The sequence below is a fragment of the Quercus lobata genome, chromosome 5, assembly GCF_001633185.2.
Source record: "Quercus lobata isolate SW786 chromosome 5, ValleyOak3.0 Primary Assembly, whole genome shotgun sequence".
Taxonomy (NCBI): Eukaryota; Viridiplantae; Streptophyta; class Magnoliopsida; order Fagales; family Fagaceae; genus Quercus; species Quercus lobata.
The window spans coordinates 73,999,408-74,071,120 of record NC_044908.1 but is presented as its reverse complement, the minus strand read 5'-3'; the positions used below and the strand labels follow the sequence as shown (position 1 = coordinate 74,071,120).

Below are 71,713 nucleotides of genomic sequence, written 5' to 3'. Positions count from 1 at the left end.
GATAGTATCTATTTATGGTATAGTATATTTGGCTCCTCACTTTATTGAGCAGTCCTGACATCCATGACTTCCAGCTACCAAGTAAGTATGACCATATGAATTTGTTTTTTCTAGAGAACATGACAAAATATTATAATGTTTTCACAATAAGTGAGGTGTCAATTTACCATGGGTCAAAATAAAATTATATAACATTAAAAAAATTATATTGTATCCATTACAACTAAAAAATAAGGGTGTCTTGAATATGTTACTAAATTCTGTTATGTCCCTAAACTTTCTCCTTGCATGTATCATAAATTATGTTTATATATATATATATATGTGTGTGTGTGTGTGTGGGAGGGGGGATAAAAGACTAAAAGGCCCATGTCAATGTCTGCACTGGGCTAGGGGCCCAGCCCAAGGAAAAAGCCCCTCCTCGGCCAAGGGGAGAACCCTCCTCGGCATGGATATAACTGAGGATAAAAGAGGCAACTTGCCACTAGTAGTGGCACTCCATATCGTTCCACAAAGCAGGAAAAGCGCTAAAGCAGGAAAAAAAAAAAACAACGAAGAAAACGGAAATGTCTAAGGGAAAGGCTGCCATTATTGCATTCAGTGCCTTGAGCCTGACATGGCCATACTTCTCTGTCCTTACAACCACTCCCAACAACTGGAGGGAATGGCTGATGGGACAAGTACCTACTCCAAGGACCCCATTCAGGAGGAAGAAAACTACTATAAAAAGGGAGTAAAGGGAGATGGAAAGGATGGGGGCTAAAACCCCCCATCCCACCAAAGGCACCAGAAAAAGCTCCCTGGACCGTGCCGAGGAGCAATCCTCTCTGGTAGACTTGATCCATGAAGAACACCGCGATTATCGTTATTTATAAACCAAAAGCCTAGCTCTTTGGCCCACTCTCTACAAATTCATTGTACTGGGCTCACAGGTCTAAGGTCCCAAGCATCTTGGGCTTGGCCCGAAAAACGTGACCCTACAATTGGCGCCGTCTGTGGGAAGAGCTTGTGCGTTAGTAAGTGCAACGGCTAATTACAGTGGGATCAAGCTCCTGCCAGTAGGAGTACCTTAGGAAGATCATTGTGGCGATGGTACAAGCTACACGAAAGCCTCCCCATTATTTCCTAAAACACACCTTCATTGTCGTAACTCAGCTTCCACTCAGGTCCACACTTCGAAGCGTTGATTACGCGGGAAGGGTTGCTAAGCGAAACGTGGTCTTAGGGGCTTTTGACGTTAAATGTGTGCCTCGTGCACTTCACAAAGGGCTAATTCTCGAGGGCCTAATGGTCTAGTCCGCTGAATCCCCTCTGGAGAAAGAAGCTGAGGATCAAACCAAAAGCCTAAGTGCTAGACAGAACAAAGGTCTTGCATGGTCCTCGGACTCAAACTTATGGGAAAACTAGTCACTCCAAGAGCCTAAGTGCTAGACAAAACCAAGGTCTTGCATGGTCCTCGGACTCAAACCTATGAGGAAACTAGTCACTCCAAAAGTCTAAGTGCTAGACAGAACCAAGGTCTTGCATGGTCCTCGGACTTAAATCTATGGGGAAACTAGTCACTCCAAAAGCCTAAGTACTAGACAGAACCAAAATCTTGCATGGTTCTCGGACTCAAACCTATGGGGAAACTAGTCACTCTAAGAGTCTAAATGCTAGACAGAACCAAGGTCTTGCATGGTTCTCGGACTCAAACTTATGGGAAAACTAGTCACTCCAAGAGCCTAAGTGTTAGACAGAACCAATATCTTGCATGGTCCTCGGACTCAAACCTATAGGGAAACTAGTCACTCTAAAAGCGTAAGTGCTAGATAGAACCAAGGTCTTGCATGGTCCTCGGACTCAAACCTATGGGGAAACTAGTCACTCCAAGAGCCTAAGTGCTAGACAGAATCAAGGTCTTACATGGTCCTCAGACTCAAACTTATGGGGAAACTAGTCACTCCAAGAACTTAAGTGCTAGACAGAACCAAGGTCTTGCATGGTCCTCGAACTCAAACCTATGGGGAAACTAGTCACTTCAAAAGCGTAAGTGCTAGACAGAATCAATGTCTTACATAGTCCTTGGACTCAAACCTATGGGGAAACTAGTCACTCCAAAAGCTTAAGTGCTAGACTGAACTAAGACTTTGCATGGTCCTCGGACTCAAACCTACAGGAAACTAGCTACTTCAAGAAAGGCCTAAGTCCTAGGCGGAATAGAGGTCTTGCGTGGCCCTCGGACCTCCGACTTTATGGAAACTAACACACAATGGTACCTTTCTAAGTGTTTGGACTAGGTACAGTCATGTCCCGGTCCTCGAACCAGACGCCTAAAGCTAGTTAAAGTGGTGAATATCGTCAAAAATGTGGAAAAGAACTCCAGTACCCGGTGACCCCCTTGGACAGTTTATTTTAGATTACACGTCTTCGGGTGGCCACCCCGTTCACAGTACAGAACATACGGCTATTATCCCAATAAGTCTTATATAGTTAACCTACTTAAAGTCGGTATTGTTGTGCCCAACAGTTTTGATAAGTTCAAAATGATAACTCTTTACTGGCAATGGCATCAGTTCTAAGTACCGTTTGGAAGAAAAGACACCAGCACATCCATTCACAAAATAATTGTTGCAGAAAAGAAAGGATACGCAAAATGAGATAAAATCATCTTTTATTAGATAATGAAATAGTACATTGTACATAAAAGGGCTTAGACAAGCCTATATCAGAAGCTAACTAAAAAAAAAGGGGGCACACAAGAACGACGAATCCTGAACCTAGCTCCAACAGCAATAGCGCAAGTACGGATGGCACTAGTGGTGGAAGAGAAGAAGAAGCGGAGGCGCTCGATCCACGACCTTGCTCTAGCGAAAACCAAGCAAGTCTAGATGGCACCTGCGGTGGAAGAGAAGAAGAAGTAGGGACGCCAAAATCTCCATACTTGCTCTAGCAGCAATCGAGCAAGTATTTCTCTAGCAGCAGTCGAGCAAGTATGGATGGTACCGGAAATAGTAAGCCCAAACCCTCACATGTGTAGCACACGGCGCCGGATGAAAATCCCAATGCTGTCGCATCAAAAATTTGATGCGACCTACACCTGCTTCGGATTTTGGATGAAGGAAGAAAGACTCCTTTCTGGTCTAGTCAAGGGAGAGAAATATTTTCAACCTTTGCCTCCCTTGCTCTAACTGGGCCATTCTGAATCTCGAAAATATCCAAGGCTTCTGAAGAGGATTTTGTTCCTTCACCCTCACCCTAATCATGACCATATCACTCCCTAAATTTCAATCACTCTCATAGTGGGGACTTTAGGAACATTTGGGAGTTAGAAACCTGAGAAACTTAAGGGTTTGTAAATAAAAGGGGATGATTTCCAACCCCGCGTCTTATATAGGGGACGAATCTGGAGGCAATCAATTGGCCCCAAATCTCCAAGAAGGGATTACAAACAAGATAAATCTCGCTCAAATTCCAAAGTAGTCTTCAGCTGTTGGATTAATGTCACCTCGTGAAAGGGCCCCAATTAAAGCGCGCCTCATGTACCGAAACAACAAGAACGCGGCTTGGATAGACTAAAAGTATGTCTCACAGCCAGGAACGCGCTTCAGGCAAACGAAGAGATTTTGGCATTAATGGAGGGCAAGACTTGGCAAGCCGTGACAGAGGCCCAATGTCACCAGAACCCTTCTCTCCGTCCGAAGAACCGGACAGCAGGATTTTGAGGGGCTATTGTGGGGGGGGGGAGTAAAAGACTAAAAGGCCCATGTCGATGTCTACATTGGGCCAGGGGCTCAGCCCAAGGAAAAACCCCCTCCTCGGTCATAGGGAGAACCCTCCTCGGCATGGATATAGTCGAGGATAAAAGAGGCAACCTGTCACTAGTAGTGGCACTCCATATCATTCCACAGAGCAAGAAAAACACTAAAGTAGAAAAGGACAATGGAGAAAACGAAAATGTTTAAGGAAAAGGCTGCCATTATTGCATTCAATGCCTTGAACCTGACATAGCCATACTTCTATGTCCTTACAACCACTCCCAAAAACTAGAGGGAAGGGCTGATGGGACAAGTACCTACCCTAGGGACCCCATTCAGAAGGAAGAAAACTACTATAAAAAGGGAGTAAAAGGAGATGGAAAGGATGGGGGCTCAAGGATGGGGGCTGAGACCTCCCATCCCACTGGAGGCACTGGAAAAAGCTCCCTGAACCGTGCCGAGGAGCAATCCTCTCTGGTAGACTCGATCCATGAAGAACACCGTGATTATCATTGTTCATAAACCAAAAGCCTAACTCTTTGACCCACTCTCTACAAATTCATTGTACCAGGCTCACAGGTCTAAGGTCCCAAGTATCTTGGGCCTGACCCGAAAAACGTGACCCTACAATATATATATATATATATAAGACATCATAAATTATGTTAAAGACATATTTTAAGTATAAATTGTTTATGTACATGTACATGTATATGTTTATGCAGTGGTGGAGCCAAAAAATTTCATGATGGTGGGCAAACTAAATATATATAAACAAAATTAATAAAAAAACATTGTGGACTAGTTTAACTGTTTCATTTCTGTCGGCCATAAGCCCTCCTAGGGGAATTTGGCAAGCAGACGCCACAGAGGGATCGATTTGCAGCAAAAATGCATGTATCGTCGGAAAGGCGATAATGGCAAATTACGATGAAGAAAGGCATTTGTATGTTATGTCTTCTTCTACATATGCTTCACCTCTTCTCTTGCAATTTCCTTCTTACTGATTAGTGGCCTTCCTTTGAACAACAGGGTTTGCCTAACATTATTGTCCTTTGGCTTATTAGTAGGCCTTCTCATGTTATCGTTGGTGTACGCCAGTTGTCTTTACCATATTACGCCTGAAGGAGTTTACCATATTACGCCATCGTCCAAAAAATCAAAGAAAAGGTTTTTATGTAAGCTAATTTTTATCGTATTCGTAATATGTAACCTGTCCGAGGGATATTAAATAAGGGAAGTGGAGTGGAGTTGAGTAGTGTTTTTTTTTTCCAAATCTTGGGTGCATTAAGAAGTTGGCGTTTCATGGAGTACATGAATCATGCTTTGGGAGTCTTTCTAAAGCTGCCTTTAGAGTCAGCCCTCGTCATGCAGATAACGCCATATGCAGTTGGTATCAAGATGGGGGCAAAAGTGGGCTCCAAAAGCATTCCAATTTTTTCAATGATATCAGCTCCTGTTGCCCTGATAGGATCAATTTTAAGCCTTTTTTTTTTTTTTTTTTTAGATTCTCTAATATAAAGAAACTTCTTGCATGTGCACTCTACCTACTCAGCATTGGACTTGGAATTGCACTAATCATTTCTTCCCCTAGTCTCAAGCTCTGGAAAATATTACTCCTTTCAATGTACATCTACACCTTCACAGGTTCCCTAGGAACCATCCCCACACTTTTTGCTATAAAATATCTCTCCTGGTTATTGGGGAATAGGTTTAGGGTTAGTATCAATTCTTAGCAGTTCTTTCATGCTGATTTGCAACCTTTTAGTCGACCTAAATGATGGTTTGGAAAACAATGAGAGTCTGTCATTTGGGTGCTATGCTCTTTTTATGCTACTTTGTTGAAGTCTCATCATAATTAGTTTCAAAGGAAAGATGATGAATTAGAAATATTGAATTCCTTAGGGTGAGGAGGAGAGAGAAGGATGAGGGTGGAACTAGTCTTCTCTAATAGATGGGAAAACAAGAAAGGGAGAGATGAGTTTTCACTTTTTTTAGAAAATACACATCTTATTTTTTAAACATGTAATAGGTTATTATTTTATAGTAATATATTATATGAGTGTTTTTGGGTTATTTATTTATTTTATTATTATCATATTTTATGTTCATTTAATTTAACACATTACTTGGTAAATTAATTTTTATTAATGATATATATACTTGATGTAAATACTTTGTTAAATGTAAGAAAATAAAAAATGTTTATTTTAGGGAAAAAAAAAACATATGTTAAACCATGTTACAAACATAGTTTATGTGTATATAAACATATTTAGGTCATTCTTTGAATTTAATTATATATACATATATATATATATATATTTTTTCTAGTTCCACCACTGCATACATATACATATATAATTTATACTTAAAATGTGACTTTAACATAATTTATGATGTCTTCTAAAAAAAAATGTAATTTACAATATATGTAAGGAGAAAGTTTAGGGACAAAAAAAAAAAAAAAAAAAAACATAAACTTGTAATGGCAAATCTCTCTATAACCCATTAAAAAAAGGGAAAAAAATAATAAACAAAATTCACATTTAATATTTTAAAGTACACTTTAATTAAAAAAATTTAAAACAATTAATTTTAATTATGAAATAGGATAATTTTGGAAAACCACCCTTAAGCAAATGGTAGGTTGGTATACAATATTTTTAATATTAATTTTATAAAGTTTGGTCAATTGGATGTTAAGAAAAAATGTGTTTTTTTTTTTTTTTCTTAAGTTTAGGTTAGAGTGCCATTTCTTAGAACTTAAGGAAGAGGGGTGTAATTACCCTTAATTTTTTTTTTTTTTTTTTTAAGGCAATTAACGAGTATAATGAATTTTGCAAGAAATTAGCGTTCTCTCTTAGTCACATCCTATATCTTGCAAAACTTCCAAACTAAGAATATATAGAATATTCTTTTTTTTTAAATTAAAAAAAATATCTATTCTATTCTATTCAGACATTCGTTTCCCCTACCCTTTCAAACAACCGAAAGGTATGACTTTCACAAACCACGATGCTAGCAGATTCATATTTTATTGTCAAATTGAAGGAATGTGTCAATTTATTTTCCTTTTTGAGGAACGAATTTTTCATATTTTATTAAACACCTCTCTCCCTCAAGAGAGCAACATTATCAACACATGGAAAACAAAACCAAAATTTTGTGTCCATTTTAGATTTAGGGATGTGTTTGTATAAGCTATTAAAAAACTGTGGAGAATAAAAAAAAAAAAAGTTATGAGGAGTTGTAGTTGCAAAACAAAGTTTTAGATTTTAAAAACGTTATTTTAATCTCTCAAAACGTCTAATCAAACAAACCTTAGATTTTTTTTTTTTTTTTAATTACATGATGAATACCATTGAAATTTGAAATAGGAAAGAATTAATTTTCTTAACTATAATCTAATTTACATGCTTATGATCTGAGAATCAATTATTTAATATGATTAGACACGATTTTCATAGTGGTAGTAAAAGATCTCGATAAGTCATCGTCTGCAATAGTCCATCCTTAGCTAATACTGTAATAGTATTGCCTTAGAAATTCCCAAGAAAATAAATAAATCAAGAGTTTGAGTTGGATCACATTATTGGGATCATTCCTAGGGAGTCAAATGAAAGCTCCAGCGGAAAGGTCAAGAGAATAACGCAACATTTTAGACAAAGCTGAAGCGAACAGAAAACAAAACAAAAGGCCATAGAGATTTGTTTATGTAAGTATATAGGAGTAGTTTAAAATAATGTAAATAATAACAATATATACTCCGCAATCAGAGGATGATTCCAAATTCTGGGTCAAATTTGTCGATAGAATGGTATTTTCACTCGCAGAGGAAGGCATGGTCAATTCTATAAACCCCATAAATTTTCTAGATTATTTTAAATATGAGCATGCCTTATCAAACTCAAATTTTTATGTGTTCTAGTTAGCTCAACCAATAAAATATTTGATAATTGAATAAGAGATTTGGCCATTTGGGATTCAATTCCTGTCTATACAAAAACTGATTATTTTGGTGTGATGATAAATAGCTATCATCAGAAGCGCACGTCATAGGTTGAAACTCTCTAAAAAAAAAAAAAAAAAAAAAAAAACTCAAATTCTTATGTGAGTTTAAATAAAATATCAAAGGTTCAAATCTTGACTTAATTATAAAAATAAAGGAAATAAATATTCAAATTATTATCTCCTTTTCAATAAGAAAAATCGTGGTAATAAAGGTAGTGATTCCAACTCACATTCACATCTTGTTCTTTTCAATATTTATTTCTGGGACCAATAGTATTTATTTCTTATAATTTAATATTTTGCTTTTCTAATACATTAGCCGTAGAATTTGGTGTTTTATGTAGTTATATATAAAAAATTTATTTTGGCCAAAAAGTTTTACAACTTCCTTATTCCTTTTTTTATGTCTTTGTCATGAAAAAAAAAATGAAAATCATTTCGTCAACTAAATGTTAAAGTACATGTTTATATTTAGTTTCTCTTTTTTAAGAATATAATTTTATCTTTCTTTGAGCGATTTATAACACTAAAAAAATTATAAATATATAAATATACTTACATGAGAGCTACGGAAATATAAACCTCATTTTTTTTTAATAATTCAATAGTTAGACTTAGGAGAGAGGAATTTGAACCCGAGACGCTTTCATTGAAAATAACAGAAAATATTAATTAAGTTACAAAACTCATGGCAAGCCTCATTTATTTTAATCCTTACATGATGTAACATAAAATCATGTCATGGCATTTGTATATCTAAGTCTAATGTCTACCAATACACGGTTTTGCTGATTTTAACCAAAAATTAAAAATAAAATCAGAACAATGGAGTGGTATATAATTTTTCATGTCTTTGTTAAGATTTCTAAGTTGTGATACCTGTCACAACTTGTGCGTGTATTACTAATGAAAATCTAACTAAAAATAAAAAGTTGTGATGGGAACATCACTTTTACTAGTACAATTTTCATTTTATGGCAATCATAATAGAACATATCAGTTGTGTTACTAGATTTATTGATTAATTTAAGAGGAATGTTAATGAAACTAATTATGAAAGCAACTCCCACAGCTTCCTCTCATTTAGGAGCAATATGATAATTTTTCTCTCATTCTTTTTTTTTTTTTTTAATAAATAGTAAATAATAACTTTTTCTTATTCAACTTTTGATTCATTGCAAGTGAGGTAAGGTTCATTGTACCATGTGACATGACTAACAGAGAACTATGACCAGTTGCAATTCGCAAAGATGAAAGTATTAGTCACAGTCCTGCCTTTTAAGTGGACCATTATACGGTGATTTCCCGGTCTTGCCTCAATATGACAGTTCATATTGACGGCAATTTAATTTGTGCTATCAATCATTTTCCATGTTTAACAAACTAAAAGGTGAGACAAGCCATTTGGTTGAGATGAATTTCCAGATCATGAGCAGCTGTATGTCTCAGCACTGTAGCTTGTCATCTAGGAAAGCAAGGATGGCATTTAGATAATGGCTGTGCACTGTAAATGATCATGTCCTAAGAGCATTCCTATCAGGTGATCTATAAATATGTCATTTTGACACATCAAAAAACCTTCTTTATTATTTTAATATACCATTTTAGAATTCACCATTCATCACATCTTCTATTTTTCAATTTTACACATTAAAATTATATATAAAAATATTTTTTTAAAAAAACCATTAATAAAAAAAAAATACAAAATAAAAACCCACTACCATACACAAATACAAGCACAAAACTGTAACAAACCTACAACCATACACTAGCACAGCCCGCCACCACCACCCACAGTACAACCCCCCACCACCACCCAATACTACTTCCAAAAAAAATCTCCAAAATCAGCACAAAACTCTAAAAAATAAATAAAATAAAGAGATGAATCAACTCCATTTATATAACCGAAATCACATGGAATCAACCCAACTTCACCACCACCCACAATCACACGGAATCCACAACCAAAAAAAAAAACACTACCCAAACCCACCACTATACACAAGCACAGCCCGCCACCACCACCCACAGCCATAGGTACAACCCGCCACCACCAACAACAATCCACCCACCACCACCCAATACTACTTAAAAAAAATATCCCCAAAATCAACACAAGACTCTAAAAAAAATGAAGAGATGAATCAACTTCATTTATACAACCCAAATCACATGTAATCAACCCAACTCCACCACCACCCACAATCACACGGAATCCACAACCAAAAAAAAAAAAAACTACCCAAACCCACCACTATACACAAGCACAGCCTGCCACCACCACCCACAGCCATAGGTACAACCCGCCACCACCAACAACAATCCACCCACCACCACCCAATACTACTTAAAAAAAATATCCCCAAAATCAACACAAGACTCTAAAAAAAATGAAGAGATGAATCAACTCCATTTATACAACCCAAATCACATGTAATCAACCCAACTCCACCACCACCCACAATCACATGGAATCCACAACCTAAAAAAAAAAAAAAAAATCACCAGTTGACCTCATCGATGAGGCCAAACTCCACGACGATGGCCGATCTCAATGGCAACGGTCTAGGTGGAGAAAAAAAGAAGAAAGAGAGAGTGTGACTGGGAAAAAAAAGGAAGAAGAGAGAGACAGAGGCGCAGAGTGATAGAAAAAAGAAAAAAGGAAAAAAAGGGAGAGGTGAAGATTCTGGAGAAGAAAGAAGAAGAAAAAAGGAAGAAAGTGTGACAGAGAAGAAGGGAGTGGCAGAGAAAGAAAGAAGAAAAAAGAAAGAGAGGGAAGAAAGAAAGTCATAAAGGTAGATAGAGAAAATGAATAATTTTTTTTTTTAGCATTTTCATTCGTACCGTTCATGTGTGGCAAAAATTATAACATTTGGAACATCTCATGGGAGGGGTTTTTTGATATTTGGTGTGCCAAATGCCAAATATTTGGCATTTGACACACCTAATGGGAATGCTTTTATTTGAATGTTCTTGAATAGTTTTCTTTCCTATAATTCTCATGCTTGATTCAATATGGAAGCTTTTGTTGAGCATTTGGAAATGAAATGTACAGGATGTAGATAGCTATTTTGTGCTATTATTCATGTTGAATGTTTGGGGACGAAAGTGATCTGAGCCAATATTATGAGTTAGGATGCTCTTGTCTAATGGTGCTCACTACCATGGTTGTCAAAATCACGATCTGGATTGTAGGATCACATGATTTTATGATCCCACCTTATCAAAATGTTTAGAATCACACTAGAATCGTAAAAATGGTAAGATCGTACGTAAAATCGTATAGGATTGTAGGATCGTATGAGATTCTACCTATCCTACCAATCCTACCAAAAACATAATTTTTTGGTTTTTTTTTATGGGATAAATTTTTTGTTTCGATGAAACTTTAAGGTTTTTATTTTTTCATGTTTTGATGGTATGACTTTTATATATATATAAATATATATATATATATAAAATTATGTTAACCTATGCAAATGTTTTCTAGTTTCTAGTTCACTTGTAATCAAAATGATGGAATGCTTCATCATTTCTAAATGAAGAATTTGATGTTGGCTTTACTGCCTTCTAAGCTATAATGTTGTTAAATTTGTTTGATCAATATACTAAATTGTATTCTAATATTACTAAAATATTTTTTTATATATATAATTTTATCAGTTATGCTTGTATTTGTATATTGATTGATTGATTTTTTTAAGCATAACTCTTTAATTGTTACTGAGTGGTATAACTTGAATAATTGAGTTTGAAATTGTATCTTGATGTCTTTTGTAACTCTAGTATACAAATATATAATGTCTACATAGATGATAAAATGGATGATAATGATTAGGAATTTAGGACGGTGGTTATAAGAACCTTAGAATGTGAATAATTAAATGTTCACTTCACCTTAATATTCATATTGCTTTTGGATTTCATATTGTAGTTAGCTAGTTTCCATTTGCTAACTTATTTTGGGTTTCAAACTTGAAACTTAAAATTTCGAAAATATTTTTCATATGTTTTGATAAATATTTTGGCATTTGGTTTCTAATTAAACATTACTTTTTAGATACATTGAGTCAAAACTTAAATATATTTGTTATGTTAATATAGACTTAGTGATATATGATATGCAAATTACATCATATGATGCATGTAGGGATATTGGGCCCAAGAGCTCATTTTCTATGTATATATTGGGCCTAAGGCCCAAGCCGAGGATAGGGGATCATCCGAGGGGAGTAAACATTGTCAAGGGAGCCTGTATTAGCAAATGAAGAAGTTGGTTTTGATCATAATGGCCCAAGAGGTTGGGCCGAGGATGAATGCCTCATCGGCTAACCAAAGTCGAGTTCCGTAAAGGTGATATGCCGTCCAGGGGAATGTTCCAAGAAGTTATGTTAGTATCAATAAGCATTGCAGAAACAAATGACAGAGGGGAGTCCTAAAATATCTAAGGAGAAAGCTGCTACCACGGCATTAAATGCTCTGCCGCTAACTCTCTGGTCGCATTAATGTGGAGGTGATATCTGAACAGTGGTTTTTAACCTTATAGCTACTACGTAAAATCTTTAGGAAGGTGCTGATGGGACAAATATCAAACACCAACCATCTGGTCTACACATGAAGGGTAAAGATGAAAGGGGAAGAAAGTATAAAATGAGAAGGAAGCAATGAGACCAAGGGGATGGAGAAATCAAGAGAGAAACACTATAGCAATCGGGAATCAAATTTGTAATCAAACTTGTGAGAAATACATAAGAACTAATCTCCTCAGATTGTGCCAAGGACGATTTTCTTTAGTTTAAATCAATCTAGCTACCTGTTTTTGCCATTTGAATCCACTTTATTTGTTACCCAATTCATTTTAGCCCAGTTTTCTAACTCACTCTCTATAAATTCATTGTTTTGGGCATTTTAGGCCTAAGTCTATCCATCTTTTGGGATAAGGACTCAAATCTGGTCTTTACAATGCAAATCTTAGTTTTTTTTGGATGAATTTATAATTTACGTGATTATTCAACATACAAAGTTATTAGCGATGTGTTTTTTGCTTTTGTACGGCCCCTCACATCCAAGTCCATTTGGGCCTTGGGCCATGGATCAATAGTATGACCCAGGAGCCCAACCTCTGTTTTGCTCAGGATCCCGGCCCGAGCCCACAAAAGCTATGAGCCCAAGTTGGGTGTTGTTCAAATGCCTGAGAAGCAGACAGCCGATTCCAGCTCGCATATTACTTGGCAATTCGTCCCCAAACAATATGCAGATGTTCAGTTACATCGCCCTGTGTGTGCCCAGCTGTGCCTTAGAAAACTTCGCCGCTGAGCACATTTGGTGCAGTAGGAATCATTTCCAAAACCACTCATACCTAAACATCCACTTACAATTAACAACATTGGACCTCTTGTTGCACTAGTTAAAAGTAATGATAATCCCCCCACTAATAATTGGCTATAAATAGGAGAAACTAAAGGATGGAAGGGGGATGGAATTTTGGGGGGAGAAAGAGAGAGAGAAAAAGAGAGTCTAGAAAAAAAAAACAGAGAGAGAGAGAGAGAGAGAGAGAGAGAGAGAGAGAGAGAGAAAAGTGATCTCATTGAGTCTCAAAATCTAGAATGATCCAAAGTAGGATACCCAAACCCACCAAACAAATAAGTTGTGAGCCCAATTAAGGTTCAACCCAATAACCTCATCAGTTGGCGCGCACAGCTTTAAATCTGAAAATGTGTAGGATCATATAATTTACGATCCGATCCTACGATCTACGATCTCATCTATCTTCAATAATCCTACATAATATCCTAATTTTGACAACCTTGCTCACTACTCAGTTCAACCCACCTAGGCTCTATCTTGCAATTAGAAGTTGATTTTCCACCCATTAGATTGAAACTCCATTCATTGTGCATTACATTTTATCTAGTTCTTTCGAGTGAGTCTGAGGTACCCATTTGTACAAGGGAACACAAGCATATTTAATGGTGATTAAAGACTTCATGATGGAATAAAAAAGATAAATTAGAAATGAAAGAGGAGCTGTAATCTTTTTCCTGTATATGAAAGGGTTTTTTTCCCTTACAAGCGAGAAAGGGGATTTGAACTTAGGTCTCCTCCAATATGAACTAGTCACAAGAATCTACCTCACGTTTGTTTAGGAGTTAAATAAAGAAAAGGAAATGAATAAAATGAAATGAAATATTCTACCCAAAAAGAGCAAAAGAAATATACACATAATTTTATTATTATGTCCATTATATGTTATTTGTGTTGAAGTCTTGAAGATAAAAATATAATTTTTTTTTTTTGTCTAATTATGCTCACCTCCCACTCCAAACTTGAAGGGAAAATACAATTTTCCCCCAACAACCAATTGACCAAAATTTGTTAAGTTAATATTTAAAATGTTGTGTACTAAGTACTAACTTGCCAATGGGTTAAGGAAATGTTTCCAAAATTATCTTATTTCATAATTAAAATTCATTATTTAAATTTTTTTATTAAAGTGTATTTTAAAATATTTGGTGTGAATTTTGCTTCTTATTTTTTAACTTTTTCAATGGGTAATGGAGAGATTTGTGATTACAATAAGTGTTGTGTCATTTTACCATTGGTCAAAATAAAATGATATAAAATTTAAAAAAAAAAATTATAATGTACCCATCACAACTCAAAAATAAGGGTGTTTTGAAAATTTTACAAAATTTTGTTGTTGACCTAAAATTTCTCCTACATGTATTATAAATTATGTTTTTTTTTTTTTTTTTAAGAAGACATCATAAATTATATTAAAGACATATTTTAAGTATAAATTATATATGTACATGTATATGTATATGAATGTATATGTGGAGCAAAAAGGATTTCTTGAGGGTGGAGCAAGTGTTTTGATACTTGATAAATTTTCCATTTTTATTCTAAATTTATCAGTTACTTTTTTACTAATTAAGGTTAAACTTTTGTAAAGAGATTCTTATAAAAATTTAGAATATTTCATTACTAATATAAATAAAATGGGGAAGTGTTAATTTTTTCAAATCTCAGGGGAGGAGAGTATTTTTTTTTTTTCCCTTCAACTTTGGGGTGGAGTGTCATTCTCTTAAATATTAAGTGAGGGGAGTGTAGTTACCCTTATATCTTTTTACTCTTTTATCATAACATCACTGCAACACTATATAATTGAAGAAAATTCAAAAAATAAGAAGAAGAAAAAATGTCAATATATGTTAGGCCATGAAGGAAAAATCAATTTAAAAAGGGAATAATATCCTCCACTTTAACAATAAAAAATTGATTTCAAATATTTAAAAAAAAAATATTATGATTAAAATAGTATACAAAATAATTAAACATGACTTAATGAAAGACAATATTTGTCTTGAATTATATAAAACCGATTTGAATTAATATGTTAAAAATAAAACAACAACAAAAATTGAAAACATGGTTATGGAGAGATTTTAGAGTTGATTAATAGGATTTTGTTAACAAACAACCAAAAATAAAATACAATTATATTATGGGTGTTCTATTTAACCATTATTTACTGTAGAGTGTAGAAAGCGGTTACTATACTCTCTTTTAGGGTAAGGGGACAGTATCTATATATGGATTAGTTTAACTGTTTCGTTTCAGTCGGCCATAAGCCCTCCCAAGAGAATTTGACAAGCGAACACCATAAATGGACCAATCTGTAGCAAAAATGCATATAACGCCGGAAAAGCGGTAATGGCCGATTACGATGGAGAAGGATTCTCTTACGTTATGTCGTTCTTTTGCACATGCTTCACGTCCTCCATTGTTGTTGTCTTCTTACTGATTAGCGGCCTTCCTCTGAACAACAGGGTTTGCCTAACATTATTGTCCTTATTAGCCTTAAGCTTATCAGTGAGCCTCCTCACATTATCGTTCGCATATGCCGGTTTTCTTTACCATATTATGCCTGAAGGAGTTTATCATACCACTCATGGACTAGTTTTATGGCCTCTGTATCTTTTAATAACCCTAATAACAGCAATTTTGTTCCACGATATATAATATGTGCCACGATGTGGACGATGTTTCATGTTGTCCAAAAAATTAAGGAAAAGGTTTTTGTGTAAGCTAATTTTTATCGTAGAGCATAGAGAAGGGTTATTATACTCTTTTTCAGGGTGAGGGGACAATATCTATTTATGGTATAGTATATTTGGCTCCTCACTTTATGAGCAACCCTAACATCTATGACTATATGAATTTGTTTTTTCTAGGGAACATGACAAAATATCATAATATTTTCACAATAAATGAGATATCAATTTACCATGGGTCAAAATAAAATTATATAAAAAATATTTATATTGTATCCAATACAACTAAAAAAAAGGGTGTTTTGAATATGTTACTAAATTTTGTTGTCCCTTAACTTTCTCCTTGCACGTATCATAAATTATGTTTACATATATATATATATATAAAAGACATCATAAATTATGCTAAAGACATATTTTAAGTATATATTGTATATGTATGTGAATATGTATATGTATGTGTACATGTTTGTGCAGTGGTGGAGCCAACAAATTTTCCTAAGGGTGGGCCAAGCTAAATATATATATAAACAAAATTAATAAAAAGCATTATGGACTAGTTTAACCATTTCGTTTCAGTCGGCTATAAACCCTCTTAGGGGAATTTGGCAAGCGAACACCACAGAGGGATCGATCTGCAGCAAAAATGCATGTGTCATCGGAAAGGCGGTAATGGCAAATTATGACGGAGAAGGGTATTTGTATGTTATGTTTTCTTCTGCATATGCTTCTCCTCTTCTCTTGTAGTTGTCTTCTTACTGATTAGCAATCTTCCTCTGAACAACAAGGTTTGCCTAACATAATTGTCCTCATGCTTATCAGTGAGCCTCCTCATGTTATCGTTGGCATACGTCGGTTGTCTTTACCATATTACGCCTGAAGGAGTTAAACATACCACTTATGGACTAGTTTTATGGCCTCTATATCTTCTAATAACCCTAAAAATAGCAATTTTGATCCACGATATAATACTTGCCATGGTGTGGACGATGTTTCACATCGTCCAAAAAATCAAGGAAAAGGTTTTTATGTAAGCTAATTTTTATTGTATTCGTAATATGTAACCTGCCCAAAGGGTATTAAATAAGGGAAGTGGACCGGAGTTGAGTGGTGTATTCTTTTCCAAACCTTGGGTGCACTAAGAAGTTGGCGTTTCATGGAGTACAGGAATCATGTTTTGGGAGTTTTACCAAAGTTGCATTCAGAAAGTCAATTTTGTTAGCCCTCATCATGCAGATAATGTCATATGCAGCTGGTATCAAGATCGTGGTGAGAGTAGGCCCAAAAAGCATTCCAATTTTTTCAATGATATCAGCTCCTATTGCCCTGATAAGATCAATTTGAACCTTTTTCTTTTTCAGATTCTTTAATATAAAGAAACTTCTTGCATGTGTACTCTACCTACTTTGCATTGAACTTGGAACTACACTGATAATTTCTTCCCCTAGTCTCAAGCCCTCAAAAATACTACTCTTTTCAATGCACATCTACACCTTCACAAGTTTCCTAGGAACCATCCTCACACTTTTTGTTGTAAAATCTTTCTCTCTTGTTTATCGGGGAATAGGTTTAGGGTTAGTAACAATTCTTAGTAGTTCTTTTATGCTAATTTGCAACCTTTTAGTCGAACTAAATGATGGTTTGGAAAACAATGATAGTCTATCGCTTGGGTGCTATGCTCTTTTTACGCCGCTTTTCTTCGTCATCGTCGTTTTCTTTGTTGAAAATGTTGAAACCAGAGAGGGAGGGCTAGAAGGAGACGTTGAAATTAATCTAGAAACACAAGCAGCTGAAGTGAATGAAATGAGTCAAACTCCAACTCCACCCATTTGATTTAATCATTTGTCTATAATGATTTCATTTTGTATGCTTTTTACTATTTTTCTAGAGAATTATTTTGTAATGAACGTTCTTATGTATTTGTTATTTCCCACTAATATATTTGTTTTGAATTATTTAGATAATTGTTTTGTCGCAATTTGTATTGGAGAGTAGCTTGATGTGTTGTGTAGTGACAATTTAACAAATAATTTAAAAAAAAAAAAAAAAAAAAAAAAAAAAAAAAAAACCTATAACATGTTTTTTTTTTTAAACGTGTTTATTGTGTAGTTATTTATTTATTTTATTATTATCATATTATATGTTCATTTAATTTAACACATTACTTGGTAAATTAATTTTTATTAATGATATATATACTTGATGTAAATACTTGGTTAAATGTAAGAAAATAACATATGTTTATTTTTAGGAAAAAAAATAACATATGTTAAACCATGTTATAAACATAGTTTATGTTTATATAAACATATATAGGTCATTCTTTGAATTTCATTATATATATATATATATAGAAATTTTCTAGCTCTACCACTGCAAACATATACATATATAATTTATACTTAAAAATGTGACTTTAACATAATTTATGATGCCTTCTAAAAAAAACATAATTTACAATATATGTAAGGAGAAAAGTTTAGGGACAAAGAAAAAACATAAACTTGTGATGGCAAATCTCTTCATAACCCATTAAAAAAAGGAGAAAAAATAATAAGCAAAATTCACATTTAATATTTTAAAATACACTTTAATTAAAAAAAATTTAAAACAAAAAATTTTTAATTATGAAATAAGATAGTTTTAGAAATCTGCCCTTGAGCAATTTTTTTTTTTTTTTTTGAGAATCTCATTGAGCAAATTGTAGGTTAGTACACAATATTTTTAATATTAATTTAACAAAGTTTGGTCAATTGGATGTGAGGAGAAAATGTGTTTTTTTTTTAATTAAGTTTAGGGTAGGGTGTCATTTCTCGGAAGTTAAATGAAGAGGGGTATAATTACCCTTAATTTTATTTATAAATTTATTTTTGGCAATTAATGAGGACAATGAATTTTGCCTATTTTTAGTAGAGAAATGATATGTTTACAACATTTTTACAATATTTTTACAACAAATCTTAAATGACAAGTTGTTACTAGCTGTTATTGTTAGGGCAAAAAAGTAATCTTAGTGTTAGTTTCAAATTTGAACCAATAACAACTAACCACCTGTGATTTGTTGTAAAAATATTGTAGACGTGGCATCTCTCTTTTTAGTAACATAGAGAAACCAAATTTAGCGTTCTCTCTTAGTCACGGGAAATTATTATGTACTCCCGGAGTACCATAAATGCATACTCCCTCCTCTCACATGAATGGTGAGTCCTACTAATTAAATTCATGGTAGAATCCACCATTCATATGAGAAGAGGAAGTACGTATTTATGGTACTTCGAGAGTATCTAATAATTTTTCATTTCTTGCAAAACTTCGAAACTAAAGAATATATAGAATATTCACCACCGCACACCCTTGGTGCGATGGTCACTCTACAAGTATAAGTGCTTGTAGAGTGTGGGGGGGGTAAGGGCCAAGGTTCAAGTCTCTAGGAGGGAACTTCACACACATATACACTTAGATTTATGCTAGAATAGAATTCTATTTTGTATAAAAATAAAAATAAAAAGAATATATAGAATATTCTCTTTTTTTTAATTAAAAAATATCTATGTTATTCTATTCAGACATTCATTTCCCTACCCTTTCAAACAATTGAAAGGTATGACTTCACAAACCACGATGCCAAAAGATTCATATTTTATTGTCAAATTGAACGAATGTGTTATTTTTTTTTTTAGGAACGAAATTGTCATGTTTTATTACACACCTCTCTCCCTCAAGAGAGCAACATTATCAACACATGAAAAGCAAAACCAAATTTTTGTGTCCATTCTAGATTTAGCTTAAGAAAATAAAACATAGACGTCTAGGGATGTGTTTGTATAAGTTATTAAAAACACAGTTTTTTGAGATTAAAATAAACGTTTATAAAAAAATTTATGAGTAGGAGTTGCAAAACAAAGTTTTAGGTTTTAAAAATATTATTTTAATCTCCCAAAACGCCTAACCAAATGAACCCTAGATTTGCAACAACCAAAAAAAAAAAAAAATTGCATGATGAATAACATTGAAATAGGAAAGAATTAATTTTCTTAATTATAATCTAATTTATATGCTTATGGTCTGAAAATCAATTATTTAATATGATTAGACACGATTTTCATAGTGGTAGTAAAAGATCTCGATATATCATCGTTTATAGTAGTCCATCCTTAGCTAATGCTGTAATAGTATTGCCTTAGAAATTCCCAAGAAAATAAATAAATCAAGAGTTTGAGTTGGATCACATTATTGGGATCATTCCTTGGGAGTCAAATGAAAGCTCCAGCACAAAGGTCAAGAGAATTATTCAACAATTTAGACAAAGCTGAAGCAAACAGAAAACAAAACAAAAGGCCGTAGAGATTTGTTTATGTAAGTAAATAGGAGTAGTTTAAAATAATGTAAATAATAACAATATATACTCCACAATCAGAGGATGATTCCACATTCTGGGTCAAATTTGTCGATAGAATGTCATTTTCAATCGCAGAGGAAGGGAAGTCATGGTCAATTCTATAAACCCCCATATATTTTTTTTTAGATTATTTTAAATACAGGTACGCCTTATAAAACTTAAATTCTTGTGAGTTCCAGTTAATTGAAGTCTCTAATGATTGAATAAGAGATCTGGGGTTTAATTCTTATATATATATACAAAAAATTGATTGGTGTTTTAGTGTGATGATAAATGACTATCATCAGGAGTGGATGTCATAAGTTAAAACTCTAAAAAAAAAAAAAAAAACTTAAATTCTTATGTGAGTTTAAATAAAATATCAAGGATTAAATCTTGACATATTTATAAAAATAAAGGAAATAAATATTCAAATTATTAGGTCCATTTCAATAAGAAAAATCGTGGTAATAAAGGTAGTGATTCTAACTCACTTCTTGTTCTTTTCAATATTTATTTCTGGGACCAATGGTATTTATTTCTTAAAATTTAATATTTTGCTTTTCTAATTCATTAGCAGTAGAATTTGGGTTTTTTTTTTTTTTTTTTTTTTTTTTTTTAGGTTAGAATTTGATGTTTTATGTAGTAGTTATATTTAAATTTTTATTTTGTCCAAAAAGTTTTACAACTTCCTTTTTATGTCTTTGTCATGAAAAAAAAATGAAAATCATTTTGTCAACTTAATGTTAAAGTACATGTTTAAATTTAGTTTCTCTTTTTTAATAATATAATTTTATCATTCTTTGAGAGATTTATAACACTAAAAAATTATAAATATATTTACATGAGAGCTACAGAAATATCAACCTTATTTTTCTAATAATTCAATAGTTAGGAGAGAGAAATTTGAACCCTAAACGTTTTCGTTGAAAATAACAGAAAGTGTTAATTAAATTACAAAACTTTTAGCAAACCCCATTTATTTTAATCCTTACATGATGTAACATAAAATCATGCCAGGGCATTTGTATATCTAAGTCCAATGACTACCAATACACGGTTTGGCTCATTTTAACCAAAAATTAAAAATAAAATCAGAACAATGGTGGTAATGGTAGTGGTATATAAGTATTCATGTCTTTGTTAAGATTTCAAGAGTAATTTAAGAGTAATGTTAATGAAAGCAACTCTCACAGCTTCCTCTCATTTAGGAGCAATATGATAATTTGTCAGAGCCTTGTACCTTTTAGTATGGTTTAGTCTTTTCTATTAGGAGAACCAAGATTTGAATATCTATCATTATTATTATAACTATCAAATTATCCAGAAATAAATTATATCTAGAATTCTTTTTAGAAGAAATTATATCTAGAGTTAGATACACACAAAATTTCACAATTTTTTTCATAATGGTTGATGTGACTTTTTTTAAATGGTGTATAATAAAAGTTTGTGGTGAACTCTTGTGAAAATAATGTTACTCTAATCATAACTTACTAAGTTGTGAAAAAGATTATGAAAAGTTGTGTCACTAGCCTTACTAGTTAGTAAAAGCATATTTTGTGGATTTTAGTTTAACTGGTAAAATTTCTAATTGTTGAATAAGTGGTTTGAGATTCAATCTCTATCTACATCAAAAACTAATTGGTGTCTTAATATGATAATAAAGAGATATTATCAAAAACGGATGTTATAAATTAAAATTTCCTATAAAAAAAAGTAAAAGCATATTTGTTTTTTCATATAATCTGTTTTTAAATATTGATTGAAAATGATTAGATGATCTCATTGTTTGATGATCAAAAGCCTGATGTCGGAACCCAAAGAAAATAGTAGAAGCAAAAGTGAATGTGAGACGTCTCTTCCACCAATATCTGTCTTACGTGTAGAACTCTCATCCAAGACTATGCCGCTCCACAAACCCACTATTGTATTAATTTACTCCGGACATAAGTATTTTTTTTTTCTCTTCTTCTTCTTCATCTTTCTTTTGATGAATAAAAAATGGGTCTCCAATGTTAATTCATTGATCTCATACTATGTGATGATTAGGTAATATCATGTGCATTACTAAGGTTTTGATATGGTTATTGTTGTGGGCATAACACATTTGTAGAAGCATCACTGCTTGAACCACTTAACTCATGCCAAATATCATGTGAAATAATATGAGAACTCTTACCACCAAGCCATACTCACACTCTGCTAGTCAATTTAGTTCTTATAAATTTGAAACATTTCAATGTTATTATTTTCTTCACTTCCTAATATTATTGTTATTATTTTTCGAAAAGCTCAACTTTATTTTTAAGAATTTATTTTAAAAATACAATGATTTCAGCTATAATTTTTTTTTTTTTTTAATAATTTGATAATTGGGGGAGGTGGGGGAAATTTCAACTATAATTATGATTATAAGTGATCATAAGTTGTTTAGTGTCAACCCACTAACTGACCCAATCACATCAAGATTTGAAGGAATTAAAATCGTTGTCAGCTGTGAATATGCGTGTTGTCAATTGCGGTTTGATCTATTGTACCTATTGGTTGTCTTGTCGATGTTAACGATATAGGTGACATCATTGTCGACAAATTGGTAAATTGGTGGATATTTTAAAAGCTTTATCGAAACTCCATATAAATTGAGTATGAGATGGGGAGGGCGAGGAGGGATGCCGACATGTGAAGTGGAGATGATGAGAGGATTAGCACCATGACGATCTGTGACTTGGGAAGCAAGGAATTATGCAAAACTCTTTTAAACAAGTGTGGTTCATTTGATTTCTATATGTGAAACCTTATAACTCAATCCAATCTCATCAAGTTTTACCAGTATTAACTCGTTGCTAGTTGATCTCATTGGGCATGCCAAGCTCCAACCTTTAATTATATGAAATTTATATCTAAGAAGATGAAAAAAGAGGTTTTTTTTTTTTTTGAAGAGTTTTTTAAGGATAGTTTAAGGGTAAAAGAGTAATATTATCAATAATAAACGTTATAAAGCGGTACTAGCAAATAAAAAACTGTAGCAAGAGAAGAATGTAGAAAAAAAATAAAATAGTATAACAGCTTTTTCAGTTTCACATTTCTCTCTCTTTTTTGTGAACTTGAACACCGGCGTTCTCTCTCAGTCTCTCCCGCCATTATCAACTTCATCTTCTCTGACTCTCTCTCTCAAATCCCTAACCCTAAAAATTCCACCATTCCTTTCTCTCCAAATTCCTCTTCTCTACAATGATCATCTTCGCATTCTAATCTCAAGAAAAAAAATGCGACTCCACCGCCTTCTCAATTCCCCGTCTTCCGATCAGATCGCCTCATCGAAACCCTAAATCTCCGATCCGTATCCGCACAATGTCTTGGGGATTAGGCTGGAAGCGACCTTCGGAGATCTTCCACCTCGCTCTGAGCTACGGCAATGAAGAACCCGTGGAGAGTCCCGGCCGCGTGTCTTCATCTTCCTCCGCTTCGTCGTCGTCGACGATGGGCCCGGCGTCGCGGTCGTCTTCGGCGTCGTCGATAGTGGCGCAAGATCAGGAGCTAGGGTTTCGGATCGAGTTGGAGTGGTCGGCTGGGGACGACGAGGAGCAGGTGGCTCTCCGGCTTCAGTCGCAGCTCATGGTGGCGCTGCCGATGCCGCAGGACACGGTGGAGGTGGTGTTGAAGGCGGAGGATGAGAATGTGGCTGTGGAGATGACGGTGGTGAAGCGGAGGGAGCCTCTGCGGGTCGTGACGATGACCAAGGTGGCCGGGTCGGGTCAGCAGAGCGACGGTACCGGCGTGTTGACGAGACTTTTGAGGGCCAATCTCCCTCCGCCGATGCCCAACGAAGGCGGCGTCTCCGAATGCGGCGACCATTGGAGGACTGTCACTGTGCTCTCTCTTGGTGCCTGCGGTTTGTCTGTGAGTCTTCAAATTTTTCATTTCATTTCGTTTTCATTTGATAGGTTTTTTTTAATGGGACAAGACTTATAATTTGGTTCTTCAATTAAATTTAAACGCATAGCTAGATTGAATTTAATTCTGCTCGAAATAATGTTTATGCATGTATTGATCAATGCACATGTGTTTGAATTTTAGTGGGGAGCCTAATGTGTTGCATCTAAATAACTGTATCTAAGTTTCACTCTTTTGATGTGTTTGGATATTGGGAAATTCTTTTAAGTTAAATCGAGTGCTTGTGGTGAAAAATGGATTAACTTGGTATGTCTATAATTTTCTAAGAATTGAAAATGAACCTCTCAAAATTTAGGGACTAAAATAGAACTTGATCCAGAATTTGGAGTTAAAACATATATATTTTTTCATAAAATTCTTTGCGAGGGAGTATTTTCTAAGAATTGAAAATTAAGCTCTCAAATTTTAGGGACTAAAATAGAACTTGATCCAGATTTAGGAGTTAAAACATATATATTTTCATAAAATTCTTTGTGAGGTGGCAAAAGAATAGATTTTGTTACTTTCTCTTGAGGTGAATAGGCAATATTACATGATTTAGTACTGAATTAGCAAAAAATGGGATTCTGTAGTTCTTTTAAATGCGTGACTAAGTTCGGTGTAATTGTAATGAGCTAGTGCTAGTAAGTAGAAACTGTCTGCTCCACAGTTTTGGGCAATGGTGTGGCACTAAAGCTATTGAAGTATATATTCAAACTAGAGCTAGCAAAAGTTGCAGAGGTCAAATAGTGTGATTTTGATCTGTGTTTGGTAGTTGGGAACGGGACTTGGTTGATTTAAGTTCAGCATTTTAGTACCTACTAGTTGTCTATTATTGACAGGCGTTGCCGGTAGAGCTAACACAGTTGCCGCATCTTGAGAAACTGTATCTCGATAACAACAAGCTTACAGTTTTGCCACCAGAGCTTGGTGAGCTGAAAAGCTTAACAGTGCTTAGGGTCGATTCCAACATGCTGGTTTCAGTACCTGGTAAGCATGGAGTTATTCTGTATTTCTAACCAGTTTGCTCTATTGAAGTTAAATTATGTCAAATTTGAATGGAACAAACAAACTTGAACTCAGGCTAGACATTTTTTTTCATGCAACATTTCCACTTGTCTGATTTTGGTTGGAATGTAAGCAGTAGAACTGAGACAGTGCGTTGAACTGGAGGAATTATCATTGGAGCACAACAAGCTTGTCCGGCCTCTCCTTGACTTCAGGTCATCTTAGTATGAAATCAGCATATTTTGGTCTATTCTTTGTTGTATTTCCTGTTTCCAAAAATCTTGTATAGTCTAGTACTTTTTCTGGGTCTAATTGTTTTTAATTTTATGTTAGGGCTATGGCTGAGTTACGGGTTTTGAGGCTTTTTGGTAATCCTCTTGAATTCCTTCCCGAAATTTTGCCATTGCACAAACTTCGCCATTTGTCTCTTGCGAATATCAGGATTGTAGCAGATGAAAACTTAAGATCGGTGAATGTGCAAATAGAGGTATTAATGGATACAGAACTAGTAGGAGCCTTTGGGCTTTTTTAGTGTCTTTTTAAGTGTAGATAACATATCAAATTGAATATGTGTACTGTTTTTTTTGGTAATTGCAGATGGAAAACAATTCTTATTTTGTTGCATCTAGACATAAGCTAAGCGCCTTCTTCTCTCTTATATTCCGTTTTTCTTCTTGTCATCACCCTTTACTAGCGTCGGCACTAGCGAAGATAATGCAAGACCAAGGAAACCGTGTAGTTGTTGGTAAAGATGAGAATGCGGTACGGCAGCTAATTAGTATGATAAACAGTGACAACCGTCATGTGGTATGTTTTGATAATTCTTGCTAATATGAGTAAAATTTCATTTGTTTATATAACATAAATATTCCTCCGTTAGGCATGGTCTTAATAATTCTGTCTTCTGACAGGTTGAACAAGCATGCTCTGCTCTTTCATCTCTTTCTGCAGATGTTTCTGTTGCAATGCAGTTGATGAAAGCTGACATCATGCAACCCATTGAACTAGTGCTGAAATCTTCTGGTCAGGAAGAAGTAATATCTGTATTGCAAGTTGTGGTTAAGTTAGCCTTTGCATCGGACACTGTAGCTCAGAAGATGTTGACCAAGGATGTATTGAAATCATTAAAGATGTTATGTGCACATAAAAATCATGAGGCAAGTTCTCTACTTCCCTTCTCATAATATATTTGATTTAAGTGTTTCCCTTATATGGCATGGTCAACTTATACTTAAGGTTTGTCTTTCATTAGGTACAAAGGTTAGCTTTGTTAGCATTCGGAAATTTGGCCTTCTGTTTAGAGAACCGCCGTATTCTGGTTACTTCTGAAAGTTTGCGGGAACTTCTCTTGCGCTTGACGGTTGCACCTGAACCACGTGTGAATAAAGCAGCAGCTCGTGCCTTGGCAATTCTGGGTATGTATTTTGGATCAAATTTATCTGTATTTTTGAGATTGTTTAACCTGATGGGGTCTGATTTTATTTCGTGCCTTCTTAGGGGAGAATGAAAATCTACGGCGTGCCATAAGAGGGAGACCAGTAGCAAAGCAAGGACTGCGCATACTCTCAATGGATGGAGGTGGCATGAAGGGTCTGGCAACTGTACAAATTCTTAAAGAAATAGAGAAAGGAACCGGAAAGCGGATACATGAAATGTTCGACCTTATATGTGGAACATCAACAGGTGGCATGCTTGCTGTTGCTCTTGGTATTAAGCTGATGACCTTGGAACAATGTGAAGAAATATACAAAAATCTTGGTGAGTATGTTGCAGTTGGAAATGGTATATATGAAGGTTTTTATTTAATTATCAAATTATTTATCCCATTCTGAAATAATGAAAACATAGGAAAACTTGTCTTTGCTGAATCTGTGCCAAAGGACAATGAAGCTGCAACTTGGAGAGAAAAGTTGGATCAGCTATATAAAAGCTCATCACAGAGTTTTAGAGTTGTTGTACATGGATCTAAAGTATGGGTTATTCTTCTTTCATTTGTGCTTTATCTTGTTCTTCATAAGTTTCATGATATTTTTGTTATGTGGAGGTGTGACTTTTAGAAGAAAATTAGCATCTTTCACAAGATTTTTTTATTGTTTTAACAAGATTCTTTTTCTTTTGGGGTGGATAGGAGAGTAAACCTTTTTCTTATAAATTTAATCGGCCAGTTGCTAACTCTTTAATTAATTGTCATCATGTATTTTCTGTATTATTTTTTGTGAATGACTTAGATTCTCAAAAGGTTGGAATTTTAGTAAACGAAGCAAAGTCATTAATTCAAACTTTATTTCTACTCATTATATTTTAAAATATTTATCCATTGTGTTAAGTTTGATTATTCTTCCCTTTACTTGGAAAAAGATACCATAAGATGTTATCTTGCAGCATAGTGCAGATCAGTTTCAGAGGTTGTTACAGGAAATGTGTGCTGATGAGGATGGGGATCTTTTGATTGAGTCTGCAGTGAAAAGCATTCCTAAAGTTTTTGTTGTATCAACCTTGGTGAGCGTTATGCCAGCTCAGCCTTTCGTATTTCGCAATTATCAGGTTTGTTGCCAAGAGGTCCATTATTTCATTTGGACACATTATTACTTTTGGACACATTTAATACTAGAATTGTAGCTTCATATTCTGCTGCATAAGTGTATACAGTTTTGGTCCTTGTGAAAATTGTAGGTGGTTCTTTTTTTCATAATTTCATTAAATCACCTTTTTCATCTTAAATTGCAGTACCCTGCTGGAACACCAGAAGTGCCTCTTCCAATGTCAGAAAGTTCTGGAATTTCTGTGCAAGGATCACCTACTATAGGTTCTGAAGTTGGTTATAAGCGCAGTGCTTTTATTGGAAGTTGTAAGCATGAAGTATGGCAAGCTATAAGAGCATCATCTGCTGCACCATATTATCTTGATGATTACTCAGATGGTATTCTTTTCTTTTCTTTGTTTAAATGATCCATTTCACCCTTTTTTTTTCTTGATTAAGTTGAGTGTGTTAGGATTTTTCCCTTTTTAATGTTTTATTTTCTCTTAATTACGTAATTTTCCTTAAATTTCTGTAGATGTACACCGCTGGCAAGATGGTGCAATAGTGGCAAACAATCCTACAGTTTTTGCCATAAGAGAAGCACAACTTCTTTGGCCTGACACGAGAATTGACTGCTTAGTTTCCATTGGGTGTGGTTCTGTTCCAACAAAGGTTGCTACTGACTGCTTCTATTTTGTTTTCAAAGGGTCAATTTTGAATTATAGCTTTTTCAGTTAAATCTCAACTTTTTCAGAGTAGTCACAATAATTTTGTGAATTTGAAAAGGGGATAAAATTTTGTTCTGTGAACACCCTGTTCTTATCTAAACTATCTTTTCTTCACTTTACACACAAAAACACCAGAACATTACAGCTTTTATTAAAACTAAGAGCTTGAAATCCCAAAAGCCTATGATTTTTTTTAATAAATAATTACAGAAAAAGGGAAAAACTCTCTTTTCTTTTTGGTTTTCTGGTGTCTTTATTTTTTATGACCCTTAAAGCTAATATTTAGTCAAATTTTATAAAAATATTGTTGAAGATTTTTTGTTGGCTAGATCTTGTGGAGAGGGCTTTTAAGGTTGGGTTTCAGATTGTATCTGGAGTTTAATTCCTACTTTTTGCCTTCCCTCTCTTCCCGAACAGAAATTTGGGGAGTTTTTATTAGTAGATCTAGATCTCCATGTTGCTTCTACTGTACCTGATATGAGAACATGAATTTAACCCCATGCTTCCCTGGCCATTCATTATCAATTTTGCATATTACTTAGGGTGATGAAGGCTGTTATACAATCTCAGATGTACAATGTTATTTTAAATATCTTCTATTGTATTAGGGGCATGACTTTTTGTTTTGGGTCTTTTGGCAAAAGACATCGAGAAAAAAATCCTATGGGCATATATTGAAAATGTACTTAAAAAATAACAGGGACTGTAAAATTGCTTCCATTTTCTGAGTTACCAATAATATTGTGAATACTAGAGTGATTCTAATTTTTCTTTTTCTTTTTTCTATTGCCACTGAACTTCATAAGAGTTGCTTTATTGTATGGATTCATATAAATCTTTGCTGTTCTTAGGTGCGAAAAGGTGGTTGGCGTTATCTGGATACGGGCCAAGTGTTGATTGAGAGTGCATGCTCTGTGGATCGAGTGGAGGAAGCTCTAAGTACATTGCTTCCTATGCTCCCAGAAATACAGTATTTTCGATTTAATCCTGGTAAGACTGGAGTTATATATTTTCAAATGCAGAAATCATGTCTGGAGCCTTAGTTGGCTTGTTCATTGAGTTATACAGGCTCAAGCCATATATGTTTTGGCTCATAGGCATGTGAATTTCCATGTTTGATAATTTGAAAAATTCAAACATATGTGGTGTAGATGTTTGTTTTGAGAAGCTAATGATTCAGCCATGTTATTGCTCAAATATTACTCTATTGGATTTGAATCTGCGTGATTTAAAAAAAGAAGAAGACGCGCACACACACATGCCAGAGATTTTACTATAAATATAACTTTAGACTTCATGGAAAATTTAAAGCCCAGCAGCTGAGAATTGACAATTGGATTCACTGTTTTGAGCATCTCTAACTTGTTTATTGAGCACAACATAAAGGCTAATGAGTCTGGCGATTTGTAGTCTGAGCCAAACTTGAATTGGGATTTTATGGCTTTGAGTCGAGTTAGAGGTGAGCTTGAGCTCCCACAATTTTGACTGTGCTGAGCTTGAGCTGTGATATGCTCAGCTTGGCTCTTATACACCCTATGCATGGATGTAAACTACTTTCTCCGTTCTCCATCTGTTATCCTTAAATATCATTTTGACTGAAAGTTCTGATTCTCAATCGGTGTTCTACATGGCCTGTCATTGCAGTTGATGAGCGTTGTGATATGGAACTGGATGAGACTGATCCAGCTGTCTGGCTGAAGTTGGAAGCTTCTGTCCAGGAATACATCCAAAATAATTCTCATGCCTTCAAGAATGTCTGTGAGCGACTGCTTGTTCCTTACCAAAATGATGAGAAGTGGTCAGAGAATATAAGAATTCAGCATTACCCCAAGTCAAAGGGGTCAAGTTCAGGTACAGGCACTGATTTTCTGTAATTGGTTTCAGGAGGATATTTTTTATGGCCAGTGGTTTCAGGAGGATATTATCTTTGTGTGTACTCTTTTTACCATAAAATCTTCCTTCTGCTGTGCTAGATGTGAATGGTCCTTCTCTTGGTTGGAGGCGAAATGTACTGCTTGTTGAAGCTTCACACAGTCCAGATTCAGGCAGAACAGTGCATCATGCTCGTGCACTCGAGTCATTTTGTTCCCATAATGGAATACGGTTATCCCTAATGCAAGGGATTTCAGGGATTGTGAAGACAATGCCAGCAACAACATTCCCAACGCCATTTACATCACCTCTGTTTACTGGAAGCTTCCCATCAAGCCCACTGCTATACAGTCCTGATTTTGGCCCACAGAGGGTTGGTCGAATTGATATGGTCCCTCCTTTAAGCTTAGATGGCCAATCTGGAAAGGCAGCTGTATCACCACCAAAGTCTCCTTCAGGGCCTAGACAGCTTTCTTTACCTGTACGGTCATTACATAAGAAATTACAGAACTCACCACAAGTGGGCATTATACACTTGTCCCTCCAAAATGATTCGATTGGCTCAATATTAAGGTAAACAGGGCTGCTGTTGTTTCAGTTGCAAAATATTCATGTTGACATTGCTTCAGTCTTATTCCTAACCTACTAGCTACATATATCTCTAGTTGGCAGAATGATGTATTTGTGGTTGCTGAACCTGGAGAGCTTGCAGAGAAATTTGTACAGAGTGTTAAATTGAGTTTGTTGCCGGTAATGCGAAGACATCACAGAAAGGGGGCATCAGTTCTTGCCAATATTTCAACTGTTTCTGATTTGGTTTCATTTAGACCATATTTCCAAATTGGAGGCATTGGCCATCGTTATATAGGGCGCCAAACCCAAGTATTCCTTTTTAATTCTCTTTCCTGATGATTTATTTTTTCATTAATATGAAGTTATCAAATTAATAAGTTTGTTATGTTTTTGAAGGTCATGGAAGATGACCAAGAAATTGGGGCATATATGTTCCGTAGAACAGTCCCTTCTATGCACTTAACTCCTGATGATGTTCGTTGGATGGTATGTTCTTGGCTTTCACTTCTATTTACATAGTTTTCCTTTTTCCTCTAAATTTTGTGGAGCTTTGGAAATGATTAGTACTTAGTAGTCTAATATTTATTCAACTTCTGTAACTATCTGTAGCTATCTTCCACCCCCCACCCCCCCCCAAAAATTAAATTTCAGTTATAATCTGATTTCCATAGGGAATGATGATTTCAAGGATGCACGGACGCGGCTCCCAGGCCGGCGCACCCGCGTCCGACGCGGCGGGACGCGGCGACGCGGGAGGGACGCCGCAGACCGCGCGTCCGTCCCGCGTCGTGCCGCGTCGCGCCACGTGGCGGATCCCGACTCGGGCCGACCCGGGCCGACGCGGCCAAAATCGGCGCCGACGCGGCCGAAATCGGGCCGACTCGGCCGAAATCGGGCCGACTCGGTCCGTATCGGCCGGCGACCGATACGGCCGATACGGCCGAAACAGGCCAGAATCGGCCGAAACAGGCCGAAATCGGCCGTGAAAATCGCCGGAGAGGCCGAAATTCTGGCCTCAGGTGCGTTTCTTGCCTTATTCTTTCTTTGTTTTGTGAATCAAGTATATTAATGTGTTTTTTAAGAATATTTTAATAGTAAAAATATATAGAAAATATAAATAAAAATATTTTTAATAATTTTTTAATCGCCGAGTCCCGCCGCACCCGCACCCTATTTTTTCAAAAATTGCCGAGTCCCGCACCCGCACCCGAGTCCCGAAACGCACCCGTGCTTCATAGGATGATTTAGAATTCTAGAAGGGGGAAAACAAGAGCTCTTGCCTTGATGTATTAGCCCACAGCCTAAGGTTTTGACGTGTGATGCATTCCTTGAGAAAGAAACATTATTCTCTTCAACAAAAGCTTGCATTTATGTCAAAGTATTAATTTATTGCCAGGTGTTAATGGGACAAATGCATTTATTTCCTTGTGTTAATTATCAATAGGTTGTGAACTAATTGTTTATGTAAAAAGAGGTTGTATAGTTATTTTTCCTAAATTTATATCAAAGACGAATTATTTAGAATACTTCTTATCCGGGGAAAAAATATATTTGGATTATGGCATTCTTGCTCAAGTTTAGTTACTTTGGCAACAATAGAAATTGAATAAAAAACCATCATAAAGGCAAAATCAAATCTAATTGCACATGAAATGAAGAATATAAGAAAATAATTTAATTACATCATAACTGCAAAAGCAAATTCACTCAAACAATAGGTTCATATTCTAAAATATATTAATCTTAATAATTTACATTTCTTCTGTTTCAATTGTATGTCATATAATTGAAGTTGGTACCCCAAATATTTTTTTACACATAATGACTATTGTACAGTTGTACTTGGGCCACGAAGATAAGAGCTCTTAGATTAATATAAGAGAATTGCTTCTAACTTTATTACAAATGTAGTAGAATGTCTTAACATCTGAGAGTTTTATTGCAATAAGCCCACGGTTTCCTATTGTTTTGTGTTGTGTTCTGTTTGTCAATGACATTCATTCTTAAGGAATGCCCTCTGAGCTTTTCATCACTGGCCATTAGTAGGTATGGTTAGTCCCTCCAAAAGTGGGTCCTGGGTTTGGTCCCTAGGATCATTGCTTTAGCATAATTATTTGTGTCATGTTGCAAGTCCCCAAATTTTATGTGTTTTTTTCTCTATTACTCTATTGGAAACAAGGTTTAAAGAATGATAACCTTGAATTAAAGGGGAAGTTAAAGCAAGTTCATAGTTTGCTAGTAAGAAAAAGGCTATTAACATCTTGTCAAATCTCATGGTTTTCTTTAAGAACATTGGAATGCAATACAAAGATGTGAATATTGGTGATTTTAGAATTTAGTGATCCATAAAAGATATAAGGTTTGAGTTTCTCTTTCCAAGAGAGCATAGCTCTTTTAAGGCAGGGTTGCTTTATGTATTACTATTTCTCTTTTTCATTGATGTGGCTGATGCTTTATTTCTTGAATAATTGTAGGTTGGAGCTTGGAGGGATAGAATAATAATTTGCACAGGGACTTGTGGGCCTAACTCAGGTCTGATTAAGGCCCTTCTTGACTCTGGTGCCAAAGCTGTTATATGTTCTTCAACTGAGCCCCCTGAAACACAGATAACAACCTTCCATGGATCAGGGGAGCTCAATATTTTTGAAAATGGGAAGTTTGAGATTGGAGATGAAGAGGCAGAAGATGAAGAAGCTGAACCTGCCAGTCCGGTGAGTGATTGGGAAGATAGTGACCTTGAGAAAAGTGGTGACCATGCCACTAGTTTTTGGGAAGAAGATGAGGAGGAACTGTCTCAGTTTGTCTGTGAATTGTATGACTCATTGTTCCGAGATGGTGCAAGTGTAGATGTTGCTCTGCAACATGCTCTGGGTGCACATCGGAGGTTGAGGTATTCGTGCCATCTCCCCAGTAGACAATAGTTTGTTATATAGATATCATACATAAAATTTAAATCATAGTTTAACAAAATAAGGAAAAAAAAAAAGGGAATGAAAGCAGGGGTGGGACGGGAATATGTTTAGAGGTATATAAGAGAATAAGAGGAAACATCCAATTTTGAGGCTTACCAAAAAAAAAGAAAAAAAATTCTGTGTTTGTTATTCATTACATGAACATGAGCTTTAGCAGTCGTGATGTTGTATGATACAGATATATGGGATATAATTGTCCCCTTCATTGATTCGTTCTTATCACTTGCTTTGAAGCAAGTCTTTGATCTATGAGTGTACTTGGACGATTACAGTGTAATTTATATTTTGAAGAAAAGAATATGACTACCATTGTAGTCTTTGACTTTTTCGCGTCCAAAAATATTAAAGTAGACATTACAGCGCTGTAATTACTAATTATCCAATTAGGAGACATTCTGCAAGTGCTTCGCTGGACCCATAGGCCATTGCTGATGCAAAGCTTTTGTAGTCTTCATACGTTTGCTATTTGAGGTTAGAAAGCAGTTAATGTCACAGAATCAGTGAGTACCTGACTGGTGATGGTGAAGAAATGAGCGTCTATTTCAAGTACCCCCAATGGTATGTTTGGAAGGAAGCGTGATTGGGGAAGGAGAGGAGAGTAGTAAGGGGAAGGGTGGCTGGAATATAGAGTAAAAAACATACCCAATGGTCCAATAGAAATTTGACCTTTAATGAAGCCTTGAGCACAATGGAAATTGTCATTATGGAGTGTTATAACACTGATCAACTCAGACGCTAATGCATTAAATTGGAAGTTTTTAAAGGGGAACTTTACACACATATATTTAGATTATATTCGAGTAGAATTTTTATATTGTATAAAAAAAAAAAATGATTTCTGTCGCTTCACTTAATGGGTTTAATCTTTTTTTTATTTTTGAGAAACGTTAATGGTTTTAATCAATTGTTACTTTGAAATCATATAATAAGAAAAGTAAGTCTTCACTCAAACAACTGCATAATCGCACTTTTCAAATGGTATAAAAGCAGACACTGTTCAGAATTGAAAGACTAAACTAATCTTGACATTAATAATCAAAAAGCAAAAGAATGAAATAGAAATGTGAACAACACTTTGGCCCCACACCAAGAAAAAGCACTCAAAAGCAAGAGGGTGAAAGCGTATGAGAAGAAGTTTTTACCCAACAAGAAAATGAGGGAACAATCAAAAGCATGTGGAATTTTCTATTTTGTCCATATATTTTTTCGGCAAGAGTAAATATTCAGGAAAACAATGTCTTATCCGTACCATGTTCAATCATAAACAGAGAAGTCTTAAATAACAACTGATTACAAATTTAATCCGGAAAACACGCATGCTTTCATTGCAAACACAAGGACATGATTACCACGTCCTATTTAAAAGCGTCAATTATGCAAATTCTCATGCTGTGTCCACTTTAAGAAAAGTAGTTCAATGAGTACATGATAAAGAGAATAAAGTAGAGATACTTAAACCAAATTCAAAGCAATTCCCACCCAAGATAAAGACCCAGGAGCGAAGTTTCTTCATTCAGAAGCCTCCATCCATATATCTTTAAAAATGCAGTATAAAGCCACCACCACTAGCACCAAGCTCCCTGAGAAAATGGCTGCAATTGCTGCTCCAGTTGCAATAGGCACACGAGGCACCGTAGGATCGCTTGTCAGAAAGGAAATTGAGTATTTCAGCAAGGTTGAAATAGACCAATGTGGAAGCTCCCGAAAGCCTCAGGGACAAATTGTGGACATGGCTTCCACCAGTGGTCACTCCAAGCCTGGTCTTTGGTTCTTGATAATGACATGGAGAAGGAAGAAGAGGAGAAACAGTAGCGGGATCCTGCCAAGCATGTGTTCTGTTGTTGAAGTTTCGGAAAGCAATCGTCTAAACAGAATCCCCGGTTACAATTACAGAATCCTTAAGAATGACTTCAACATCTAGTTGATGCTTTGTGAGCTCTTTGAGCCAGTTTGTTCTAAGTCTGCGCAATGCCTTATGCCAGTGTTTCAAGTCCAGAACTTCTACGATTGTTGATTTCTCTTGTCAGGTTCCTACATTAGGTGCAAGTATTTTTTGGAATAATGTTTTCGGAGTGAGCACAAGGATCTATTATGCAGCTTTTTGAAGGTCATGCTGTTTCTAAAGCTTCACAACTGATGGCTCATCTGATATGTTAAAAATTTTGATGTCATAGAATCAAATTCTTGTAGTAGTGGTACAGAACTTTGGAAATCCTTTTTCTTGGAGATCATGGTGTACATTGAAGCTCATGAATTACATACAAAAATCATGGTAGGGAAAGCTTGCCACTCTCAATAGCCTCAAGTGTCCCTGCTGTAAAAGTTTCAATCATTGACCGACAGAATTTTCATACGGAAGAAAGGATTGAGTCAGACGTATATACCCTTCAAAGGAAAGTTTGTGATCATCTTCTTTTCTTTTCTTTTTTTCTTTTTTATGAATAAGTTTGTGATCATCTTATGCAGGAATGAGACTCAATTTGTATTTATTTGATTTGTAAAAGATTTACTTAGTATTAAAAATAAAAAGTCAGAAATAGATTTATAGTTTTGTTTTTTATTCTATTTTAGTTGGGCAATGTGGTTTGTGAATTAAACATTCTAGTGGCTAACCTGCTTCCCCACTATCCAAAAGATTAGAAATCCAAAAAAATTTATGTATGAATACAAAAGAAATCTGTAAAAATCCATTTATAAGTTATAACATGACACCCAATTTGTTTTAGAATGGACCGAAATTGACTGAATTGACAAAAGTGGATTGACATTGTTTGAATGGACCTAAGTGGACCAAACTGGACCGAAATTTCAGAATTAGATGTTAATAGATAGGTAAACAAGGAAAATTTTCTGCCATACTGGGAATTAAAATGGACAGCTTATATTATAAAGAACAAAAAACAAAAGTCACATGTAGACTTGTAGTGCATCAGGGTTGGCATTCAAACTTGAGTATTTTGGTAAATTCACAATTGCTGTTGAGACTAACAAAGGAATGCTGCACAGAGCTTTTTGCATCACATCAAGGTTTTTTTTTTTTTTTTTAAATAAAAAATTTAATAATTCACCAAAGATCACGGATAGTTTGGTGAATTCCAGCCGAAATCAAGGAAAGATAAACAAATCCAAAGTACGTAAACAGAACCATTTGTCAGGGTACTGTTCTCTTTTTTTATTCCCAAAAATATAGAGTAAGACATTGATTTCTCAATAAAATCAACCCTTTTGATTACATTGATTTCGGCATTTCAACTGGAGGAGATGGGATGTTCTTGAAGTGTATCTAAACAAGAATGCGGCAAAGCATACTGGACTGGACACGGACACAAAACTTCTAGAATATGTTTTAGACATTCATATTTTTGGACTAATGTGCATGTCAACATAAATGAATGTATAGTGTAGAATAGTTTTCATTTACCATTGCAGAAGCTCCTGATAAAATTTAGAAGGAAGCATTTAATAATGTTTAACTGTATAAAAATTGAGAAATTAGGAGGTTAGAATTTTATTTTCTTTTTTATGGGGCTTGGAATTTTACAACTCTAGGCTCCATTTTTTTTTTCCTAAATTCTCAGAGAACAATGAAAATTCTGATGTTTCATGAGGCATGAATTATTGTGATAGTGATCTCAGGTTACTAAACAATACACATTTTTAGATGCTTGCATTATATGAGGTACAAGGGGTGCTGACAATATGAACCTTCCCAGGAAAATGGTCTACAATGTACTCACATGTTAAATATACACATTATGATAAAATATAGAAGCTACAATTTCAGTTCGGTCATTTTTTTTTTTTAATAATGATAGGATTTATGATTTTTTTATTTTTTAGTTTTATATGATGAGATTTGAACTTATGACGTCTACTTCATCAATTGAACTGCTAAATTAGATACAGCTACAGGGTGACATTCGTAGTAGCAGGCCTTACACTTTGAACAACTTGCATATTGTTGGACTGTGACAGAGGAGCTTATATCTTTATATATCAAATTCTAGACCATGGGTTTGTTTTCCACATTTCAGTTAGTTGCAAGAGCTTCAGTCCCTTTGATGCTACAGCTCTCTCCCTCTATTGCCACTTTCTTCTCTCACAGATTCAGCATGTGCACCACTGCATTTTGATAAATCTGAAGCAATTTTCTCATCGTCTCTTGGCGTTGCCAGATGCTCAATAGCAGTTACAACATCACCCATCAAAGGTCGGGTGTCAGCTTCCTCTTGAAGACACATTGCAGCAACTGCAAGAGCTTGATAAAGACCCTTTACAGGGTAATTTCCTTTTAGCAAAGGGTCAGCCATTAATGTAAACTTCATTCTGTCCCTAAAAAGCGGCTGTGCCTGCAGGATGAAAATAGAAATTTTTACCAAGCTCTTGATAGAAAATGAATTCCAACCTCATAATTCTAACAAATTGTAAAGATCATCATATTTAATTGAACATTAAAAAAATCTAAAGGATGAATACTCCTAGACTGTAAGTCCGTTGGAGGAATGTTTTGTCTTTTTGTGATTTATATGCTGTAAAGGGATTAGGCAAAGGTGAAAACAAGTGTATCAAAGTTATTTCAAAGAACATGGTAACTTATTTTTTAATGGAACAATCTATTCTAACCACCTAGTGGAGAAAGATTTTAGTCACCTACAAAAGTAGTTACATTAAAGATTTGCAGAGTTAAGTGCTACTTATGAACATACCCAAGTAATTAGGTTCTGCTCCTCAGTCATTCTTGCTGTATCAATAGCTCTCCTACCTGTGATTAATTCCAGAAACACAACACCAAAACTATACACATCAGACTTTGTTGTCAGTTGTCCTGTTGAAGCATACTCTGGTGCACAATAGCCATAGGTCCCCATCACCCTTGTGGACACATGGTCCTTGCCTCCTGTTGGACCTATCTTAGCGAGTCCGAAATCAGAGAGCTTTGGAAAGAGTTCCTCATCTAATAAAATGTTAGATGCTTTAAAATCACGATAAATCACCGGCGGTTTGGCAAAGTCATGCAAGTATTCTAGTCCTTTAGCTGCTCCTGCAGCTATTTTCATCCTGGTATACCAATCCAGAGGCTTCCTACCTGGAGGTAATTCTGAAGAATTAAAGAAACTAATTAGTTTTATTATCAAGACCTTCGTTACAATTGATTAGACAATACTAGTAAAGAGTCCATGAAATTGAGCTGTTAAGTTGAAAGAATTACTTTTTTTAGGCATACCTAGAAGATGATTTTCCAAAGATCCATTGGCCATGAATTCATAAACTAAAATTCTTTGATCACCATCTGCACAATAGCCAATCAAATCAACAAGATTTGGGTGTTCAACCAGACTTAACATCAGAACCTCTGCAAAGAATTCTCTACTTCCTTGCAATCCTTTCCTGTCAAGTTGCTTAACAGCCACAACCTGCATATAATAAACCCAAGCATGAAACTCCGAAGATAATTTAGGATGACACTCTTGTGTGTCTCAGAGAGAGAGAGAGAGAGAGAGAGAGAGAGGGAAGAGAGACCTGATCAGTGTTCCCTATGTATCCTTTGTACACCCTCCCAAATCCACCTTCGCCTACCAGACAATCAGGATTGAAGTTGTCAGTTGCAGCAGCCAAATCATAAAATGTGAAGACTTGAGCAGAAATTCTTGCATGTCCTAATTTCAGTATCTCTTGAGCAAGATTCCTATGCTTGCTGCTTCCTGCACATTAATAACAAAGCCTATGTAAGAGTCATTTGCCGAGTTTTCACAATCATGATTCAAAAATTCAGCTGAAATAATTCTGATCAACTGCATTAAGAATCATAAGAGATAGAATTAAAAGTTGCTTATGAATGTATACAACACTATATATAAGGTCAAACCCTCACAACTTTTATGAAAAGAAGCTTTAGTTTCAGATTTCAACTCAATCATTGTTCTAACTTCTTAGGGTTTTCAAAATAACACCACGTAATCTATACATGATCCTTTTTCAATTCACATCAATAAGCATTTTCCGTCCATGAAAATTTCTGAGAACGTTTAATCAAATGCCAATAACAAAAGTAGTAGAACCTCACCAAATTAAAACCAAATTCCATGAGGCATGAAAATGAAATAAAATACTTAACTTGAACTAACAAATAAATAATTTATATTTTACTGCAATCTGCAAAGTTATCAACAAATGAATAGCTTTACTCCTTACTCATAGCACAGATACATATATATATATATATATATTTTTTTTTTTTCCATTTTTTAAAGACATTAAAAGAAGAAAAAGAAAAACATGCAGGTGGCCGCCTTGATTCCATCTTTATCACCTTTGAAGATGCAATGAAAGATATATGTTATAGCCTCATAGGGAGGAAAAGACCAATGATGGCAGCAACAAACACATAGTAGCAACTTGTTTTGAGGGTTAAACACAGTGGGTTCCTTTGGAGAGTGGAGGGTTGGTAATGCAACCTTTGAAATAAAGTATATGTAGAAAAAGGAAATGAAGACGAAAGCAATTTCTTCAGGCTTATGTCATTGCAAGTTGGCCCACCTGGCACCTGACATTTTCTCTCTGCATGTGTGTGTGTGTGTTTTGTTGGAGTGGTCAATGTGTGTTAGAATTGTGTAATTAAATGATTAAATTTACCATATCCTAATAGTTTAAGCTTTTGGGATAATCAGTAATTTAACAATGTGTGATCTGCTTTTCTTGGTTATGGTTTGGCAGAGAGACTTGGATTAGGATTCTCTTGTATGAAAGAGTAGAGGAAAATTCGTAGGATAAAGAAGGCACTGGAACAAAAACAAATCAAAAGTTTATGGATCAGTGTATAAGGATAGGGAAATCTATAGCAGCCCACTCACAACATGTGAATCCCACATCTAAAAAGACAGCATTAATTCTTTGTGATAGAATAAAAGGCAATATGAAACATAAATTTTCATCCAAAAACCCCCGATAAATTTCAAATGGGCTAAACACATTAGCACCAAATAGAAACAATAGTATTACGGACACACTCAAATTTCACATGTGATCCACGTCCAAGGAGACAACTTTACCTTTTGGCGATACAATAAAAAGTAATAGGAATATAAATCTTCACACAAAAAAACATAAAAACTCATAATAATCATTTCAAAGGTGCATTAAACACAGTACACTACATAAGAAACTAATAAAGTCTTTTTTATATATGCTACCTGTTTTCATTGAGAAGGTTGAAACCATGGATGCATATGTTTGTCGAGCATCATATTCCCTTCTGCCTCTGACTCTCCTGAACCAAACCAAAGGCCGCTTCGCTCTACACTTGAAGCAGTCCATCTCCTACCAACCGGCCTTTGCTACAAACTCTATCAAAACTCTTAATCACACCCTTTTCAGGAACGGAACTCAATATCAAACTCAAAATGAAATATTATACAAAGAGCAGAGAATAAGCTCTTTGTATAATGTTATGAAATTTTCTTAGAGAATAAGCTCTTTCTAAGATTTGAGAAACTGAAAAAACAACGTTACTATGGCAGAACTGGTTTTCCGCTTTGTCGGGAGGAACAATATTAGGAGTGTTAGAACTTAGAATGTAAGTTTTGCTATGGTTATTGATTTCTATAGTTAATCCATTCACATTTCTATACATGTATAGTGCTTTATTTAGTATAGAGAGAGAGAGAGAGAGAGAAAGCTGTTAAGGCTGTTCTGTTGAATGAAACTGACGCGTACACTTTCCTGCCTCTCGAGAACCAACTTTTTCTTCTCCTCTAATGGAAAATGCCAATATTTCATGCATAAAAATCTCTTGCAAACCGGTTGGGATAAATATCCTCTAAACTATGCTACAGTGTGTTAATTTACTTCTATTTTATCACATAACCCATTCAATGATTTAAATAAATTATATAACTTCTAAATAGGTCATGTAATAGTACATGTAAAATGTCATTTTTAATGATCACACGGTATTTTATATATATATATATATATATTGATAATTCGATAGTTGAGGGAGGGAAGATTTGAACCGCAATGTCTCTACTGAAAACACTAAAAAATATCAATCATTTTTGTTACTTCTTACGTCTCAAATTTTTGGTCTTGTTTCGAAAACACAATTTTTAAAGGGAAAATTATTTATTATCTTATCTCCTATATAAATAGATACAAATTTACCCTTAAATAAATGAGTCCAAATCTTTTGTCCTATCTTTCCTACTCCACCACATGCTCTACCAATAAAAATTTGCCATATGTACACCTATCTAATTCAAATCTAATTTTCAATCTTTTAGTGTTTCAGTTTCTTAATATAAATCAAAAAACAAAAAAGTAAAAAGAAAAAAAATTAAAAATAAAAAAACTCAAATAATCCCCACCAGCCACCACCACCAAATTCGTCGACGCTACTAGGAGGAGATCGCCGACGCCATCAACGTCCATCCCCACCGCCTCCTTGTCTTCAAAATCCATGTTTGATATTAGTTTTGTGACATCTTGTTGGTGGGTATCCATGACCACCATTCTTCTTCAAATCTATGGCTGGTACCGAGACATGGTGGTAGTGTGGCCGTGATGGTGTCACCATCTCTTCCTGGAGGTGATGAACAAGAGTGGTGGACTGGTGGTGATTGGTGGGAGATGTGTTTTTTTTTTTTTTTTTATAATTAATTTTTGGTAATTGACAACCGGTGGTGGTGGGTGGTAGGCCGGCAGGGGTGAGTGGCCGTTGATGACATTAACAATCTCCTTTAGGTGGTGTCAGCAAAGGTTGGTGGTGGAGTAGTGGTGGTGGCTGGTGGGGATGGTTTGAGTTTTTTTTTTAATTTTTTATTTATTTTAGGAAATTATATAATAAAATGCTGAAAATTAGATTTGAATTAAATAGGTGTACATGGGGCAAATTTTTATTGATGTAACATGGGGGTAGAGTAGGAAAGATCAGACAGAAGATTTGGACTCTAAATGAATTGTTAGACTTGTTTAGAAAACTCAAAAATTTTAAATGCTCATTAAATTAAAGTAGGGACACAATTGGAACGTTAGTAAATTAGTGGGTTTAATTTCAAAAATAGAACAACATTTTGAGACATCCTAAAATATAATACAGGACCAACAATTTAGGACAAAGTTACTATATTTTTATGATGACTAGTGGACCTACACCCCTTCACTCAACCTATAATCCATATTCTAACCTAGTACCAAACAACCGCCATTTGAGTCAACAAGCTAGTGCTGTCGAGTGCAATTGTGGTTGATAAGCCTTAATATTGACTTTCTTTTTCTATTTTTTGGCAATTATTGAGATGGTATGTTGTGATTTGTGTACAATAAAAATAGTATTCATAGTGGGCACTGGACACATATAAAATGGGTCATTATTGGCTACTCCAAGAGTATACTCCCTTCCTCTCACACAGGAGTGGATCCCACTCACCATGGTGTACATCCTCATGTGAGAGAGAGATAGTATACTCCCAGACTACCTAATAAATTTCACATATAAAAGTAGGAATGATAAATCAAGCCACTCATAGCTATTTTAAAACTTGGGCCCAACTTAGGAAAAAGTTTCTTTATATTTCTTTATTTATCAAAAGGGCATATTCAAATATTATAACAATGTGTTTGTGTCTTTGTACTTGTTAAGTATGAGACTTAATGTAAGTACATATAATTTTTTATATGTATATTGTTAAAAATATACTGTATAAAATATTTAAAATTAGAGTATATACATTTGTAGTGAAGTTTATACACTATTAAATTATTGTCTGTAATATATTGATAATATAAATAGTACATTTCAAAATAAAATTTTTTTTTAAATTTTTTTATTTGATAAAGAGTTTGACAAAAATTTTATATTTTATATAGAGTTTGAAAATTATACATTTTTAACAAAATAAGGTTGGTGAATCTTATTATTATAAATTCACAACAAAATAATTTATTGAATTAACTCAAATAATGGTTCTAAAAAAAAATTAAAGATTTAGCTCAAAATAATATAATTTTAACTATAATTTACATATTAATTAATAGCATATATTTGAAACGATACAATATTTTAGTCAAGATATATATTGTAAATGAAGAAAAAATAATTTAATTAAGTACCTCTGGAATCAATAAGAAAATAAGTTAGACTTAAACATTAATCTAATTTGATGATAAACTCAAACTCAACTCACATTTGAGATATAATTAAATGAACCAATCTTGAAAATTTAATTCATCCCGCATGAATGTGATATTAGATCAATTATTATTTGCTTTCAAAGAAAAAAGGACAAAGTTTGGTTTCAAATCGGTATACAAATATCTTTTTTGAATACATGAATTATAAGAATATAAATGTATATCATTCAAACAGATCACATAACTCGTTAAAAAAAGTAACTTGACTAAAATACACATAAACGATTTCTTCAATAGCCACATTTAGAGTCCGACTGGTTAGCAGTGAAAAAGTGGGAAGATAGAAAATGGGGAGAGGATGGAAAAACGAGGGGATAGAAAAGATTTTTGTTTTTCCTCATGTTGTTTTGTTGAAGGGGTGGAAAAAAATGGAGTGATGGAAAACTTTTTTATTTAGTTGAAATGAAAAAAAGATTTGATAAAAAAAAATGTAAATTGCATAGATTTACTCTCATGTCCCTAGTAAATAATTTTAAAAAATATATATATCTTATTAGGAAAAAAAAAACTAAAGTTAAGGTAAAAAGAATAAAGTCAAAACTGTAACTTAAATGGAAAAAGAAAAAAAGGAAAAAAAATCAATGTAAAAAATATTGTTGGGGGTGGGGGGAGGAATAGGGGTAAATGGGTAATTCCATCGGCCCTTTTTCTTCTCCCCCATTTTCTCTCAATTTTGAGGGGATTAAATTCTGATGGGTTCAGAGAGAGAATGGTCATATCCCACCATTTTCTCACCTCTTTTTTCTCCAAACCAAATACACCCATGATCCATTTTTAGTTTTCTTTTATATTTTCTCTCCCTCACTTTTTTATTCACCTTAATTAAGCATACCAAATAAAGAAAGTGCTAAGTACACAAGGTCCACACCTCGTCCTCAAGTGGTTGATTGTGATTAGCAGAAGTAAAATGTTGGATAAACCACTTGACCACTCACACTCACAACTCACAATGTTGCGAGTTGTTGACTTTTTTTTTTTTTTTTTTTTTGTATTTCTAGCATTTCTCAAATGAATAATTACAAGGATAAAATTTAGTTACAAAATTAGTTATAACTTTTTTTTTTTTTTTTGAGAAAGTTGTAACTTAATACTATAACCTTACTCAATAAAATAAACATCATTAGATATTTTAAAAATCTAACTGTTGAATTAAATGTTCTTTATGTTCTTAATACACATGTCAAATTTTGTGTCAATCAGATATTATTTTCCATATATTTTATGCATAATTTTAAACTACAAAAAATTGCAATTTAAACAATTTATTGATTACATAGCTATTAATCTTTAATTTTCTTAAAATTTTACAAGTATGAAGTATATAACAATAAGATGTAAGGTTGTAGTATAAAATTACAACCAATTTCTTTCTAAAATAAAATAATAATAATAATTACAACAAATTTTGTAACCCTAAATTTTATTCTAATTACATAATGAAAACTTATGGATAAGGACCCCACCTTAAGCCATCCACGTGGGATACGACTTTGAAGCCACCATAAGCCATCACGTGGACCTTTTAGATAAAACCCACATGTCACCCCAAAAGTCAGTCACTGGCTCTTTCAGCACACCTCCTAAAACTTTGCCAACCCTAATTCCCCCACACAGTGACACAGACACAAACACACATGTAAAAAAGACAAACCAAACCCAGAAGAATTTCCCAAAACACAAACTATAATATGTTATTACAACAACAATAATGGTGTTGTTCAGGTCTCTCAAAACCCTTATCAAAAACCCACAAAGATCAAGGTCTTTCCTCACTTCTCTCACTGCCACAGCCACAAGCCACCCCACAATCACACTCCAATACTTCCCTCTCTCTCACCCTCTCTTTCGTTTGCCTTCAACCCCATTTTCCAAATGGGTCACAACCCCATTTCGTGGTCCGCTTTTTCTCTCTTTTCCTCCGTGGAAACTCTCTCAATCCGCCACTCCTCTTTACCTCCGTGGAAACGCCGTTGTTTTCCGCCGTAAGGTGCAGGCTTTTAATCTTCACCTGCTCAGAACTACCACTGCTTTTCCCACTAAGTTTAGCCAGGCTTTGTTGGACTATAGGGTCGAGAAGAGAGAGTCAGTTGATGATGGGTTTTTGGAGAGCTTTGCCAATGTGCCCAATTTGATCTCTATGGGCCGATTGATTTCTGGTCCTGTGCTTGGTTGGTATGTTTTCTTTTGATAATTTACGTTCTGTTTGGTTGATGGGAAATTTGAGTATTTGATATGAGGGTTTTTTTAGTTTTGTTAAAAACCTGAGTTTTTTGTATTTATCAGTGAAAATGCTTGTGTGGGTAGATGAGGAAATGGGAAGATTTTTCTGAGTTTAGATAGTTTAATGTTAGATAGTTAAGGGTTATTTTGCTAAGAGCCTTGTAGCTCAATTGGCAACTTCCCATTGAATTGTAACTATAAAAAAAATTAAGGGATATTTTGCTTTGATCAATGTGTTGCTTAAAGTTGTGAATTCACATTTTTACTTAGTAACAAGTATATTGTGTGAAATGAGCCAATGACCTTTGGAATTTCCTGCTAATTCGAATGGACACTTTCAGGGTTCAAATCCCCTTTCCTCAACTTAAAATGAATTAAAAAAAAAATGTATATTGAGTGAGACGAGATGAACACTAAAATGGGGGATTAAATTGCACGCTATTCTTTTGATTTTACTTCAAAGAACTGCATAAGGGACCATTGTAATGGTAGCTATTCATGTATGTTTAAAGAGGGTGACTCTATCAAACATTTGGTCAGATGTTGTTCGGATACTAGGGAGTTATAGTCAGCTTGTTCTTTGATAGGAATGACTTTGGTAAGGCCTAATTAATGGTTGGATTATTAAGATCTTGAATGAGTTCAAGCCTTGTTGCAATGGCTAGTGCCTTCCACCAAAAGTGCTAGGTCATGGGTCGAGTCTATGAATCAGACTCCCCAATAAAATTGGGAGTAAGGTTGACTACCGTGACCTCTCCCAAAGCCCAAAAAAATGGGAGCTCGTGCACTATGTACAACCTTTTTTTTTAATTAAGATCTTGAATGGGAATTTGAGAAGAGCAAGGGCCATATAGGTGGTAATGTAATTTTTTTTAATAGTAATTGATATGGTTCATTTGGGAGAAAAAACAGTAGAATGTTGGAGGTTGTGGAACTGCCACAAATTGTTGTTGCTTTAATCTTGCTTCTCTTGAACGTAGGTTATCCCAGATTTTGATTCATCTTTTTACTTATTGCAACTTTTGGATGTTCTTAACTTGGACAATTGATTGAACTCTCTAGCTAGGGTCTTCCCTTGTATACTTATTGAGAAAGTCTGTGCGCACAGTTTTTGTGTCACAACAATTGCCACAACCCTAACATGTGCGATTGTGAGTGGTGGAAAAAAAGTGATGGGTTCATGTGAATTTTGAAAGCGATAGTTCATCAATCACAGTCACACATGTAATTAAAGTGTGACAAAAGTTGTGGCAAATGGTGTGGTCCTATAAGAACTGATAATTATTATCCAAATATTTTTAGGTTTTTATTTCTCCTCCCTGTTATTCTTTATTAGATTTGCTTGAGCATTGTAATTTGAAAGATTGATTGTACTGCTCCCTGTGTACACTGCTGGTGTACATGGGTGATTATATTTTGGTTCAATAATTTTTTGTTACTTATAAAAAAAAAAAAAAAAATTGCCCTTATGTCCTCAAATTTTTAATTATGCTTTAAAATGAATGTTTAAACTTTTAATCGCTTTTTACTGGAAATGTGATTAACAATCGTTATGCAGGATGATCACAAATGAGTGGTATTCATCGGCACTGGTTGGATTGGCTATCTCTGGGGCATCTGACTGGGTGTGGACACGTATATTTTATTTTTATTGGAAATATTTTAGTTAGTATGCTTACTACTTTAATTGATGGGAGCAAATCCTTGTTTTACCAAAATGAGACATTAAATGCTTTTATTTTTCTTCATTCATCATGTAGCTAGATGGATACATGGCTAGGAAGATGAGAATTAATTCTGTAGTGGGTTCCTACCTTGATCCCCTTGCTGACAAGGTAAAAGTTCAAGCCCTTTCTTCCTTCTGAGCTCAGTATAATTGGCCAGTTGCTCGTTGCAGGTTGTATTTGGCTCATTTAGTCTTCCCTGTAGCTGAATTATGTTTTTGTTCCCTCTTCTTGATACAGGTTCTTATTGGATCTGTTGCTTTGGCAATGGTACATATGGATCTTCTGCACTGTAAGTGGTCATAGTCCCTCCCCCTCAATTTTTTGGTAGTGAAATAGTAGTGGTGTAAGCACATAGTCTTGCTTTTGCATTTGAACATATTATATTAGGCTATGACAAGTTTCCTCTCCCCCACTGGCTATGCACACACAAGATGCTAATATTATTAATCATAAGGAGGATGGTGAAAATATAGAAGAGGATGTGCTTGAGTCCAATAAATAGGCTACATTCAACAACGCACAGACGTACAATGCTGATATTATCCAATATAAGTATAGCAGAAACATAGAATGGTTGCTTGAGTCAAGTAATGGGCTACATTTTTGGGTGATTATCACTGGACTATTTATATATATAATATATCTTTAAGCAATTTCAAATCTAATTTTAGCAAGATAAGCACTCTATACTTTTGTTCCACATTCTTATTCTTAGCACCCAATTTATCTTTTTTAATGTAATGATGTCTGCCTGCTATGCTTATTCCACTGTTTAAAAAACTAGATGTCACTAATTTACATAGCCAATTTAAAAATTACTAAGTTTTCAAATTTGCTGCTTGAACTAGTGCCTATTTAATACAGATGAAATTTAAAATTTTTCCCTTTATGCCAATGAGTTTTAGCTTAAATGGCACTTCGTCCTCCCTTTATAATGGGATGGAAGGGTAAGGTCAAGGGTTGAAGAGCCATAGGGTGCATGTGTAACTTACCAATCAAAATGCAATATGTCCTTATCCTTCTGTTTCAAGATGCATGGCTTAACACTACAAATGAATGTAATTTGTTTAATAGATGTCACATGGCAGTAGATATTTGCATCTATAATAATTTGCTGTGGAGCACATAAGTTTGATCTGCATGCATCATCTTGTGTATATGTTTTGGGGGAAATGAATTTCATATTTGGTTTTTGCGTTGTGAAGCTGGACTTGTTGGACTCGTCGTGTTGCGAGATGTCTTCCTTGTCGGTGGTGCAGTATATCAAAGAGCTAGTGGCTTGGGTTGGGAGGTAATATAGCGTATTTTGAGATCATGTGTTATAGGAACTTTTTTTTTTTTTTTTTTTGGGCACCTTTTTCTTCAATTTACAGTCTGTTAGTTATCAAGTTGAAATGTTGATTGGCATTGTCGAGTTTTCCCTTCTTTCAGTGGAAAAGCTGGTTTGATTTCATCAATCTTGACGGTACCCATCCCCTAAAAGTTGAGCCTCTTTTCATTAGCAAGGTAAGCTTTGAGGTTTTTTTTTTTTTTTTTTAATTTAAAAAACCTGATTATATGATGCATGCATTAGTATATTTGGTGTATCTTTGTTCAGCAATGTGGTCTAGGATTTGGGATTTTATGATGCATGCATTAATATATTTGGTGTATCTATGTTCAGCAATGTGGCCTGGGATTTGGGATTTTATGGAATAGGTTATTTAGTAAACTAGTAAAGCTTTATAATGCTCTTCCTATTTTCCGATGAATTTTTTTATGAAATATTTAGTTAGTTAGTTAAGCACAAAATTTCTAAAAAGCATTTTGATCAGCAGTGTAACTGATATCATAGACTGTAGTAAAAGATAATTAGCACAGCAAGCCTGTTGCTGATATCAGACTGTACAAAAAGATAATTAGCACAGCAAGCTTGCAATTAGGTTGATTGATTTTAAACTCTGTCAGGTTGATTAACAAGGAGTACTATTCTTGACAGGTTAATACAGTTTTCCAGTTGGTTTTAGTAGCTGCAGCTCTTCTTCAACCAGAATTTGGAACCCAGGAAACTCAGCCATACATCACATATTTGAGGTAATGCAGCCACTACTCTGTTGGTCTGAATGTTGAATCTGATAATGTTGAATAACTCAAGTCCATTTAATTCCGTGCAGTTGGTTAGTGGCATCAACAACAGTGGGTTCTAGTGCAGCATATGGAGCACGATACTTGAGGAAGAGATCTGCCTTGATTAGTGGAAAATCTTAGTTTCAATCTTTTCCTTGCAGACAACTGAGATAACACCATCAGTTTTGAGATATGTACTGGGTCTCAGCATCAAAGGATTTGAAGAAGTAATGGTGGTACCAAGGTTGTGTATCTGTATACCGATCCACAAGTTAAAACTTTTCAAGGTCATCCTTTACAAGTTCCAGATATCATAGATGAGTTTTGGCCTGTTGGAATTACACACAAATACGCAGAAAATTGCAAAACTTGGTTAACTGTGAAGAGTGATAGCAGTTCTTTTTTCTTTTTCCTTGTTTCCTTATTTTTGGGAGAGTGGTGGTTAAGAGCGAAATTGTTATTGTTAATGAGTTTGTAATTTTTAAACTTTGACAGTGCCAAATTTTGAAAAGAATGATAATAAAAGATGTAGAATTTGTTCTGTTGTATAACTTCTTGCCCATATAATTGATTTCTCATATTGTTACCTGAGGCTTTGCTATCGACAACACCTTGCAAGCCCTGCAATTCAGCATACGATTGAAACTTTAAAAAATAAAAAACCAGACTGGCAGGAAGATTTGAATTTTTTGGTTTGAGATGCTGGATCTTGTTGTGAGATTATGTTCTCTACTACAGTGCTTTTGCATCCTTATATCCTCAAAAGAATATTGCCAGGCTACCCAACCCAACTGGGATCAAATGAGAATATTGCCTATGTGCATTACATCATTTTCACCCTGTTTAAAATATGGTAATTTTCAGCTTATCTTTATAGGTATAGAGTAGGCATTATTTAATGCCCCAGATCTTGGATCTGGTATTTAATCAAACAATCTTGTGAATGAATGATTATCCAGCTCTCTAATTTACAAATGCGATCTTTCACTAAACCTTTCCAATAAGATTGAAGGGCCTCCAGTAAGTCTGAAATTTGAATCAGCATATGACCTGGCCAGATACAATGCACTTTAAAGTTATAACATGATCTCTTATATCGGGACATAAGTTGTGATTGGAAGTTTGGAAGCATAATCAAGCTCATCATGCTTTGTGATTGCTTCCTCCTGGCAACTCAAAATGGTTCTTGACTGCCTTTCAACATTAATGAAAATGCATAGATGAAAAATACATTCCAAGCAAAAGTTGTTGAGAAACACAAAAGATGAGGCTAAGGTTAGTTGCTAGCTTCTTTACCAACATGTCAAAGAGTCAAAGTGCCAGTGAGCAATGGCTTAAATGACCTTTCTCCTTGTAAGAACAAAATGGAAGGTAAAGTCATGGGTTCAAAACCCATCAGGCGCATGTGCAATTAATAAATACCGATTACAATACTGTTTCAATCAAAAGTCTCTCTAGCAGTTGACAAAGAGTGACTTAAGGATGTTCAGTTGCATCCAAACCAGGTTTACATCAACCGTGGAGGTTCAGAAGCAATATCAAGAGGAACTCTTGATGCTCTTCCACTAACACATCCAGCTTAGATGTCTTCATCCATGCCAAATTCCCAGAGCTCATTGGAACCTGTTAGAGAGCAATAAGCTTCTTCCAAAAGTCAAGCAGCTACTACACATGTCGTCAAGGAAACAACCTTCTTCAATAACCTTATTCCAAGGGTACTAAGGGGTTCAAGATGAATCTTAATACAGCCGGTGTTTCTCTAAGCACATAAAGCATCTTGCAGATAGATAATGGTCGCAGACTCCTGCTTTTTATCAGTTATCCAATGCAAACAGTACCCAAGACTTGCTGAATCAGAATCTACGAACCTCATAACAGCAGCTCTGTTTCGAACAACAAATCTTTACATAGCATAAGAACTTATCTCACTAAGACTACACAAAGCACAAAAGCTCAGATGGTCACTTTATTTTTCAGATCAGGGCCACTTAAGTCATATCCCCATGTAGGAAATTTTCACTAGATTTTGCTCTGACAAGCTTTACTTCAGTGAATACATTGGCTAAACTGTATTCCACATTCATTATACAATGGGTAACGCCAATGACCCAGTTGGCACCTCTGTGTCCCCAATCGGGACATCCATGGTAACAATCCAAACATTCTGATATCAAAATAACTCAGTCCATGAGCATCAACATATTTCATTAATATCAACACTCAAGTTCGCATACAGCAACCAAAATGTCTAACTGGCAGCTCCCTATTCAATCACCAGGAACTCAATATTTATATAATGTCGGGACCTACTACCACTAATGTTCTGGAGTTCAACATATTCAAGGCCATTTGGCCAGTTATATTACAGGATTCTTCCTGCAATTTATCATATCCCTAGCCAAGAGATAATATTATCTTAGCTGATGCATGAAATGTTTACCCCTTTTTCTTCTTTTCAATTTTAATCTGATCTAAAGTGCACATTATTGTTGACATGCAAGCCTTGCACACGAATCACAAAAAAGTGTGAATGCACAAATGTGTATTTCAGGTATGTTACAGAGAATTGTCTAAGTCAAACCCCTTGCTCTTTTAAGTACATGATCAAGATGACATGCAAACAGAAACAAATTACTCCAAGATAAAAGAACACTGATCAAATTACAGGAACAATGATGAGCATAAGGCATTCCCTATTAATTGGCTTTGTGTGTGTGTGTGTGTGTGTGAGAGAGAGAGAGAGAGAGAGAGAGGGAGAGATGGATTTTTTTATTCAACATTCAGATAGATCTAGAGGGAGGAAATTTTTCACTCTACAGTCTGAATTTCCAGAACCATCGAGACGTGTTTTATCTGTTTCTACATATGTTGGGTTAACACCAAAGAAAAGTACCTGTTTATTACATTCAGAATATATAAATGTAATGTTTACAATACTTGGCAGCTTCCAATTTCCTAACCAGCCCATTAGTGCTGAAGTGCTCATTTAAAATGCATACAGGCTCAAAATAATCCTAGTCTGTGCCTTTTAAGGTTAATTTTCATAACTCGGTTTGTAAAGCATGGACATAATACCATTCATGACACACTGAGGTAATCTGGAAGTCATTGACAGACAATCTCTTAACTCAACAATATTATATACATCAACCTCTCACTAATGCAATGCTATCTTATCATCAGTGATCCAATGCCCCTTGACAGCAATTGTTTCACAGTTTCAGTGTAAGAAAATAACAAATAGAAGTAAAACTGCAAAGATGCAATTTACCACAAATGAAGTAGTTCTCTGCGTAACAAACCACCATAGCAGGATGAATAAAAAAATTTGATGAAAAGATTGAGACACTGGAAGACTATTTACATTGTTTAGACCTGAAATTGTCTGAATCAAGAAGCTTCACCATGAGTTTCTCTAGCCTCTTAGAATTTACAGTCGGTTTAACTGAATTTGGATTCCCATAAACAACACAAGGGTCTTTACCTAAAACAGAATTCCCAACGCACCAGCCACCAGGAGTAACATGGCCATCTGATTTCCGTAACAGCTCTTCATCAATTTTGTTGAGGACTGGATCATCTTTGGCAAACCCACGTGCAAAAGGAGCACCACTTTGCACCATGTCATTGAAATGTTCCAGGGTAAGAGAAATTGGGTGTTGCTTTGGAGGGTTATCCCACTTTATATAATGTAAATCATGATTTACAGTTGTGTTCTGGTAGTCCTTGTGGTTACAAACAACAGTGTGGAAGTAGCCCTCAGGGGATGAAATGAAATTTGTATAGTACATGAGCAAAGTACGAGGGAGATTATCCCATCCCCAAACACAAAATTCAACAAACGATTTTGTCAGCACCACCCATTCAGACCCTGATCAATAAGATCATTTAAAGTTATAGATAAAGAAGTAAAATGAATCTAAAGCATCAACCATTTACTAACATACAAATCACACACACACACAACATCTTTGTCAATTCCCAATAAATACAACCTCATCCATTTCCATCATCTCCAAATGGAATTTCCAGTTCAAAATCATGTTTGATGTATTGAAAGTTGAAGAACTGCATAATATATTATGAACAATGCCGCTTCCTCTTTTAATGGACGAGTTACAATTGATGAAAATCAACACCATGATACAAGGATTAATCAAACTGGAAGAGGATTGCCAGAGCAATCTTAAGGATGATTGGTGAATGATGATTGGTGATTGGTGATATTTCATTCCTTCAAGAAATGATGTAAGAATTCTGTGGAAGCAATCTTAAGTATCAACTTGATCTTATAATTTCCAGGCTACACAATATTCAAAACTGCCACAAATTAAGTTAAACACAGTCTTAAGAAAGTCACTTTTCATGCTTTTGTGGTTCAAAGGAATGATTAAGACAGAAGGGTAAAAGGGGCTGTATACAAAGCCCAGAATCCAAAAAGTAACTCCAAGGATAGCCAGATGTTGTGTAAATTTTAGATAACTACAGATAATTGTTTTAAACTTTGTTTTCTGGTTCAAGAACTTCGCTAATATATTAATAGAACTGTACCATCATACCTCGCAACTCTGTTAATATTTGATAGGAATGACTTGGTAAGGGATTGTATAAATTCAGCTGAAAATATTTGCAGAGAGCACTGTTTTTCATATTTTACACTTATCATATTAAAATAGACCTGAAACAAAGGTGTACCTTTTCTGAGAGCCAGTTTTCCAGTCTCTCACAAAAGGATACTCAAATAACCGAATAAATAATTTGGTAAAAGGCTAATGTAAAGCAGTACCTGTGAATAACTTGAAAGAAGCAGGCATAGACCTTTTCTCTTTAGCCCAAAAAACACCAGATTTCTTTGATTGATACAAGGCCGGATCTATTATAAGAGGTCTCGCTCTTTGATTCCTGCAAGCAAGCATACAGTAAGTGTCATACACCATAAGCATAGAAAGAAATTATAATCCCCATATCTATAGAGACAAGATCAAGCAAGAATGGCATGCTCACTCTTTCCATCCAAAATTACTTGTGTGCTCAAGGAAGTTCAGATCCCTAGGCAAGTATGAGAAAATATGCAAGAGATCTAGAACAACAAAATATATAGAAATGTTAGCAAAGCCAATAAGATTGCAAACTAGAACAACATGTATGCCTAGAATATGATCTTCATACCACTCCAAACTCATTTTTCTTGTATAATTAAACATAACCCACATCACTAAATTACAAAAATCACTCTATTACAATCTATCATGAAAGTAAGACATCTCAATCAGCAACAAGTGCTCATAAAATTCATTACAAACTATTTGATATCAACAACTACATAACAAGCAAAATCAAATCTGAACAACATATATGCCTAGAATGTGAATCTCATACCATTCAAAACCCTTTTTTTTTTCTTGCACAATTAAACATAACCCACGTCACAAAACTATGTGCATTACAAATCATATATATACACGAAAACATCAACAACTACAAAGCATAACTATCAAATTGAAATGTAAATCAAATCAAGCAATAAGCCCAAAATTACCGTCTTGCGAAACGAGAGGATAATCCGATGCACTGAGACTAATAAACCAGTCCCAATCCTTAGCCTTTTTCAACAAAATGGCAATGGCGTGAAGCGTAGAAGCCATCATAGTGGGACCCTTGTAGGTAACCAAATTGGCATTACCAACCACCATCACATTCCCAAACTCCCTAAAAACCAGACTCTCCGACTTCACATACTTCGCAAGCTCCAACCTTTCGGCATCCGAAGCATCCAGATCAAGATGCAACACGTAGTAATTCCTAGGGTGATACACTGCCTCAAGCAACCTCTTCACGCTCGAAACGTCCCCTTTCGAACCCCATATCGAGTACGCGAAACTCGGCAGCTTCGGTAGAAGCCCTAACCGGTCGAAATTCCGGTCCAGAGCTGCGAATTTCGGCGGTGGGTCGTCGATTCCTGAAGAGAACTTAGCGTGGCCTAGGCTTAGCGTAAGAACGAGGATGAGAGAGAGTACAAAAATGGTGAGCAAAGGCATGAACCATTTTCGATCTAGGTATGAAGGACTGTGATTTTTTTTCATTTGCTAAAACAATTTGGGGGTTAGGGTTTGGGGATTTAACTGTAAATGTAGGCTGTGTTGGATTTTGATCTAGGAGAGAGAAAGAGAGAGAGAGAGAGAGTTGTTGATAGAGAAGAGAATTGTTTATAGTAGTGGGAAGTTGGAACTAGGTTGTCTGAGTGAAGTGGTTGGAGAGGGAAACTATAACTGTTACTACTTTATTTGAATTGTCGGTTACTTTACTCTTTTTTAATTATAAGTATAAATTTATTAAGGTTCATGTTATTGAATTTAAGAAAGTTTTGACATCACTTTTATGGAAAATGAAAAAAATTGTCAAAATATTAATTTTTTTCCCATAAAAACTTTCTTTAACAGGATTCTTAATCAATGCCCTAAGGACACTAGTTAACATTTCCCATTTATTAATTATGTTATATAAATTTATTAAGTATTAATTAACGAGATGGGTTCAAGTTATATTAGGTGTAACTTGACAAGAGTTACACCATTTGTAAACCATAGATTTATAATTGATCTAATGATTAAAAAAATAGCACTAAATACTAATTGACTTACACCTCATTCACTTAATTAATAGCAATTTTGTTTCTCTCTCCTAATTTGTTATTTAAAACATTTTACATATATTCCTTTTTTTGCCGATGACTTTACAAATATATTTGCAATATATATATATATATATATATATTTTCTTTGGTTGAGTTCGTACTACTCTTTTCTTTTTATTTAAAACCTTTTAGATAAATTCCTTTTTGTTATTTGTTATTTATTATTTAAGCCGGTCATACTCTTATAGTTTTATCAATTGTGAATATATATCTTGTCTCCTTAAAAATAAATAAATGGCTAAGTGTTGTTTAATGAGGTTTTAAATGATAAGTTTCTCAAATAATAATTAACATATATATATATATATATATATATTTATATTTTTGTTGAATGACTTTACAATTATATTTGCAATTCCATCTTCTTCCTTTTTGGATGTGCCTGAGTCTGTAATACTCATGTTATTTTCTTTTTTTGGTTTCCGGATCCCAAGTTTATTGTTTGATTATAGAAGTCAAATGCTTGAATAAATTGATTCAGTGTAAATTTATAATTGAATTAACAGTTGGACCTGATCATATATATATATTCAAATCTGATCAGTTGACAACGTTTACAATTAAAAATAGTAATAATCTATTTATAGCGATATGATCTTTGGATAATTCAAATCCTATGTATATGTGTTTTTTTTTTTTTTTTTAAATTCATTCAATATGAGGAAGAAAAATTCAAATCATAGGTTTAGGCTTAACAATTGACGTGATAATTCACCACCCCCCCAAAAAAAAAAAAAACATGATGCTTACTTTATGGATAACTCAAAATTATATATATATACACGGAATGACTAAGTATTGCAAATATATTTGTAAAGTCATTGGCAAAAAAAGGAATATATGTAAAAGGTTTTAAATAATAAATAAGGAGAGAGATACAAAATTGCTATTAATTAAGTAAAGGAGGTGTAAGTCAATTAGCATTTAATGCTATATTTTTATAAAAGGTTCAAGTTACACTAGGTTTAACTTGAACCCATCTCATTAATTAATTGTTACAAAATTTATAAGTTTGTTTCTCAAAAAAAAAAAAAAAAAACCTATGTATAGGCTACATAACATATAAAGTATTTATCCTCTTAAGTCTTACTCTTTTTTTTTCTTCTTGTTGAACTTTTTTCTATAGTCTATACATACTAGATTTAAAAAAAAAAAAAGTGTATTTCAAATTTGGTTCCAACCCAAAATGTTTTCAAAAAAAAAAAAAATGAGTTCACATATGGAATAAACATAAAAGATTATTTAATATTTATTTTTAAAACACAAGTTAATGTTTAAGCATATGTTTACGTTGAAGTTTTTTTTTTTTTTTTTAATCTTTTCTAAAAAAGAAGAAGTTATTTTGTTAAATCATTAAAGATATCATTTATTGTCACTTAACAAGTTTTATCAAACATGTAATTGCTATAAACTTAAAGTTGGACCTTTGGGTTATCTTCATGTTGTTAAAACCAACAAAGATTGAGAATTTATAATTCAAAATTATAATCAAGAATCTAAGTTATCAATAGACTAACAATAGAATCTAAGTTATAATTCAAAATCATTGCTACCGTGAGGCTAATAGATGCGCTGACCTTCTTGCTAGAAAGGGTGCAGCTCAGAATGAAGATTTTTGTTTTTTTTTACTATCCCCCTGTGAAGCTTCTTCCTTTTCTAAGCCATGACTTGGCTGGTCTGTATGTCAGTAGGCGCTGCCCTACTGAGTTCCTGCTTGTGTAGTTTCTCTGTTTTTATCCCCTTTACCAAAAAAAAAAACCGCACCTTTAGTGAGTTGGTACCTCCCTAAGGACTAAGTTCTTAAAGGTTGAAGGGGTCCTTGAGTTTGTTGGGACAACCTATTAGTAAATATATTTTTAACCATCTTTAAAAAAAATGTTTATAGACTACTAAATTATATATTATTATTTTTTTTAATTAGTATTCCATATATTAAACTAGTAGACTATAACTTGATAGCTTTGACAAACGTTCTTATTGAGTGGAGTAATGATGATAGCTTTGACAAACGTTCTTATTTAGTCAAAGCTATCAAACGTTCTTACCAAGTTAACATAAATCTAGCTTTGACAAACTTTTAAGGGAGGGTAGCTTTGAAAGAGGTTATGGTAACCTCTTTATTTGCTATGTTATAAACGTTCTTATTGACATAATTAATTTCTCATTTTATCACACAAAACTTTGCGATTAAGATCACCTTGCAATCTCTGCAATTCACCATTCAGACAGTCTTCCTCCAAGCACATGAAGCATCATGCGGAGTAGATAATGGCCAAAAATTCCTGCTTCTTATCAGTTATCAAGATCAAACATAACCCAAAAGACACCTTTGCTGAATCAGACTCCACAAGAATCTCATAACAGCAGCTCTTTTTCAATCAACAAGTCTTTACATTGCATAAATACTTGTATCTGAATCAAACGACTTCTTGCTGAATCAGAGTCTTTGCTCAGGGCCAGTATAGAATTTAGACTCTACCAGAGAATTGTTGCCTTGCTCTTGAAGTACATGATTAGAATGACATGCACACAGAAACAATTTACTCCATGATCAGGTGGTCAAAAGAGCTTTCTAAACAATGGAGTTTATGTCAGCATGGGAAGCTCTATCCAGGCCAAGACAAACCAGTCCCAATCCAATCCTTAGCCTTTTTCAACAAAACGGCAATGGCGTGGAGAGTAAAAGATAGCACAGGGGGACCTTCGTAAGTAACCAAATAGGCATTACCAACAGTTAATTTCACTCTCCAACCACTCCACAGAGAATAGCTAATTAATACTTAAATTTATAGATTAGACAAATATATATATATATATATATATATATATATATACATATGATTCACCAAAAAGCTTTGTTAAGTGCCAAAAGTTTAGTCTTTCATAAAAAAAAAAAAATCAGATTCTACGTGGCTGTGGAGGTGGAACCTTATGAAAATGGAGGTGGAAGAGCAATGGAGGAGAGAGAAACATGTAGTGGATGAGAAAGAGAGTGCAAAGAGAAAAATATACCTATTTTTGGGATTAGAGATAGGTATTGAATGTTATAAATAAGGATAATAAATGAGATCTTTATCAGAATATCAGCATTAATGAGTGCATTTTTTTGACCATTGGATCTACTTAAATCCAATGATTTAGAAAAAGAAGAGTTACACTAGGTGTAACTTGAACCTATCTTTTATATATATATATATATATTGAGAGAGAGAGAGAGAGAAAGACGTAGATGGTGGTGGAGGGGGGATGGTGGGGTTTGAATCACAAGTAGGGGACACCATAAAGAATCTTGCTAGGCTATCACTTTAACCCCAAAAAATTAATCTAAGAGGCTAGACGTAAGGATAATAGGAATTCTAAGAAAGAATTAATCAAGTTCCTTAAGTATCTATACATAAAAATATTAATAGCATAATGATACTCTAGAGTAAATTATATTTTGTCTTATTCTCTTTTCGGCTTTTTCCTTAAAGAAGATAAACTAAACAAAGTAAAAGCTTACCAAAAAATCTCAAATTAGCTAAAAATTTAATGGTGGAGATGCCTAATATTTGTAGTAGAAAGAACAAAATAAAAATCATAAACAAATTTGAGAAAGATGCATAAGATTTCTAAAAGAAATTTTACCAAACACATGAGATGCAACAATAACAAAATTACTATACTAAATACTTTTTGACACTCTACAAATAAGCACAAAAAATGTTCATTATCAATATGTTTCATATCAACATTAGGAATTTCCACCACAATAATAGGCCAAATAAAACTGCATTAACAATTCTAAGTCAATTAAAAATAACAAAAGACAACATCATTGAAAAATTTGAAAAGGAAACCAACATAATCATTTCAGAAAATGCAAGAATACTAAAAAGAAAAAAACAAATCATTTTTTATTGTGTGTTTTGTTTACCTCAATGGTCTTCCCATTGTTGCCTTAACTTTGAAAGTTTCAGACAAATATAATTGATGTCTTCTCAAAATGGTGAAAACAAAAGCTTGATTAAAAAATATGGAGAACAATTAGTATTGTGCTAATTTTTTTGTTGTAGATGATAGGTGATTGTATCTTTTTTTGATACAAGATAGAAATTTCACTCTAACTTAATCTAAGTGTATATGTTTGTGAAACTTCCTTCTGGAGGCTTGAACCTCAACTCTTGCCCCTTACACCCTATAAGCATTTATACTTGTGGACTGACCACCGCACCAAAGATGCGCAGTGGTATCTAAAATGTGCATTGGTATATATAACATTGTAAAACTTAAATAAATAATCAGTGTATGAGTGAGAGAGAGATAAGGTTGTGAAAAACCGAAATTTTGGAAGAGAAAACACTATAACGGTAGATAAACGAAGAGACACTTAATGCTTGATGTATTCTCAAAATGGTGAAAACTAAAACTTAATTGAAAAATATGGAAAACAATTAGTATTGTGCTAAATTTTTTGTTGTAGATGATGGGTGATTGTATCTAAAATGTGTATTGGTATATATAACATTATAAAACTTAAAAATAAATAATCAATGTATGAGTGTGAGAGAGATAAGGTTGTGAAAAACTGAAATTTTGGAAGAGGAAACACTATAACAAAAGATAAATGAAGGGACACTTGAAATGTTAATTTTATCCACTAAAAAGATAATGACTTATTCAATTTTAAAAATTACTTGAAATTAGAAAGAAGAAAACGAAAAGTTGAAATCAATTTAGATAGTTGAATAGTCAAATATTTGTATCTAATGAATAATAATGTTTGTCCATGATTTGTATTTAATTATTTTATATAATAAAAAAATTAAAAAATCATAAAGAGAAAAATGATTTAAAAAGAAAAACAAAAAGAGTATGATGTGGCTGATGAGGTGGCTCAACATTTCAAATTTTAGATATATAGATATTGATTAATTTCTTGTCACACGAAATTTTGCTATCCATAACACCTTGCAAGCTCTGCATTTCACCATTCAGAATGCGATTAAATCTTTAAAAATATAAAAACAAATAGGGAATTTTTTTTTTTTTTTTTTTTTTTTTTCGGATAGTGCTTTTTCATCCTCACAATGAAATGAGTACATTGCCAAGCTACCCATCTGATTAGGGGCTTACTGAAAGATTGCCTGGTACATTACATCATTTCTGTCACCCGTTTTTACTTTTCAGCTTCTGTTTATTTGTAATATTTTGATTAATTAGGCATTATTTAGAGCCCCAAGTCATACAGATGGGGAGCTTCGGATACCTGGGATTTTCGCTCACAGGTAACGTTCCAGAATTTTGGGGAACTCACGGCTTGGATTTTCAGGAATGATAAATGCACAGAATTGTTTTCAATGCTTGTTTGGAGTATATGGACCCAGAGGAACCAGATTAGAACTCAAAATGAGGGTCTAGTATTCGCCTCCCTAACCCAAAGGCTAAACCAAGCATATCAGGCAGCTGAAATCGAAGCTTTGGCTGCTGTCTGAGCGCTAGAATTTGCTGCAGAAACTGGTTTGGACAGAATTGTTGTGGAGGAGGACTCGAGAGTAATTACTGATGCTTTGAGGACTACAGAACCGGTCCTGGCTGGGCTGGGTTTGGCTTGCTTGTTGAGGACACGCGAGTTTTTGAAAGTAATTTTTATAGAATTATCCTATTCTCATGTAAGGAGGGATGGTATCAAAGTGGCACATTGTTTAGCCAAGTTAGCGGCTAATTTTCCTAATTGTGTTGTATGGATGGAGGACGTTCCATCATTAGTTTTTCCTTTTATTTGGGTTGATGAAGCCTCATTTTCATATTAATAATAGCCGTCTTCTTTCTTAAAAATAAAAAAAATATATAAAAAAAAAGTCATAAAGATGCATTTAATCAAACGATTATATGAATGCATTACTCTCCCTTTGATTCACAAATGGGATCTTCCACTAAGCCTGTCAATTAAGGCAAAAGGGTCTGCAAGAAGTCTGAAATCTTAATCGAAATATAGGATGCGATTAAAAGCTCTCTCTTTTTTCCTTTTTTTTGAGAAAAAATAGCTCATCAAGCTTCCTCATCCTCGAAAGAATGCCACCCTAGCAACTCAAAATGGTTCTGCCAGGCTTCCAAACTTTTCTGAAAATATACAAAAAAAAAAAAAAAAAAGTGAAATGCATTCCAAGCATAAGTTTTGAAAAACACAACAGATGAAACCAAGGTTAATTGCTAGCTTCTTCATCAAAATGTTTCGATTCAAAGTGCAGCTCCATCTCAAATGACACTTCTCTTTTAGAGCAAAGTGGAGTATAAAGTCAGTGAATTTTTTTCCGCCCTCGAGAAGTAGAAACAAAGAAGGTAAAGTCGTGAGTTCAAAACTCAACAACTGCACCTGCAACTGCTAATTACCAATTACGAAACTGTCATGAATCAATAGTCTCTCTAGAAGGAGATAATAATGACTTAAAATGTTCAATTGCAACCAAACAAGATTTACATCAACAGTAGAGCTTCAAAAGCAATATCAAGAGGAACTCTTGATGCACATCTACTAGCATATCAAACTTGAGATGTCTTAATCTATGCCAATTTTCCAGAGATCACTGGAACCTGCTAGAGGGCAATAAGCTTCTTCCAAGAAACAAGTAGCTACTATACACATCATCAAGGAAACAACCTCCTTCAAAAACCTCATTCCAGGAGGTACTAAGGGGTTCAAAATGAATCTCCATACAGTCTTCCTCCAAGTACACGAAGCACCTTGCAGATAGATAACGGCCACAAACTCCCGCTTCTTATCAGTTATCCAGATCAAGCATAACACAAAAGACAACTTGCTGAATCAGAACCCACAGGAATCTCATAACAGCAGCTCTTTTTCAATCAAAAAGTCTTTCTATAGCATAAACACTTATCTCAATCAAACGACTTCTTGCTGAATCAGAGTTTTTGCTCAGTGCCGGTATAGAATTCCAGGTTGCCAAATACATTAGAAGTTTTTTTTTCCCAAAATTTTGTTCCACATTCATAATACAGTGCGTAATGCTAATGACCTTGGGTCAGTTAGCATCTCCTGAGCAGCTCCCTACTTAATTGCCAGGAATCCAAATATTTAAAATATAACATCAGGACCTACTGCCACTAAAGTTCTGGACTTCAATAAATTCAAGGCCAACAAGTTGATACATGAAATATTTACCCCTTTTTCGTCTTTTCAATTCTAATATGATCTAAAGTGCACATTAGTGTCGTCATGTAAGGGCTTGCCCACATTAAAATGAGAAGTAAAAAGTTTAAAAGTGTGAATGCATTAATGTATCTTTACAAGAATATTACAGAGAATTGTTCCCTTGCTCTTGAAGTACATGATTAGGATAACATGCACACAGAAACAAAGTACTCCATGAGGTGGTCAAAAGAACTTTCTAAACAATGGAGTTGATGATATCATGAGAACCTCTATCCTGTCCAAGATATAAAAGATTGATCATGTCACAAGAGCAATGATAAAAATAGTAAATAAAACACAGTGAAAAAGTCACATACAATCATTCCAACTTTCGTGAAAGAAGAGTGGGCTCGCCAATGAAACAAGTTTGAGAAGTAAAAGGCTAAATACCATGACTACACATAAAAGGAGCTTAGCCATCGAAGACAAGATTAGGTGTGAAAACAGAATACTCTCAAAGAGCCAAATAGAGGTACCCCAATGAAAACCTTCCCTAATTAAAAAATGAGTTTTCCTACGTAGGAAAAACATCTCAAAAACCTGATCCTATGGCTACTCATATCGACTGTAGTTCCACTAGGATAAACATCAAAGACAAAAAGGCAGAGAGTTTTTAGTCATAAGAAAATTTTGATTTTCTACAAAAGATAAAACTAAACCTTTCTCACAATGGAATAACCAATGAGACAAAGTTTCCTCAACCAGGACCATCCAAACAAAACAACATCTTCACCTGATTATAACAGGTGTGGATCATAATTCAACAAACGAAATGAAAGGGAAAACAAAATAGAAACTCTATGGACTAGGGAGAGTACCGTTTCCCATAAATACATTTCGTGATCATCAAATAAATTTCCATAATCTCATTCAGCTTGCACCACCAAGCAATTCTTTTTACTGAGGCAAGCCAGCTTCAATTTCATCCCACATTTCGACATTCTTTATGACTTTCTCCTTGACTTGCTTAATAACCTCTCGAGCCTCATCAACCTTCGAAACTCCCACAAGTCCCTCCACGAGCGACTTCATTGTCCCAAAATTCGGGATCCAACCCTTCTCCATACTCTCCTTAGCAATCAATAAAGCAGCATCGAAATCCTTTCCTTGGCACAGGAAATACACCAATGAATAATAACAATCGCTACTCGGTTGAATACCCCTACTCTTCATACTCTTCAAGAGCTTCTTACCTTCCTCCAAATCCCCTTCCTTACAAAACCCATGAATCAAATGGGAATAAGTATCCGAATTCGGCTTCATCCCCCTCGACAACATTCCATCCATCAAAGCCTTAGCCTCGGAAGACTTCTTCAACTTACACAAACTCTGAATCCTAATGTTATAAGTACCAATACCCCTATTCACTCCATGGTTCTCCATCAATTTCAAAACTTTCCCAACATCCTCAAACTTCCCCTCCTTGTAAAACCCAGCAAGCAAATTCCCAAAAGTAGTGGCATTCGGCTTCACAGACTTCCTCTCCAACTCAGCCAAAACAGAGTACCCAGAACTCGTCGAACCCGATTCCGAAAACCCTTTAATCACCGTATTAAACGTATCCAAATTCGGCTGAATCTCATAAAACTTCGGAAACTCAATATAAACCCGGTTCAGCTCCTTGTAATCCTTAGCCAGAAGACAAGCAAAAAGCAAAGCGTTGAGAGATTTAACGGTTCGAGGAATACCCAGATCGTGAATTCGCTTGAAAGTGTCAATGGCTTGTGGGATCATCTTGGCTTGACCGTACAGAACGATAGCGTGAGAAGCGAAACGCTCCGTTTTGAGGTCGGGGCGAGAGGTTAGGAGGTCGTCGAGGAACTGGCGGATTGTGTCGAAGTGGTTGGATTCGGAGAGCTTGGAAATGGCGACGGAGAAAGCGATGCGGTCGAGGTGGGACTCGGGGGTGAGAGAAGCGGCGTGGCAGATTTCGAGGATTTTGTGTGGGTTCTGCTCGGATTTGAGGAGGGAGAGTGCCGATCGGGTCTTGGACTTGGAGGAGAGTGGGGTGGAGGAGTTTTGGGAGAGGATGGATGAGGTGGAGTAGAAGTGGTGGAGGTGGGTGGCGACGCGGTGGGAGTATGTGAGGAAGCGGAGACGAGTGGTGAGGGACATGGTTTTTTTTTTTTTTTTTGGGTTCGAGAGAAATGAAGAGAGAGTAAATCAGAAATGGATTTTGATTGTGAGAGAATGATTGGGGTTTTAGTGAAGTGGGTGTGTGTGTGTGACTGAGTTTAGCAAGTGAGTTTTTTCTAGGGTTCTAGTGTTTCTGAATAGAGAAGAAAAAAAATAAAAAACAAACAAAAAAGGAAGGATCGAACAGGGGAATTGAACCCGACGTGAATCGAACACGCAACCTTCTGATCTGGAGTCAGACGCGCTACCATTGCGCCACGGATCCCTTGGTTGTTTTTAATGCTGGTATATTTTAATTAAATGATGATTCTCTCTATATATTAAGAAAATTCAAAAAGCTAGTTATAGTTTCAAAAAATGTTTAAAAAATCCTTAATCTAATTAGATAATCTTTATTCTTAAAAAATAAAAAATATGATTAAAATCATAATTCCAAAAAAAAAAAACTACCAAATAAACTTTTTTCCTAAAAATTAACACACTTTCTATCTAAACATATCTCACGTACTTTTGATACATCTTTTTCCTAAAAACTATCACACACTAAACCCAGCAATTTACTCAATTTCAAATCATAAATTTTAGTTTTATAAAAATCATTTCTTGTGCAACTTTACTAACAATAGACAAATTCAAATTAAAAAATTATATTAAACTCAAAATAAATAAATAAATAAGAGCCTCATTGCACATGCTGAGCGCGTGTGACGAGGCTAGTTTGTTTTAATATTTTTATTTGTGTGGAAAGTTATACTATTGGTAGGCCATATGAACCATTAAAAAAAAATTATATTCCATTTTTTTTTTTGTGAGTTAGGCCTTGTTTAGTTTGTATTGGGTGTGCATTCATTTTCTATACTCAAATCTAGTACTCATTTTTTTTTTTTTGGCACTTTTTTTTTTTTGGCACCAATTTTCTATTCTAATTTTTGTATTGTCTTCCCCTAACTATTTTTTGACAACCCCAATAAATAAAAAACAGAAGAAACAACACAACACATCAGTTTTTCATCCCTTCCACACACACAACCCACAAATACAAACAAATTTCAGCAAACTTACCCCCTAAACACCTCAAATCCACCATCAGATACACCTTCAAACAAAAAATCACCATAACCATTTCAACAAACCAACTCCAAAACAAATACCAACCCTAGAAGGAATTAACTGGCAATAAGCATTGGCCATAAACTGATCAAATTTTGCTCAAGAAAGAGTGACATCCTTTGATTGAGAGAGAGGGGTTAACACCAACATTGAAGTTGTGTGCTTCACGGCAAAGCCACCACTGCCACACCCTTCATTGATCTGCCCTTTCACACACCAATCTGCCATAGAGAGATTTATTGATGAGACAACTCACTATTAGTGGGACCCACGAAATTCTTTTTTTACAAATGTTATTGTATCCATTTTCACAAGAAGGAAAATGACCAAATAATGTATTCAATTTTTGTATTTAAATCAAATTTTTTTTATACTAAAAATGAAAACTTAATTCAAATAACATAACCAAACCAATTTTTTAGCGGTGGGTCCTGCCAAAAACTGAAAATGAATATGAAATATAACACTTTTTTCCTCAAAGCAAACACCCTCTTAATGTGTGAAGTGGTAGGACAATTTGGAAATGTTAAGAAATTATAATAATTTTTTGTTTGTATCAACTTTATTGTTACGTGTGGAAACTAAATTTGGTTGCAATATTTTTAAATGTTAGGAGGAAAGGGTTTTTTTTTTTTTTTTTTTTTTGAGATAGTTACAATATGTTGCTAACCCCACAACTCGAACATTTTCTTCCCCTAAACCCCCAAGCTGAGTATTTTGTATATGGAGAGATGCCAATTAAGATACAAGTCTCTTGACGGGGGAAGAAAGATGAATACATGTGTGACTATTAAACACATTGTTTACTATATTTTGTTAAATTAAGTTTTGAAATTTATACAAACTAGGTTTTATATCATGTTCACACACAAAAACATTCAATAATGATGATAATAAGGTGATCATTTGAACATTTGAATGTTTTTGTGAATGAATGAATTACTTGACACCAAATTTAAGAAAAAATAATTTGAACATTTGACTCAAAATTATATAAAAATTAGAAACAAATTTAGATTTAATTTACATTGTTATTTTACTTTATATATATATATATGATAAGACAAGTTCTAACCAATTGAATATTTGGTTAACATCATAGCAAACGGCGAAACTTCTTACCATTCTAAATAATTCGCTCAACAGGAGTTATCATTAGAAACGAATATCATAGCTTGAAACTATCTCTTAAAAAAATCATTCAACAATAATTTGGTCAAATCCCCACATGAAAAAACTTTTTGAAACTTTAAAAGTAAACCAAAAAAATCTTTAAAAGTAATTACTTTCAATAAGGGAGTGCTTTTTTTTTGTATTTTGGGTCAAATATTATGTAACCATAAGCTTTAAATGGCCCATGTGTGTATGTTTGTTTCTTAAAAAAAAAAAAAAAAAAAGAATATATATATAGTCCTCTTTTTTGTGTGCATAAAAATGGTCAAGTTCATACGGAATTGTTTGTCAATTGTTTAAAAGATTTTTTTAAGTTTAGCCTTTTATTTATCTTTTTTAGAAATACTCACACAAGGTGAACTTGAATCCACATTATAAATTAATTTGCAGTTACTTTATCTGTCATTAATCATTATGAAATGGTAAAAATTTGCTAAAATTCTACTGCACTAATAAATTATGGACACCTAACCATGGTTAAAGACCATTAAAAATCTGTCTATCAATGATCAAATGGAATTTAAATTTAGAGCTCTTCTTCCCATGTTTTTAACATGTAGAATTTAGAGTATAAATATTTTGTACAGCAATAGGGCTTGCCGAAAATTATGTTCATGCTTCTACCAGCTCTTCAACTCTGTATCTGGGTTCAAAATATTAAAATAATAGTGGGTTGAATGGATGGTCCAACTCCAAATTTTGGTCAAAAATAAAGGATAAAAAGAGAACCACCCTGACCCTGAGCCCTGAGGCATGAGTTTCTACATTTGGCCTAACCTAAGTGGCATGATATAGGCAGTGTAACCAACTTTAAATGATAGATTGACATGAACAAAACAAAAATCTTGATTACGTACTCTACAAAATGTTAATACAGGCTTTACAATGTTCACAGGAAGAAAGGAAATAAAGAAAACAAACATAACAGATAAAACAGTAATTAGCTGTGTAGCAGTAGAACTATTAATTAAGAAACACACTGAAACCAAATGAGATTGAAGAGACAATTTGTAGTTACATCCTAATTTGAATTGACTGAGCAGCCTCTTAATTTTTTGTTTGTTTGTTTGTTTTTTTTTTTTTTTTTTTTGGGTGATATTCGCCACTTAATTTGTTGTATTGCTTTGCCAGACTCACCAACATATAATTATTATACTTAATTGGATTTGCTGATTGCGATAAACCCCGTATCTCTATTAGGCCAGATATAAATAATAGGCCATTATGACCCAAACTGTTTCTCCATTGGTCCTGATATAAACATCCTGAATTTGTGAGAAAAAGTACCTTGCGTTTTATTAGAAACAATTAGCTAAAATCCGTTAAGAGAAACAGAGTTTAAGTGCAGAGGAACATCCTCCATCCACACATTAAGACCGCTAACATGTCTAATAAAGCAACAGAATTCCTTTATCTACAAATCTGAGAAAAACTAAGAAAACAAAAAGATCCTAAAAAGAGTTTAGCCTCAGCTATAAGATGTCCGAGAGAAATTCATCTTCACTATCAAGAGCTTTAATGATAATCTCAAAGTCACCTTCAACAGGTAAAGTTGAGTTCTTGGGCAAAGCTTAGAGCGCTCACTACAGCCATGGCTTCAACAGCAGCAACCAAATGTGGGATAAGAACTTTCTATGCCAAATATGCTAAAACTCAAACTATTCCCTCAGTGACGAACTAGCATGGGGCTGAGGGGGGCCATGCCCCCCAGCCTTTGAAAAAAAAATCAACTAGTGTATATATATCAACATAAAAAAATTTACTTTTGCCTCTAAAATTTATTACTTGGCCCCCTTCTCAAAAAATTTACAAACTAACCCATGAAATCCCAAAAATGGATAACAAAAAAATCTTTAAAAAAAAAAAAAAAACATATCCGGATAATAATAAAAGTCTTTGGACTAATCATAAATCTAGTCTAAGCAAAAACAATAACAACAAATCAATTACAAATCCTAGTAAAAAAAATCACAAAAACCCAATAACTTTTACCCAATTTCTCGTTCTCATTTGAAAGTTTTATGCCCCTCTCAAATGATTCCACCCCCATAACCATATAGACAACTCCTATGCCACTGATCACTCCATCCACACACCAATTAGTATCACCAACAGCTTGGATCAATTGGTATCTTTAACTCAAACCGTGAAAAAAAATTATTTATTTTTTGAATGATAGAATTTATTGATTTTAATGTTTTATTAACTTTGGGACACACTTGATATGCATACATAAATTGTAATACACGTGTGAAACAACAACAATTTATTGTTTTGTGCCTTACTTAAATGCCACCAAAGCATGTGTGTGATTTGTCTATTGGTAATAAAATTTGTGCCTTAGCCAAATTAATGTAATGATTGGAAAAACTTTATTCTTTACTTAGTTAAAGACTCAAAGTTACCGCCCGTTATCATGTAATTGTTTAATAGATTTTTTTTTTTAAATACTATTTTTTCAAACTTGCAATTTTTTTAAAGGAAAAATCTCAACCTTACCAAGACACCAATAATTCTCTCACCCTTTTTTTCGCTAAATATTAATGCATTATGTTTATTAATCATTATTTTAGTTGTTATATATATAGCATTACAAAGTTATTAGTTATTGAATTATGTGAAAAGAATAATTTAAAAAAAAATTATAATGTGAATAGAATAAAAGAATCAGACTAACTTTCATCAAACCTTGAAAATATTAGGACTTGCCAATTGACTTACAAAACTCTTATTTATAAATTTTTATTATTGATTTTTCTTCAAAAGAAAAAATACAAATAATTAAAAAAATTAATACTAATAATGCATTGTTGTCAACCTCTAGTATTGATATTCCAATTTTTTAAAATCTTTAAACAAAGAACTTCGGTTCCCCTAAATTTGAATCCAGATTCCATCCTTGTAAATTGGGGATAATTACCCCAAGTCTTGCTTCACCAATCTCTTTAAAAAGTACTGCACCACCAAAATTAATTTTGTCGATGGGAGGGGAAGGTGGAGGAGACCATGTATGGGTTGGAGGAGTATGCGATGTCTACGGGTTGGCCTTGACAAAATCCAAGAGGAGCTGATTGGCCATTGGGATAACATCCGAGATGGGGAAAGGTTTGTCCTTGGAAAACAAGTCTGCACCGCCCATGTGCAGGTTTGTCCTGTTGGGGAAAGGTATGCGATATCAAAATTAATGTTGCTATTCCTATAATATTTCGTACTCCTCTTCCTCATAGAATTCGACTTTTAAAAAAAAAAAAAAAAAGGGTAGCTAAGCTAATACTATATATTGTTATGTTATAATAATTTACTTTCAACTAAAACTCTACTAATTTTTCATTAAAAAAAACCTCTACTAATTGTTTAGCACCGAC

At 34.4% G+C, this 71,713-nt stretch overlaps 6 protein-coding genes and 1 non-coding gene across 7 annotated transcripts; 3 read left to right on the top strand and 4 right to left on the bottom strand.

Moving 5' to 3' along the window:
* Positions 1-23,255: 23,255 nt before the first annotated feature.
* Positions 23,256-34,127, top strand: LOC115989399 (phospholipase A I). The gene is made up of 18 exons (XM_031113072.1): positions 23,256-24,095; positions 24,971-25,118; positions 25,273-25,351; positions 25,470-25,623; positions 25,734-25,943; positions 26,048-26,293; positions 26,389-26,551; positions 26,634-26,894; positions 26,985-27,106; positions 27,519-27,680; positions 27,864-28,056; positions 28,193-28,329; positions 29,237-29,375; positions 30,030-30,236; positions 30,359-30,830; positions 30,923-31,139; positions 31,227-31,316; positions 33,305-34,127. Exons 1-18 carry the CDS (start codon positions 23,547-23,549, stop codon positions 33,749-33,751), a joined length of 3,996 nt encoding a protein of 1,331 aa, XP_030968932.1. The 5' UTR covers positions 23,256-23,546; the 3' UTR covers positions 33,752-34,127.
* A 1,145-nt stretch (positions 34,128-35,272) lies between these two features.
* On the top strand, positions 35,273-36,118 carry LOC115992242. The gene has a single exon (XM_031116338.1). The coding sequence runs from the start codon at positions 35,346-35,348 to the stop codon at positions 35,721-35,723; it is 378 nt and encodes a 125-aa protein (XP_030972198.1). The 5' UTR covers positions 35,273-35,345; the 3' UTR covers positions 35,724-36,118.
* Positions 36,119-37,636: 1,518 nt separating this feature from the next.
* LOC115991826 (probable serine/threonine-protein kinase PBL23) lies at positions 37,637-41,342 on the bottom strand. Its single transcript, XM_031115770.1, has 5 exons — positions 40,993-41,342; positions 39,323-39,504; positions 39,027-39,216; positions 38,509-38,900; positions 37,637-38,151 (listed from the first exon to the last, which is right to left on the bottom strand). The coding sequence occupies exons 1-5, from the start codon at positions 41,114-41,116 to the stop codon at positions 37,867-37,869; spliced, it is 1,173 nt and encodes a 390-aa protein (XP_030971630.1). The 5' UTR covers positions 41,117-41,342; the 3' UTR covers positions 37,637-37,866.
* A 4,219-nt stretch (positions 41,343-45,561) lies between these two features.
* Positions 45,562-50,634, top strand: LOC115991827 (cardiolipin synthase (CMP-forming), mitochondrial). The gene is made up of 8 exons (XM_031115771.1): positions 45,562-46,162; positions 47,769-47,835; positions 47,971-48,045; positions 48,175-48,226; positions 49,143-49,228; positions 49,369-49,443; positions 49,916-50,010; positions 50,091-50,634. The coding sequence occupies exons 1-8, from the start codon at positions 45,699-45,701 to the stop codon at positions 50,182-50,184; spliced, it is 1,008 nt and encodes a 335-aa protein (XP_030971631.1). The 5' UTR covers positions 45,562-45,698; the 3' UTR covers positions 50,185-50,634.
* A 2,650-nt stretch (positions 50,635-53,284) lies between these two features.
* LOC115992203 (beta-glucuronosyltransferase GlcAT14C) lies at positions 53,285-56,329 on the bottom strand. The gene is made up of 4 exons (XM_031116295.1): positions 55,583-56,329; positions 55,048-55,123; positions 54,830-54,945; positions 53,285-53,914 (listed from the first exon to the last, which is right to left on the bottom strand). Exons 1-4 carry the CDS (start codon positions 56,124-56,126, stop codon positions 53,400-53,402), a joined length of 1,251 nt encoding a protein of 416 aa, XP_030972155.1. The 5' UTR covers positions 56,127-56,329; the 3' UTR covers positions 53,285-53,399.
* Positions 56,330-64,520: 8,191 nt separating this feature from the next.
* Positions 64,521-66,173, bottom strand: LOC115992611 (pentatricopeptide repeat-containing protein At1g61870, mitochondrial). Its single transcript, XM_031116833.1, has one exon. The coding sequence runs from the start codon at positions 66,042-66,044 to the stop codon at positions 64,827-64,829; it is 1,218 nt and encodes a 405-aa protein (XP_030972693.1). The 5' UTR covers positions 66,045-66,173; the 3' UTR covers positions 64,521-64,826.
* Positions 66,174-66,258: 85 nt separating this feature from the next.
* TRNAW-CCA lies at positions 66,259-66,330 on the bottom strand. The gene has a single exon. It is a non-coding gene; the product is annotated as a tRNA-Trp (tRNA).
* Between the last annotated feature and the right edge of the window lie 5,383 nt (positions 66,331-71,713).

Coding starts and splice junctions, on each gene's coding strand:
- LOC115992203 (XM_031116295.1), bottom strand. CDS start 56,126: ATGAAAAAAAATCACAGTCCTTCATACCTAGATCGAAAATGGTTCATG. Junction 55,124..55,582: donor TCCTCTCGTTTCGCAAGACG/GTAATTTTGGGC, acceptor TTGTTGTTCTAG/ATCTCTTGCATATTTTCTCA. Junction 53,915..54,829: donor TTCTTTCAAGTTATTCACAG/GTACTGCTTTAC, acceptor CTTATTGATCAG/GGTCTGAATGGGTGGTGCTG.
- LOC115991827 (XM_031115771.1), top strand. CDS start 45,699: ATGGTGTTGTTCAGGTCTCTCAAAACCCTTATCAAAAACCCACAAAGA. Junction 48,227..49,142: donor ACATATGGATCTTCTGCACT/GTAAGTGGTCAT, acceptor TGCGTTGTGAAG/CTGGACTTGTTGGACTCGTC. Junction 49,229..49,368: donor CTAGTGGCTTGGGTTGGGAG/GTAATATAGCGT, acceptor CCCTTCTTTCAG/TGGAAAAGCTGGTTTGATTT.
- LOC115989399 (XM_031113072.1), top strand. CDS start 23,547: ATGTCTTGGGGATTAGGCTGGAAGCGACCTTCGGAGATCTTCCACCTC. Junction 25,119..25,272: donor CATGCTGGTTTCAGTACCTG/GTAAGCATGGAG, acceptor GAATGTAAGCAG/TAGAACTGAGACAGTGCGTT. Junction 26,552..26,633: donor TCGTGCCTTGGCAATTCTGG/GTATGTATTTTG, acceptor GTGCCTTCTTAG/GGGAGAATGAAAATCTACGG.
- LOC115991826 (XM_031115770.1), bottom strand. CDS start 41,116: ATGGACTGCTTCAAGTGTAGAGCGAAGCGGCCTTTGGTTTGGTTCAGG. Junction 38,901..39,026: donor TTTGGAAAATCATCTTCTAG/GTATGCCTAAAA, acceptor TTAATTCTTCAG/AATTACCTCCAGGTAGGAAG. Junction 38,152..38,508: donor AGCAGAACCTAATTACTTGG/GTATGTTCATAA, acceptor TTCATCCTGCAG/GCACAGCCGCTTTTTAGGGA.
- LOC115992242 (XM_031116338.1), top strand. CDS start 35,346: ATGCAGTATAAAGCCACCACCACTAGCACCAAGCTCCCTGAGAAAATG.
- LOC115992611 (XM_031116833.1), bottom strand. CDS start 66,044: ATGTCCCTCACCACTCGTCTCCGCTTCCTCACATACTCCCACCGCGTC.